Consider the following 72,089-nt stretch of genomic DNA (forward strand, 5'->3'; position numbering starts at 1 on the left):
CTTTGGCTGATGTCTAAGATAGAAGCTTGTGGCAGAATTTGGCCTCGTGGTTTTGCTTCTGTGAACAAGTTGCAACACAAATTCTACTTTCTTCCGTAAGGATTAAAAAAAAACTGTGTTTTGATATTGCTTCTGCTTTAACCAAGGAATTTCTAACACCATACTCCTTCAAAAAATATTGATTAACAATCTTTTCATCCAAAGATATAGGCTATTAAATAATGAAATTACTGCTTCATTTCATGATGCTCTGAAATTTCAAACCATTTGCTGCAGAGAGCTAGAGTGTTGTCTTTACTTCTTGGCTGTCACATAAAATGAAAGTCTTTGGAATTAAAGGATGATCTACTGCTCAGGAATTCAGCTCTGTGGTTGATGTCTGTAGTAGTTCTTACCTGTTGTATAAAACACAGGAAAGGTGAGGGGAAACTGGTAGGGCATTAACTCCTCATATAGTTACTAGTAAAATCTCAGGAGGGAGACGTATATTAAATACTACTAGCGTGGTATTATTTCTCATGCAAGCAATTATGCTATTTGCCTGTAGGATATTGGTTATAGGAGGTAGAAGAGCATATCATTATTTATGATGGAAGGTAGTGCATACAGCAGCCTTTCTTTGTGCATATGAAGAAAGTTCTCTTACAGAACAGTTTACTTCAAATTGTTATATAGAAGATTGCTTACTCTTTTTCTAGACTATATGTTATTGATTCCTGTCAGAGATGAACTGATGGGCTAAAACACTGGTACAGGTTTTGTCATGCTCAAATGTGAGCAAGAACAAAATAAATCTTTGCATTTACCAATAGTAAGAAAAATGTTCCATGAGAAACATATTTGCTAATTTATAACTGACATGAAGACAAAATTCAAGATCTCTTCTCTACCAATATGCAACTTAAGCAGTGATTTAATGAGGAACTTGTTTAGTCCTTGCATTATCTCTTAGTATTACTTCTTGTCACGGATTTTTTTAATTTGTATCATTAAAATGGCCATGTTTTTGTTTTAAAAGTTTGAACTAAAAGCTGAGTGTAGAAACAAACAAATAAAACCTCCAAAGTGGTGGTGGTGGGGGGAAAGAACTTAAAATCCTCTGAAAATTAACATCCTTTAAAAAATGGCAAATAAATACAATGGCTATTTTAGCAATGGCAGGGTGTTGCACCTGACTTCCAGACCCTCTACAGGGGCTGGCAGTGTCTTCCAGTTGTTCATGCAAGTGATACCACTGCAGGCTGTGCCTGCACTAAGTTTCTGTAGTACCTGTACCCTGCACTTCTTGGCTGCTTCCTTTCTGTTACTGTACGATGTTACTGAATACTAACAATCAACAGAGCCTAATTAGCTGTTTTTACTTTGAAGTAAGGTCTTTGTTAGATTTAACTGACACTCTTAATTGTAACTCTCTTGAGCTCTGTTTTAGAAATGTTTGCACACATCAATCATTTGATTTAAGTGACTATTCTTATCATGCTTAAATACTAATCTGTGTATTTGGATTATGGGATTTGCTTTCTTCCTTAGGCCTTGTGCCATGGTTGCTCCTGACATTGAACTGATCTGTGAAATTATGCTGGTTGATGAAGGGTTTATTGTTGCACACTTGTTTATTACCTTCTATACTCTCTGCAGGGAACTGCTTTCTAGACAGGTGAGGATCTTTGGGGGCTTCTGGGTTTGATACATATTAATTTATACATATTCACTTGGAAGTAGTACAGCTGGACATTGTATAATGATCATTTTTTATGCATACAGTCTTATCTTTTGTTTTTGAGACACCTTAAATCACATGTCCATCCTTATTGTATCAGCAGGTATGAGTTCAGAAGAAAGTGCCCTTTTCTGTGATCTTGGGACACTGGTAATGCATTAATTTTGCAATAAACAATTATACATCACTTCTTAGTACCCAAAATAGCTAAACTAAATTGTATTGTTGCATACTATCTGTATTAGAAATAATCCTATTTGTTAGAAGAAAAACCTTAAAGCACAGTAGGAATTACTACAAATCATAAATAATGTATTCCATTTGTGTAGCTGTATAAATACCAGGTTAGTTTGAAAAATGGAAATATATCATTGCTGAATTCAATTAGTATAGTAGGAAGAATTCATATTCAAAATAGTTACCTTAAAAACTATAATTTTTAAGACAGAGGAGATTCATCATTTCTTCCCTGTAGACAGACTGCTGTAAAGATACACAGCTTACTCTTAAACAACTTACTAGGTAGCAAACCAAGCAGGAATTTGCAAAAATCTTAGATAAATCTAAACAAAGCTTATCAAACGTTGGATATTCCCAAATTTTCCACTTTCATAACCAGCTCCATGTTCACCTTTGCCTAGGTGTAGTATTTTGTAAAACACACAGAATCATTGTCATTGCTGATACTCAGCATCTTTGATATTTCGGAAAGAAAAGTTGTTTTCCTTGCTACTGGTGAAGTGCCTTGAAGTTGCAAATTGCTTTTTATTTTGTTTTCTTATCTATGCATTTTGTACACTTGATTCATAGTTACCTTACACAACAGTGACATGCTTTGATAGTGACATCTAGCTTCTAAGAACTGTGTATCATTAAGTTGTGATTTTTGCTGGCATTTGTTTTTTTTTTTTTTCTTTTTTCGTAGTAATACCAGTTGGGTTGTATTTGTGTTGAAGTCAAAGACTGCAGTTTATGTTCACATACAGTACCTGACTGCAACCCTAGTTAGATTTTTTGGAATTGAAGGAGAGGTGGTGTGCACATTAAGGAAACTGTAGACCACCGTGGCTGGTGTGATGCATGCTAACATGAAGAGATAGTGGCTGTGTAACCTTTGGCTGCCACAACACAGCTTGGAGAGGGTGATCATCCAGCTATCTGTTGCTTTTTCAGTGGCTTTTGCAACCTGCATGGAGCTCCCTGTAGCCACAATTCCACTGCTAGTTTTACCAGAATTAACCATCTGTGATCTCTATGTGAGCTGCAAGAACACCTTCTGGTGAAGTGTAGGCATAACCTTAAATTTAGAGAGCCATAAGTTCAGGGTAAACACTCTCAGCCATTGTAAAACTAGCTGTTACTTTAGCGAGCGTAATACTAAGGTCAGTATAGGGTATTCCCTTAAGTCATGTAAGGTGCTGTTATTCAAACTGACTGTGTGTAAAGCTCCAAAATGCTTCAAACTGTTTCTCTTTCTACTTCTGTGTTACCTAGGAGAGTGAAAGAGGTCAATGTCACAAAACCCTGGAAAAAGGAGGAAGAGGGATTTAAAAGCACACGTGTGATGCAGAAGAAATAGTTGTATCGTCTACATCAAATATCTGCCTTTCCATTGACGGGTCTTAAGGGAGGATATAGACATCGTCGTGTTCTTCCATTCTCAAATGTTTCTAGGCTTTTACTATAGGCTGAGTAGCTTAGCTATCACTCTTCAGTTTTGGCAATAGAGCTGCTTTCAAAAGATGCTGCCAGTCTGCACAAACTTTTCATTTGGGAACAGAATGGTATTGCTAATGTCAGGCCAAATTAGCAGATTGACAGCAATTCTTTTTGCTTGCCTTGGTTCATCATGGAGGCATAGCTGTGCTTAAAACAGTAAGACCTGAAAGCGTAGTAGAAGAGGTAAGAGGGTTTAGTTAAGTACAAGCTGTGGGTGTTAGTGCTGAGAGTAAGTAAAAAGGCCAGCTCCCCAGGAAAACTTGACTTCTTTGCTGATTGAAGTCTCCTCTTGATAATTCCTTTCCTACAGCATACTCCTGTGATGAAAAGGTAAAAGATTTAGAAGAGAGCAGAATCTAAGGAGTAAGGAGCTATTGAACGTTTTGGAGTGCACTCTGACTTCTCAAACTTCAGCCTGTTAAATTTTCTACCTGTGAGAAGAAGGAAACAGGCATGTTGCATCCTTCTGTAGTGCTGGAGGAACAAAAAGGCTGCTGCTAAAACTCATTCCTTCAGAAGAGTCAGCATGTTAGGTTTGTAAATAGTATCTACTACCATTCGAGATTGTTAACAGGAAAAAAGGACAAAATGGGTTCAAAAGCTTCATAAAATCAATTGCATTGCCCAGTATCCTTCTGGACTTTTTATCTTCTGGTACAAATTTTGGCATATAGAAATAGCAAAAGGATGGAATATTAAAAATTAACTAGATGTACACATTTCATCTTTGTGTGCTTTTGTTTTACTGCACTTTAAACACTGGCCTAAAAACAATGCAAAACCACAACAAATAGTGAAGAAAAAGATGTAATTTTACTCTGTGTAAACCAAAGTTTTTCTTAAATATTACCATTTAGTTTAACTAGTCATGTTAGCATAGGAAATTAAGGTATTTTCACAGGACTACTATGACTGGGGACTTCATGCTATAAAATTAGGTTTGGTAGCTGCTGAAATGAAGAGGTAACAACAGACCTGAGGATCAGGTAAAATGTTCATTTAAAAGCATACAAAGAAAATGAGCGCATTCTGATATTTTGTCTTTGACTAAAAACAGAATCCTAAAAATAGGAAGATTTAACACTCTTGCAATGTGTGGTTTACCATTCTTTTCCAAGTACATTTGCAAGCCTTAAGAGACTTCAGTTTGCCTAAAATAGTGACAGATGATATCCTGATTTTCATGGGCCTGATCAGTGACCTGTTTCCAGCTCTGGATGTTTAGAGGAAGAGGGGTCTGCAATTTGAACAGATGGTTAAACAATCTACCCTAGCACTTCACTTGCAGCCTGAAGAGAGCTTTATTCTCAAAGTAAAAGAATTCATTGCTTTTAATTGTTCCCTTTAAGAGTTTCAATCAAAATAATTGCAAATGAGTTGTATTTGACATGAAGGTTATCTTTCAGTACATTACAGTACTGATAAGGCATCCTCAAAGTCTCTGTATTTCAAAGGCATTTTATCATGGCAATAATGTGGCTCAGTAGGATAAATGTACCCATAAGGAAATGTATCCTGTTCAAAAAAAAAGCTGTCTTCATTGATAAAAATGTTTCTTAGCGTACACTACTAGGCATTGGTATTCTGTAGCGTAAGAATTACTAGTGATTATAGGGAGTGAAAAGGAGTAAGGGAGCAAACACATTATAAAAATAAGATGTAGATTCTTGATGTGACTGATTATATATACTTTTTTGCTTTTTGGTTTTTCTGTATAATCCATATTGAACACACTAAACAAAAAAATGCATGTACATGTATGTATTCATGTATATGAAAATTAGTTTTCTATAAGCTAAAATTAAAATACAAGCTAATATTAATTTGAATTATAGAGAGGGTGAAAAGGTGAAACGTAGGGATGTTGAAACACTGTTGGTATGTAGACCAAATACAGAGTGTGTTTATCTGGGCTACTATGAAAGTGTATCCCCACCCTCCTATAGAGGACATCTATATCTGCTCTACTGAGGTAGTATACTGCTTTCCTTTGTTAAGCTTTATTGGAAACTGAAATAATTGTGAAATAACAGTTGCATTGAATGTGACTGTTCCCAGGATTTATAAAGGACTTTTTGCTCTGTCCTGTTCCATTATTACAAAAGAGTAAAAGACAATGAGCTATACCTTGGAGTAATATCAACTTTCCAATCAGCCTTCTGTAGAGCATTTTGATTCCTGTTAAATGGGAATCAGAAGGCGATCACTGAGGAACATAAACTCGTTCCTATTAGACTTCAGAAAATCAATGTGTATGCTCTTCATTAAGACACAAATCCATAAGGAACTCAACTCCTTTCATTCGGCTACTTGCAGAACTATTTTTTGAAAGAAATTTATTTCTTTAGTTTTCCTTGCATTGTATGTGTTACTTTAGTGAGCTGATTTTGTATTTTATCTCTATTTTGCCAGTTATTCTGCTGAAGTGATCCTGACGTTGCAAAAGAATGTGATAACCCATCTATACCCTTGGGTTGGCACAATCCAACTGTTCAGGCCATCCAGCCAAGCATATGATAGGCACTTGCAGACCTCAAATGTTACAAGCTAATTCTAATCTTACATGTTGTTTACATGTTCCAAGGCGAGATTAATGCACTAAATCAACATTCTACTTGACAGGTGGACTTAATAATACTACTTTGTTCTGAAAGGCAAAGCAGGGTGGTTTAATTAGGCTTTTAAACAGAAACAGTGGAATATACTACCAAAACAATATTCATCTATTTATGAATATCTAATAGATAATGCTTGTCCATTTTGGCTACTAAATGTTGACAGCCATGTGGCTTTTTCCACATACATCCTTTTCTGTCAGACAAGATGGACTTGAGAGTGCAGCTGTGTCAGAATGGGATTCTCTCTTGCTGTTCTGATAAACTAAATGGAAAGTAACAGGGAGGCACAAGTAGATAAAGATGAACAGTTGGCTGAGAGTGAGGGTTTGCAGTCTGAGACCTCATCAGTAAGAAAGCCAAAAGACTCTGTCAAAGTCACGTCCCTAACATGCAGCCTGTCACTCCTCTTCAGGTTCTGAAAATTCTGCATCACACACACTTGAACATGAAATATAAGTCTGTTTGGAATGACCTTAATCCAGCAGCTCTGACAGCTAATGAACTGTTTGGTTTTATGTATCATTCAAGCTGAGAATAGAAAGCAGGTAGTACAGTGTTCTTCTGACTATAAGTAGACACTAACTAGAAATAGTGCCAGAATTGGGAGGAGGTGTTGGAGATCAACTTTTTTTGGTTTTTCCATGTTTTGATGCAATAAGATGTGAGTACAGATCACTAACAGTTCTGGAAAGACTAGAGGCTGAACAGGGTACTAGAAAATAGAACAGCACTAGCCTGAATGATGCTGATTCAGCTGCCTTGAGATAAAGCGTTTTCTCCATAGACCCATGAAACATCCCGTATCTCGCTCATGTCACTAAGACTATCGACAAACTCTCACAAAAGTGAGAGTTCCAAAGCAGAAATAGGTCACTATAAAATAAAATGCAGTTGTTTTGCTCTATCAGATGTTCACTGAAAAAATTTATGATTTTAATTTGAATAACCATCTAATAAGGAAGCAAAGGAAAAACTATAGTTTTAAATATGCAACAAAAGCTGTTTGTTGTTTCAGTGATGCGGTAAGACTTCTGAAATTTTCATTGCTATAGAATGTATTACTGGAGCACTAAAGTGGTGCAATTCTACTGAAATGTAATTTGCAGGTCTCCTGTCATCTCTCCTGAGAGAGCAAGCTAAATATTACCCAAGATGGGCCAAAATGGTTAGTTTCAGATGGTGATACAGATTCTGTGTGGACTGAGTCACTCAACACTGTTATGGATGATAATAACATAAACAAATAAGATGCCTACAAGCTTCTCCTCTACCAGTTTTCACATTTCCACCCTCTTTTTTTTTTTTTTTTTTTTTTTGGAGGGGGGAGGAGTGGTTTTTGGTGTGAGTTCCTTTTTTCTCTCATTCCTTTAATTTAATTTTCAGTATTGCAAAGTAATAGTTTGACTTCTAAGTAATACATATTCTCTCTTGTCTATTTGGTACAACAAAAAAGCTTGAAGTCATTTTACATATACTATAAGGGTGATTGTGCCTCCTAGTGTGCAAGTTGATGTAATTCAAGAGGTCAATCATAAGATTATTGAAATGCCAGCATTGGGAATTCCTTTCAGTCAATCAGACTTAAGATTCCGTGAGTTAAGTCCATACATTACTGCAGCAAGGAAGACTAGTATTAGGCAGTCTAAATATAAATCACTTCGAAAACTAGCAGTAATACCCAAACTTCTTAATCTTTACCTTTTAATTGTACAGTTACTTCAGTTATATATACAAATGAATTTTGTTGGCTGTCCAAAATGTTGTAATGTAATGAAATCCAAATCTAAATTCTGGATGTAACTTCAGAAAGATTATTGTAGTTTACCCCTTACTGTTAAGGTTTCCTCCTTTAAGCACTTCCGCCTATCAAATGTAGCGTTCTCAGGCTACTCGGAAAGGTGCCTGTGGAGGGGCTCTTCCCATAGTCTAACCTGAGCTAATGAAGAGCAGGCAGTTTTTCTAAGGGATGTTCAGAGCACCTAAATTTAGACTCCTGCTCTGAATCATTTTGTTTTTTTCCCTTTTCCCTGAGAAAAACGTAGCTTCCCCTGACTAAAAGCAGCCTTCAGGAGTACTCCCACTGATGATGCAGGCTAGTCTTATGAATGAATTAAACTGAAAAAATCTCACAAGATAAAGTAAAATCTTATAATTTTTGTTCTTCCTTGTGTTTTTGAAGTAAAAACTGTAACTGAGGTTGGATAAACTTTGTTTAGCTACATTCAAGAAAGTATGTTTGTGTACAGTTAGAGATAACCTTCAGTCCTTTATGAGGCTATTAGAAATGCAGACTTTCTCTGAATTGTGTTCTTATTAGAGCATGTGTCTTAACTTGCCTTTGCCTAATGCTTTTCTGATGGTTTTGAGATTGTGACTCTCACAAGGAATGAATATGTGTCTACAACTCCATCAATGCAGCTGCTATCTCAAGTATACAATTTAAGAACTGCTGCTATAGCTACAGTGTCCAGAGTTGGTATTCTCTATTTGAACACCCAGGACCTGCCACAAGTATTTAACAATATTGATTAGCATTTTTAAGAAGCACTTTGAATTATTTTAATGGGAATAGATTCCATTATTTATATTAATTCCTCCTCCTAGTTTTTAATAGTGGGATGATTTAGTTAATGGATGTGTGTATTGTCAAACACGCAATTTGGAGAATTATAGTATCAGTTAAGTGTTTTATGTCTCCCTCTTATCCAGACTGCTCAGACAGGGTGGATTCTTTATAATGCAGATTTGGCAGTATCAGGACCAGTGTCTTAAGCAGTGGAATGAATGACTTGACTTGTGTTGTCTGTTAGCATTTTAGACAGCATTTGACTAATACTGTGTGAACCTAAGCAGAGGATAAAATTGCCAAATCTTAGGCAAATCTAACCTTAAACGCATAATGATAAGGAATTGTAGATCTTGGTTGTGATAGGAACTAGCAGATGAAGATTATTTTTGTTGCGGTTGTCTTCAATTAAATATAGTCAGATTTTTAAGCTGCATGTTTTAGTAAAAGTCTCTACAGTTCAAGTTTTGTTGAACTTGGGTATTCCTGATTATCAATTTTGTGTATATCTTGCACATTGGTATTATAAATAGCCTATTCTGAAAGAACACAAAGTACATCTAGAATCCTAGCTACAACTGCTTTTTGGTGGTACAGCAAGCTGTAAGTGGGAGCAAACTGTCAACTAGGACCTTTCTCTCCACCCTGCCTAGAATAAAAGATGCAGTCAAACAAAGGGAGTATAGTCATATGCCAATGCACTTGGCTGTCATAATAGCTCTTAAAAATACGGCAGCATGATGACCTTTAAATAAACCAATAAAAATGTTGCCAGACTAGCAGTGCTTAAGTGAGGTTTACAAATACTACTGTGCTGGGTGTGTATTGCACTAAAGCAGTCACAAGCAATTCTCTAATGTCAACAAAACCAAACTGTTTTTCAGAGCCAGAGGGAGTGAATTTTTTCTTTTCTTAACTTCTGCCTCAAAAATTTGGATGCTTTCCAGTTTGTTTTGCAGGTGTGTTGCCAGCTGGATAGAAACAGAGACACCAATTAGAAAAGACTAACTTGACTATTCTCTTTCATAAATATGTGCCTCCTTAGTTAGAACAAGCTTTAAAACTGTCACATCTATTCCTAAGAATAGTATAGTGCATTAGGATTAAATCTGTTTATATTTTAGGAAACAGTATTTCTGAAACATCTACTGAGCATGTGGCCCTACAAACACAGGAGAAGAAACACTTAAAATTACTGTGAATCTGCAAGGTATGAATTTAAATTCAGTGAATATATCAAACGTGGACACTTACCTTGGAGATGTGCAAGGATTCAGGGGTGTCCTATTGCAGAGGTCCACTTTTAGTGAGAAGAAAGGTATTCGTGGCTCTAGGCGTAATCCCATGACTGAGTTCTTGTCTGGGTTCTAATGAAACTAATGTTTCATGTAACTTAGGACCAGCCATTTAATCTCTATAGAAACATTTTGTCTCTCTGTAATGAAATGTTAGCTAAAATTATTAGTATTGGTTAAATTTTATCAGAGAATGAAGCTGAGCTCCATTTGTTTCATACCTAAACAGTCTGATACTGTGCATCTTTATGTTGGCATTTTAATTTCACTTAATATGTCTAGTCATTCTAAATGGTTCAGAGTGTTTTGCCTTACTGCTAAGTAAGTCGTTATGAAAGGGGAAAAATGGCAGAGTTGTATGTTAAGAATTTGCCATGACATACGTGCCTGAAATGTGTTATCTTTTTCATACACCTCACTTTAAATACTGTGAGGTGGAGGCGTTTTGGTAGAATCACATTTTGTCATAATGTCTCTTAGTGCCTTTGACCTCCTGAAAGGAGCTTCTGGACAACATGGAACACAGCAAGGAGTTGCAGTCTCACTGTATATTTAAATAGCTGCTTGAGGTCGCTGTCACGTCCCCAGGGAGTAAGACTCACATGTTACTCTCTTTGCCTATTTATTGCAGACACTGTTCTCTGTTGATTGTTTGCTGACCCCTGAAAATGTGCCTCTGGATTGCCCCAGGGAGCTCTGTGAGAATTTTCCTTTGCTTGTATTTGGGCGTTTGGTGGGGCTCACCCTCAAGATCAAGTAAGTTAGAGGAAGTGGCCACACTATCTCACCGTACTTGAAAAACATATACTTAAAAACATATGTCTTTTTTTAATATATGAATGGATTTATGGCTAAATGTGGGTTCCACCCTCTAATACTGTTAGTGGCTGCCCATGCATCTGATTTGTTGGCCTGTAGTACTGTATACTTTAGCTATTGGAGTTCCTCTGGAAATGAGGTAACCTGACTGGAGGGAGCAGACTGCCTACAGTGCAAGGATCTGTGCAGACTGATTTACCATGCATGGAGAAGCCATGTTGACTTAGGAAAGTGTTACCAGTTATACTCTTTTATCTACACTAAGTCCGTGGTCCCTGGCTAAGCAACAAAAAGTATAAAGCATCTGGAAAGGGGGCTGGACAGATTTATGATTAATCTTCCTACTGGTTTTATACTGAGAAATGTAGATACCATCAAGGCATTATAATACATTCCTCTTAGTCACGTGTTCTGATGTGATGCACAAAAGGTTTGGGTAAGAAGGTCGTAAAACTGTACAATCACTTACCAGTGATTTGATTAGATAAATCTTAATGTCTTGGCAAATGCCTAGTTATACCTGTGTATTAAAGACTAACAAGAATACAGTTGGCTGTACTTCAGTGTAAATTAGATGAACCCCTGTGAGCAAGGCACAAATTTATGCATCCGTAATCTGTGGGTAAAGAAGCAACTTACCTAAGTTTAAGCAACCCATTATTGAATCAAGAGACTGAGAAGATATTTTGGAAGAAAAGAGACAGCAACGGCTGTTTTTCTGTCCTTCCAAAAGACTTCTTGTTATATGGAGATACTCAGGAAGGTCTTGTCTGAAGCAAGACATCCTTGCAGTTTCACGGTTTTATAAATTTAATCTGAATTTAGAAATTTTAGGAAATAAAAATATTTGGTCTAGATGTTTTCAGAAGAAGGCCTGATTCCAGACCCTTAAAAACATTAATACGAAAATACTGTTTTGATGTTCTTGATTATTTCATCAGAGTCTAGAGGTGTGTGTATTTCAAAATAAGATTTATTTCTGAGTCTGTTACTCATCGGCATCTGTATCTACATGTCATGTGAGTTCCTTGATAAAGAAATACAGTGTAATCTAATGCACCACTGGCAGAAAACATTATACTGGTTCTAGGTTTTGAAGCAAGAGGAGTCAGGCAGTCATTGTAAAATAGACTGATAAAAACTGGGAACCTCTTCCCCTGTTCTTGAACATCACCATCAAGAGAGTACAACTGTCAGTAGGTATGCCATCAGTGCTGCCTTCTTTCTTCTTTGTAGTAACATGAACTGGTATGATACAATTATACAGAACGTATATGACATGTCCTAATCACTATACAGCTTTTTACAGCTGTAAAAAGCACTAGAGAAAGAAGTTAATGCTATGTCTTATCCTTTCACATGATCTAGGAGAAGATATAAAAACATTCTCCCAATTTTAAAAGCTTTCCAGTATGAAAGGAGTCTTTAAGTAAAATCTTCAGAAGCATTTGTCTGATGCTTAATTTAACTGCTTGGGGAATCAATTTTTTGCTTTCTAGGCAATCTGCATTGCTGCTGATGGATCAAATATCACTATGCTATTTTAAAAATAAGTATAAATACACACTCTCGATTATTCATGGAGGCTTTTTCTTTCCTGGCTTCTGTTGATCTGTTCAGGCCAGATAAACAAATAATGCTTTCAGTTTACTTCAATTTGTTCTTTGAAACATTTCCAAATTCATGTTAATTTAGACTCCTACATTAGCTGAACTTGATAGCCTTTTTGCCCCTCAAAATGAATGGAGAGATTTGAAAGGAAAATCTGCTGTGCCTCAGGTCAGATCCTGAGCTGATAATAAACTGTCATACCTCCTTTAACAACAATCAGTCCTAAAAAGTTTGAGTTATTCCTCTGTTTGGAGAGAGATCATTTAGCTAATAATTGTCATTCCAGCAGCAACCATGACTGAGACACTAGAGCACAAAGGTATAACACTTTCCATTGCAAACACAGACTGATGAAAGGCGCTCCTAAGCAACTGATGCCAGGGGTTATGTATTCTTCAAGCAGGAAACTTCCTAAATAAATGCAGTAAGTGAAGTCAACATCACAAGAGCTTTCTCTGCAAGTTCATAACACCTGCCAGCAGCACTGCAGCAGTTGGTCTGGATTGATACATAATGTCATTAAATTAAAACTTGAGAGTGTACGAATCTTCAAGGCTAGCTCTGAAATATTAGTGTTATTATTGTCCCTTCATATTGCTAAGTCAGTATTTTAAAATACCCACTACTCCTCTTTTTCATCTCCTAATATTTCTTCAGTGGACTCCATTGATTGCCTGCAGTTCTTGGTTCTCTCAGGCACTCATTCTTCAGCTGAGTGCCTCTTATTAAATGCCCTTCCAGGAGTCCATAAAGAATAAAAACAAGTTCCACTAATCACAGTGGGTGAAGAACTCTGTGATGATTCAGAAACAAATATATTGTGTTCACTTTCCATTGTGTTTACAAAAGTTTTGCAGTCAACTGGGATGGAATGATTTTGTTCCATTACATATAGCTCGAAATGACTGTCTCTTGCATTATTTCTGTGTTTATAGCGTTGCTCCTTCCTATACAGTTAATTCACTGTAATGCCATCCTTACATGTTTGGGCTACAACTCTAAGCAATTGTTTGAAACAATCAAGTTGCAGTCATTTTAAAGGGAAGAGGCATCCATACCAAGCTACAAAAATGAGCAATTTGAATCAAATCGTGATTCAAAAAGAAGAGCTTAAGAGCTGAACCTGTTAAAATATATTGCACTACAGTGCTCTTTCCATAGTTTAGAAATTAAAAGATTTTATTACAGCTCATATCACTACTAATCTGCAGTATTTTCTGCTAGCTCCCATCTTACCTCTATCCAGACGATTTTTTTTGAGGCACCTGCTAGAGTGGGTGAGATTAGTATGTAGCATTGGATTTTATATAGCATTCCCTAAGGCATATGACTCAACAGCTCTGCCTAGAAAATCAGAAAGCTTGAAAATCTTACCTGATGGATGCAGGTTATGATGTAAACTAAATATTAGTACTTTGGGGTTTTTGATAGTACAATTTGAAGAAATGTAACAGGAACAGACAGCATTTGTGACACTATTTAGAATTTGAGTAAGTTTAAGGATCAGGAAAGGAGCTACCTAATTTGGGGGTTAAAAATATGCCCATGTGTGTACCACAACTAAAAGACGAAGAAGAAAATCTTTTTTTTTTTTTTTTCTTTTTTTACTTGAGGTATTAAGTTATTTTAAACTTCTGACATGCACACACTTTCTGCAAAAGGTTTTCTCCTATTGTAATACTAGAGTAGAAAAGTAGGATCACCGTAGTCACAGTCAGCTTTTTTTCACAGAATTTACAATCCATTCAGGTATGTTGTGGTTCTGTTTCTGTCATGTCCTCCCGTGCGCCTTCATCTTTTAGCTCCTTGCTTTTCTTCTCCACTGTCAGTAACTGTCCTTTTAGTTGACTGTGACTAAACAGAAATGTCTTTCAAAGCATTTGTGATCTCTCTTGAGTTGGACAGACAAGATCACCCTTGGGGTCTGCAAATGATTTTTTCACTGTTTGAGGAATCTAAGATGACAACACAATACTCCTTTCTGCTAATGAAAACCATTTCAAGTGATGTATTTGTTTTATACTGCTTTGTTTAGGAAACAAAAATATCTGCTGCAAGTCAGAACTGTGGTAATACTATGGCATACAGCATTCAGATGTTACTATACAAGTGTAGTTTCTATTTTTTACAGGCTGTCTTGAATACATACTGCTGTTTTTAAAAAGTCAAGACAAATTCAAAACTGTCTACTTATATTTTGCTCTTTCTTATCTAACCCAAAGGTTTTTAACATACAGACTAATAAAATGGAAAAAAGAAAAAAGTCTGTAGCCTGTAATATTTGGATATACTGTATGCTTCTTTTCCCTGTTATTATTACACATGGAACAGATCATCTTTTTATCTTCTTTCCCCTCCTTTCCTATTGACAAATATTAAATTCATAAAAAATGTGGGCTTAGTTGTCTCAAAATTAATATTAAGCGTATTCCACCTTAACAGTAAGGTTCACTGGAAAAAAAAAAAAAAAAAAAAAAAAAAAACTGGGCTAGATGCACAACATCTTTGAGAAATATATTTCCTCTTGGCCGGTAGTGTTTAGTGAGAAATCTCACGCATATAAGACCTGAATGAAATTCTGTCCTCTGCTGCAAAGGCTATGGATCAACATGTTTCATAAAATTTTTGAAACCACCTGGTTTGAAATTAGACTCTCCACTGAAGATAAGAACCCCTGTCACTGGGATGTGCTGAAAAGTTTTCCCTGGCATTCACTTATTACTGTGGTTTCATTTTGTGCAAAGCGTTTATGTGATCACTGAGAGTGAAAAAAATAGGTGAGTTAGGAGGGAAGAGAGATGAGATGGCTAGATTCCAGTCCTGTTCTACTAAATTCCTAATGATTTCTATGAAATACAAAATTTCAGCAGAAGTAACTGAAAATAGACCACCACTTAACATGTGAGAGCCTGGTGGTAAAAATTATGTGGGTGATATGGTTAAAATCTTCTTGACAAAAATCTCTTATAGTTAGAACACTGTGTTGACCATGACCACAGACCATGAGTTCTTGTATAAAAGCAGCTTTTCCTTGAAGCCAGGAGTTTTCATCTGCTTTTTAAAATATGTCTGACATATTTTATGTCAGACAACACAAGATTTTTCAGCTGAGCATCTGTAAAATCAGTTTCTTGGAAACTTAAATTTCAAACAAGTAGGTGTCAAGTCTATGATCATTAAAACAGTTTTTTAAGCAAATGAGCTGCAGATACTATTGTTATACATGTAAATCAAGTGACTGCTCACAAAAGTGGCCGGGTCATCTTGTTGTTTGTGGGTGCCTATTTCCACTCACAAAATAAGACAAGGTTGCCAGTGCAATTGCAAGTCAAATGTCTGTGAAAGTTGAATCCTTTACTGTGAAATTGTGGAATGTGACAGTGACACAGTTTATGACAAAATGTTCTGATACAGGAGGATCTATATCTTGTGCAAATACTTAATGTTCCTGTTATGAATGCCTATTAGACTGTGGTTCCTATACCTGCTGGTCACTTTTATAAAATTCTGTTACAAGTCTCTCTTTAATAATGCTATATGGATTGGTGTTCTGAAGAGTAATAAAAATAATCAACTGCCTAAATTAATTATCCCGAATTTGCAAGCTCTTTGGGATAAAAGCTGATAAAAATTCTTTTTCTTCAATTTTTTTCAATTTTCAATTCCTATTATCTCTCAGTATTCATTTGAAGCCGCTCTGAGTATCTGCTGCCAGAAATCTGTGTGTGCTTCTAAAAACATTTTCTGTTTCTTTAAATAGTAGTAGAACGCTTTCGGTATTTGGGCCAAATGTAAATGCTCAGTAACTGAATCAGAACTACAGAATACTTGTCACTGCAGGAGCAAAGTGGTGACAAAGTGATCACTGCCGGCCCAAAGAATTCCAGGTTTGCCTAGTTAGTGAAACTTTTCCAAAAATAAAGATCCAGTAGTCCTATGTAAATGGAAAACAAAAGCATGTTGCAAAAGTTAGTTTATAGCCTCTTCAGAAATGTATGCAGATTCTTCCTAGTCATGGTTTAGATTTCTTGCCTCTCCTTCGTCACGGAAGACATACAATTTTTTGTTGATTATTTATTTAGCAGAGGTGTGAAGAAAACTTTTTTTTTTTAATTGAGAATGATCTGGTAGGTAAAGAAGTGAACAACAATGGAAAAAATATTAAAAATTCATAGATAAATGTTTGTGTGTCTATGTGTGTATCAAAAGGAGACAGAGAGACAGGGAGGTACATCACTCAGAAAAACAACAGTATGTTGGTGGTAATAGTAAGCTGAGTGTTTATACTCAGCTCTCTACTTCGTCATCAAATGTTCAAGGTTTTTTCCCATACCATTAAAATTTAGGTTTCACAGAGGGCTCTGCTTTTCCCTGGCATTTATATAATTATTTCACTGTAGTTGCAACCAAGGTGGGGAAGTAGAATCTGTGCTGTTCTGGCATCTTTTGATGCCAATTCAGTTGAATCTGATAAGTTTTCCACTGGGTCACAAGAAAGAATGACACTAGATGTTAGCAGAAAATCTTGTTAAGGAGCAAGACATAAAGAGAAAAAAGAAAGTGACTGCTGAAATCTGAAGCACTTCTAGCTCAGTGAAATTAATCAAATCTAATTTAGAGATATGCAAAATAAACATGTCTGAATGCTATTCTGTTTTTTTCCTAAAGTTATAAACTATTCAAACCTTGATTTTTTTTTTCTCTCTCACAAAAATTCCAAACTTCTGATCTTAAAAGCTCGTACTGCATAAGGCTATTGTTTTATCTTTCTTTTGAATTTGCCTTTATTGGAAAAAAAAATTAAATCTCTATTTTACAAGATAAATTAAATTTGACAAAAGCTGACCTTGCCATTTAGGAATTTTAAACATATGCATCTGAAAATCCTTAAACATTATAAAATTTAATTGAGTTTTGTTGCAAACATACAAACAAAATGTTGTTCTTTGAGAAAGAAGGAGAATGCATGATGGGGTGATGTCCTGGGATAGATTTATTGATTAAGCAGGGAGTGCCTGCATTATTTATGAGTTTGCCTTTTTCTTTTTTTTTCTTTTAAAGACTATAGTTGCTCGATGCTTAACTTAGTTAATAATACGTTATTATTGCTTCTGACGAAGTAAGATGATATTTTCAGATTTGGGCAGTCAAAAGTCAAATCGCCTAATACTGAAAGCCACTTAAAAAAAAAAAAGAAAGAAAGAAAGAAAGAAAAGAAAAAGAAAAAGGCCTTCTTAATTCACCTGAAGCTGTACAGTATGTGATTTGAAGAGCCAGAAATAGTGTCTGTATTTTCATACCTGCCAGGATGATCTTTTTTCTTGCTAAAATCTGTTAATTTTATCTCTCTCTCATAGTAATCTTACAGCTGTGTGCACTGTCAAACTAACTTGAACTCTCTTTAAGCAGGTTGTACACATCCCAGTTTGTCTGGAGCCAGTTTCACTCAGAAATATCTATTTATCATGATCAGAATGCTTGGTGAGAATATAATGTGTTCATTTTAACAAAATGGTTGAGCAAAATATTTTGCAATGAAAATTATGTTGTAAAAGTTGTCAGTGTCCATCCTAATTTGATACTTCTGTGGCCATTTTTATTCCAAAATTTCCCATAAATCAGAACTGTTGATTTTTTTTCCACTGAGAGTAAGACTGGAAAATATACAGGAGAAAACATTTTGTCTGAGACTTGCACAGCTTTAAAATCCTACTGTTCCTGTAGCTTAAAAAGAGAGAGAGAGAGAGAGAGAGAAGCCATATTTGTTATGGTATTGAATATCCCCTGATTTCATAGCAATTGCAGTCTTATGTGGTCCTTCACATGGCAGATGTGCCCTTGGGGCTCTTACCTAGACATGCAACTACGGTGAAACTTCAGCGAGAATGAGGCTAGAAATAAAGTGCTTTTTGTGACATGACACGGACGCCTGTATTTCCTCCATGTTGTATTATCATTTTAGCACTTTATTGACTCTTCTCTATTGTCTTGTAATGGAGAACGTTTATTTCTTTTTCCCTTTTCATTTTCAGAGGCATTTTGCAGTATTTGCTTTGAACTTTCCTTCTTCAGATTCCCCGATTACCTCACTCTGATCTTCGATTTGGTTTTCACCTGCTTTAATGTTCCTTGGAGTACAGCCTTGTTGTCCTCCAGAACATTTTATTTTGCCTGTCACCCCAATCCATGGATTGTCTTTACCTGTTAGCAAGGAGGCATGGATATGTTAGGTCTCCTGTTGACGCTGCTCTATCTGACAGACACACACTGAGTTTGCATGATGGACCAGTGCACCCCATCACATCTGAAGCCATGCTGGCGTTAGGTTTTTAAGGAAGGGAATTTGGGGTGATGGCGTAGTGCTAATTTTGTTGTGATACAAACTGTGTTCTGTTTTCTTGAGTGGTAGGGAGCATGTAGGATCCTGGTAATATTGATTCTCCCCTGCATCCTATACAGCCTGAAACTGTAATGAATCACCTAGGTGTGCCATTCAATGGAGAATAGACATTTGTTTTAATTATACTTTTCCAGAGTCAGCTGAAAAGCATGCTAATTTTCAGAGGAATTCTGATTCATATTAAAAAAAAATATGTAGCACAATTTGTTTTGGTTAGCTAGTCAGTCCAATTAATGTCTTTAAGGAGATAATCTAATTTGTATGCTGTAGAGTAGTCTATTTTGATGCCAAATGGCACCATTGAAAAAATACATATTGTATTTTCTTTAGGGCATTCTGTTTGTTACACCTGAATGTTTACAGCAGTTGGAAAAATCATCTATTATTCTGTGGATACTCTGCCTTATCTGTTAATTACTTAATGAAGTAGTGGGTCTTTCTAACAAAAGTAATATTAGTCTTTTGTTTTGGAGAAAGGGAAAATGCTTTGAAAATTAGATTAATTTACTACAGGAGCAAATATTAAAATATGTTACATATTTACTGAATGATACCACTGCATGAGAGGATTAAAGTTGTTTGGTTGCCTAGCCTTGTACATTTTAAAATCTTAATCAACCTAGATTTCTCCTAAGTGTGATCTTAGATTTTTTTTTTTTTCATCTGTAGGTTTTTCATATGTATTTTTACCTTATCTCGGTTTAGAGTAATTTTGTTCTTTTCCATGTTGGGCAATTTCTTAGTACTGCTCGTGGACTATGATCTCAGTTCCGGTTTCTGAAAACTGATTAAGTACATTTGCTTTGTTCTCCTGCATGGAAGAAAAAATAGGCAGTTTTCAGGAGACGAAGTGAAGATTTTGCTGAATTGGTGAGGGTCAGACTTCATTGTTGCTCCTTGTCATTATTTATAATCTTTCTTTAATATATCCAGTCCTTCTATTCACGTGCAATATCAATGATTTTCCGAAAAGTACAGAGACCCATGCTGGCAGAGCTTAGTTTTGTTAAGGCAGTTTTCATTATTTGCCATGTCAAATCATTTAACATGGAACCTTTTCTTCTTGTTGAGTTGGACTAGAATTTCAGCTTCATTGTTGTTTTCCACTTTGCACATACTCAGGCAGGAGCTATATAAGAGGAGGTCTTGACAAAGCAGCATGTTATAGAAGTTTCTCTCCAAGAGGATTAAAAAAGAGCTTAAATTACAAAGATAACTATACGGATCTTTCATAGGGACTGTAGATTCTATTCTGCTGATTGAGAGGTTTGTGTGATAGTCATCAAAATACAGAGAGAAGCTTTCTCAGGTATCACTAGTTTTTCTTGAAAATGTTGGTAAGCCATTATCTTCCCTGAAGTTTTGTGACTGAGAATAGTCTCCCTGTCTGACAAACAGAAGTGGCAGGGTGTCTTAGCATTACAATTTGGCAGTCCTTGAAAAGCACATGTGAAATTGAATCCTGTAAGTTTTTTTCCCACCTTTTATAATTTTTTATGGGTTTATTATGAAATCACAAATAAGGCTGATACAGCTCTACAGTGAGGTCAAAGAGGATCAGCTTCCAGCAGTATTTTGGTTGGACACATTTCTGCCTCTTTACTAGGTGCGTCCAGATTACACATATAATTGCCTTTGTTTAAGAAAGTTCTCATGAATGTTTTCTTCAGGAATGATTTTTTTTCAGTAATATAATATATGAAGAGAATGAGAGGGTTGCTTTTTGGTCCTGTATTGAGACATTGAAGAAAAAAGAAGGAAAAAGTCTGCTGTGCTGTCATTATCTTCTGGTCTGCTGATCCGAGGCAGTCATTAGAATCTGAATCTGATTAGAAAATGAGATGTTGAAAATAATTTGTAGATGTTTGTATGAATGATTAAAATATCAGTTGCAAGAGATTTTGTTAAATTTCTCTCAAACATAAGTTTTGTAGGAGGATGTAAAATCTAAATACTTACATCTGGAAATTCTAGTAACTAAACCTTATCTAATATTCGGGCAAATTCTTACTTGGCCTCATTCATACTATAGTTATTCCATGATCACTGAAAAAACATGCCTTAAGTAGTCTCAGATGGAAATTCCAAGAGTAAATTAGTTTGATATGTATTTTTCATGATGTGATTCTTTAACATAAAAAATCCTTCAGCCTTTGTGATACAAACTACCAGATGTGATCTAAAGGCCTGATCAGTCTCCCTTCAAGTTAGCTAGCTTTCCTCTTAGTCAAGTCAACATCCTTTAGGATCCTGGAATGATGCTTTGGGGGCAGCTCAGCATAAAGAATAATCTGTGATAGTTGTAAAGCACTATGGGTACCTTCAATATTTGACCAAGGAAAGCAGCTTTTATATCTGCTTCCTCAAATTTGGAAAAGGAATAGAAAGCTGACAAGAAGATAATGTGCCTTCAAGTGTCAGAAGCACATTAGCACAAAAATAGATACTTTAAGTTTAGTATGATAAAAAGAAATTGAGAAAGCTGACTAATAAGGTCCTTAAAGTCTGTATTATGTTCTTGTTTTTTCTCTTCAGGTGCCAGATCAGTTGCATCTTGGAAGCCTGTAGGGGTTATGATCTCTGATCGGAGTAGATGGTAGTGGTAGACAAAGCTTGTTGAGGCTTGCAGCATGCATCTGGTCCCTGGGGGTTTGCTAAATCACGCTGAAGAAGGGCTATGGGTTCCAGGACCTAAAGGTAACCTAATAGATATTATTTGCATCTGTTGAGAGTTAACTGCTTCAACAATTTGATGTTTTGTTGTTGCACAGGCTTGATAAAATCACAGGTGAGGCAATATAATTTATAGCAACAGCCTTCATGGTTCCTGTGGTTTTCAACTGTATTTATTTTGTTTATCTCTAAAAATTGGGTGGTCAAAAGATATTTTAGTGTCTGTTTTTGTGCTCCACAGGATTTGGTTGTTCTTCCACTCTTCTCAAAGTAGCTATTTCACACACCACAAAGATCTAGTTGAAATTCTGGTATTTAAATTTAGCCATTTGTTAAGAGTTAGTTTTTGCATGTTGTTGCAAATTTATTGATCAAGTGGAATAAAATGTTATGGATGAATGCAGGGCAAAATTCTGTCGCTGCTGCATGTGAACCATTTAGTCACTGAAACTGCTCATAGATAAAGGCAAGGAATATAGTTAGGTGAGATGATGTATAAGGCTTATAGGTTTTGGCGCCTTGCAAGACTGAACCCTACATGAACAAACAGGAAAGGAGGGAACATTTTCTTGTTCTTCACTCCATGCAGACAGCAAGCAATGTTTCTGAATCACATAGTCAAGAGGCTAAGTGAAGATCTGCTTATACTCAAATCTGATGCATGGTGGCACCTAAAACACCTGTCTGTTGGCCTGGGCCGTGGTTAAGCTCCCACAGCATGTCAGCTTGAGATACCAGCTTTAAGAAGGAGGTACACACTGTTGTTTTGGAAAAGCAGTGAGTGTTCTGGGGCGTTTTTCACTTGTTACGCCTTCCTTCCCAGAACAAATGAGATGCTTTCTAAGGTATAGGCACAAATGGTTGTTTCCTCCATGCTGCTTCCAAGTGGGGAGCTTCTTTCTGTTAACAAGCTTGAGGACTTGCCTTCTACTAGGTTATGTGGTAACTTGTTCTTGTCAAACAACATTGACCTTATTCTGTACTGCAAATGCAACCACACTCAAGTGCAAGTGATGCATTTTTTTGGAATGCAATGCCAAAAAGCATTCCAGGTTTGTACAACTGCTAGCACAGTTGTCCCATGTCCCTCTCTGGGGCTCCCATGTAATATGACAGTAAAAGAACAGTATACTGTTCGGTCTTTTTTTTTTTTTTTTTTTTTAAGTGAAATTATTTAGGAGAATTTTCCCTTTAAAAAGAAAAAAAAAGGGGAGGGGAGAAGGCGTAGAAGTAAGCATCTAAAATGGGTCTGATTTTCATTGCAATTTTCAGGCATTATTGATGTGATTGTAAGTGCTCTTTATGGAGACTTTCTTGGCAGTAAAGCTGCAATATCCATTTTTTAGTTCAGTTGTGATGGGGAGATTCCTTGATTAGTGGCCTGCTTTCATCTTTACCATTTGGTCATGTCAAAACCATGGTGCTTGTTAGTATATTTAGAAAATGGGCATACAGCTTCTTTTCCCTTTGGACGTGATGCAATAAATTAGCAATATGTAAATAAATTGAAAAAAGTAAGGAGAAGTCAGCAGTGCATTGCCATTCAGTAACATGCATTTCACACTTTTTCTGTATCAACATTTTAACAGAGCATGAATGATTGCCTCTTTTCTTTACAAGTAGATCTTGCCAACTTGTACATCAGGGCTGGCGCCAAGAACATGCCCACAGTGTTTTTGCTGACAGATGCCCAGGTTCCAGATGAACACTTTCTTGTGCTGATTAATGACTTCTTGGCATCAGGTGATTAGACCAACACAATTCTTGAAAGATCTCCGATGACAAATGATTTGTGGTTTCAGTGAACTTTAAAGAGGTTATTTGTCTTTTAAATATTTATATGGGGAACCTTTAGAGAAGCTGCATCAACCCAGCCAACTTGAGCATTGAGTCTGACTTGCTTAAGAAGGCATTGCCCAGTGAGGAGATAAATTGCTAAGGCTTATCATTCATAACTCCATGGGCTTGGGGGAGGATAGGAATCTCTTGTTCACTTAATCCATGTTTACTTTGATATGATTTCACTGACTTCAAGCAATTTCCTCTTGACTGCCAAGTGTAATGGACAGTAATACAGTTTCACCCATGTTTTGAAAATTAGAGAATCTGGATTCTAAATACGAGAATCTAGAGAGAGAGGGAAGAAAGAAAGAAGAATAAAAGCATCTTGTACAGCTAACTCTAGAGACTCTTGAAACTTTTTTTTTTTTTAATTGTGATTTCATTTTTGCAGCCAGTCTGGTTGCTAGAAAAGTTTTCCAGCAACTTGTGAGAAAGGGATGCGTTGTTTATGAGTGAACGTCCTATCAGGACAAATATTTCTGCTTTGGGAAAACAATGTTTTTCTCCCCTCTCTTAAAATAAAAATTGTTTTCTTTAAAAGGTGAAATGGAAGGAAACTTACTTGCTCTCTCTATTATCATAGCATGACTCTCCTCCTTTACCTAAACCCCGCTCTGTTACATGCTGTGTAGAAGATTACTCTTAATGTACTCTCCCAACTACCCCTTTGTTTTTCTGCAGAAGAGATTCAAGATCTGTTCAGCGATGAAGATATGGAGGGCATAGCTGCAGGAATCAGGAAAGAAGTCCAAGGCCTGGGCCTGAAGGACACTGGTGAAAACTGCTGGAGACTCCTGTTGGATAGAGTGTGGCTACAGTTGAAGTAAGGCCCTCTGAAATATCTGAGGGGAGAGAAGCAGTAGTGACTGGGCAAAATTACAGTGTGTGTATGTATAAACATGCATACAACTGCATATTTAAACATACTTATCTTAAAAGACCTACTTTTCAACATGTGACACCAAGTTTAAGTTTACATGGCATTTCTTCATACACAGAAATCCCACAGTAATGTTGCAAACTCCAGACCTAGTTTTCTCTAACCCCGTAACCTTTGAAATTCATAGGACTTCTTAGCTCTACAAGGATTTCTGAACTGTCAGTGTAATACTATATTAAGATATGTAGATAGCTACAGGAGAAGTCTTGACTGATATACTGCCCTGGCAGCAATAAATCTTTGCTAATTTGAGGGATTTTTTACAAGACAAATCTACTGAATTAACCGAGTGAAGGTATACATTTGCCTCTTTCACTTTACCCCATAGCAGCTTTCTCTATATGGAGGTTTGAGGTATGATAAATTTTACTCTTACTGTTGGCTATTGACTTCCTGTCCGATCATAGGAAAGTCAGCTGCTCTGTGTCTTTATTTCATGATCTTATTTTTGGAATATAATGATGTGTTTAGAAGAGGTGTGAGATGCTAATAAAGAGTTTAAGTGGTGTGGCTAGTATGACTGTAAATACATTCACTGATTACGCATACAGATTTTTTTTGTGTAGTCAGCTATTAAATATTTGCACTAATGACTGAAATGTCTCAGTAAATGTTAATTCTTTCTACTTCCCATGCTTTTTGAAACATGGGAACATAAATATAGCCAAATAGCTGTTTTTAGGTTGAAAGCTGTTTAACTATACACATAAATACAATACCACAATTGTAAGAAGTGAAGATAATTCTGTCTCCTTTCGAACTCCTTTGGAGAAGCAATGTTATTTAGGTAGACTAGAGTTCTCTCTACTGAAAAATGGAAAGCAGAAGCCAGGCTAGAATCTTAGAACGGAATTGTTAGAAACTTTTGGTTTCTGCTGGCTTCAGTTTTACACATCACCAGGAAAGTATGTTTAGCTGATGCCTCAAAAGTCTGAAAACCATTATTCCTTTAGAAAGAAAATTTTCAAAAGGAATATGTACCCCATACTTTGGATATTAAACTGATCTGTATGAATGGGGATGAAAAAAGCCTTCCTGCACCAGACTATTCCACAGTTGTCTGCCGTGTGGGTTTTTACTCCTTTTGAAATGCTTTATCAGTGCTGATCTAAAGATTATTCCTATTTGGTTATAAGATTTTCAAGTTCTTACGCTTTATAACATACACCTTTGTCTTTCAGATTATCTTCTTTGCTTATCTTCTTCTCTTTTCTTCTTTCCTGCTTTAGTTTTGTTTTGCTTATGTTCTCTTCAGTCTCCTGTTTCATTACCATCACTTCTGTCTCTCCACAAATTTGTTCTGTAACTTAAAGGCTGGTGGAGGTTTGAAAGGATTTAGTGAGACATACTCTGTACTGTTTTTATTTGTCCTGACTTCAGTGACATGGTGAAATACAGTTGTACTTACCTTCTCTATATCTATCTCTTGTCAGTGGTGTTTGTCTCTATTTCATGACCATTGCATTTGTGTACATTTTTTAAGAACAGACAGGAAAAAAAAGTGATGTCTAATACCTCTTTTTATTCTTCCTCATTTCTTTCCCTTTTTGCATTCCTTATCCTTATTCCTACAATTTTGTTTTTTTTTTAAAGGGCTTTTTAAAAGCCAGCTTTCAAATGCCTTTTACCTTGAGACCATTTCACCAGTCCCCCACTGTGGAAATTAGCACTTCTGGAGGCAAAAACAGGAGATAGCTATTCATGTTTCAGAGAAGCAAAGTAGAGACATTATAGTACTGAAGGAGACATAAATTTCATGAGTTAACACACTGGTGGATATCTGTATGGACTTCTGGTTAGTGCACGGTGACCTACCATTTCTTCCTTTGCCTGGATTTGTAGAATAAAAGACTAATAATATGTAAAAGAGAACTAAAGGGACAATTTAGACAATTTAAGAATGTTAAAAGCTAGTGATATAGCTCTATTTTGCCATTTCATTAAAAAAAATCAATATTCTGTGTTAAGCCACATCTCCCTTGTGCTCACCATCAATCTTATATATATATCCTATAGTCGGGTTTGTGAGGAGAAGTCTGTAGCCCAGGAATGCAAACTATACAGTGGAATTCTTTAAACCACTATAGTTCCTGTGTGTCTTTGTGGTTCTCGTTTTGACTGTTTTCAGTCTGGAACTTGCAAACAATTCTGTTACTAAGGTTCTGAGAACATGCTATTTATGTAGGTGTAAATGCATATGGGTATAAATTGGAATTATGCCAATTGAAGATAGTGGAGTTGCACCATTATAAAATATGGGTCCATAATTGAAGTACATGTGGGGATACATATGCACCTGAGGATTTCAAAAACATTGGTGATGAATGATGAAATAGATTTTAAAAGGAAGAATGTAGCTTAAGCAAACAAAGCTGATGGACAAACATTGTAAATGGTAATGTACTTACAGAGCTAGGCATGTCATTTCAGAGATGCTCGCAGTGATTTACTGGAGTTCCAGAAGTTTTTCAATAATCTACACCTCTGGCAACTGCTCTTAAGTACTCTGTAATTTACCAGAATTTCTTAGAAAAACAAAGGCCAGAGGAAGCAACTATTCCTCTAAAGCATGGATTTGAGGCATTGTGAGCCAGTGCTTGTATAGAACATGAATTGCTTTCTCTTCATCTCTGTCTGATTTTAGTTTTGTCTTGGTCTGAGCAAGCTGCTTTAAACTTTTTCCCAGAAGTGAGACCACAGGGCCTAAGTGCCTTCGGGCCCCCATGTCCTACACAAACATAGTCTTAAATGTAATTTTCAGTAAATATACTCTTTCTAGCATTTCATCCTTGCAGATTTTCTGAGTTCTACATTTCTCACCGGCTTATCTCAATTTCTTCAGTGCTCTTAAACATTATTATATATGTCTTCATAATATATACTATATGGATTTTCTTCTGAACTTGGGAGATCTGTTACTCAGTTCCTGTACAGCCAATTTTCTTCTTCTGGAGTTGCTGATCTATACTACAAATCCTCTTTCTTGAACAAATTTCTCTATTGTTTGTTTTTCTCCCGTTTCTAAGTTTACAGTCCCTCAGTATCAGTTGTTTGAAGTCCCAGCATTAACATCTAAATCTTCTGCTGGTGTTAGGGGAATGTAATTTCTCCAGTTCCTTTCCAATAACCAAATTGGGTTAAATTGGCCAAGCTATCACATTCTCATAAAGTTCTACCTGAGTGGAGACTGACAATATATAAAAACTTACCATTGCCCCTATGTGAGAGATACCTTGCATAGTTTTGTCAATATTCAGCTGACTCCTCATCTTCCAAGGAACTCAGCAGTACAGCTGTTTAATACTTTAACCAGAGTTAATGTCAAACATGGGCAGGCGCCTTGTATCACCATAGGCAATCTTGTCCATGATTTTTTTTTTTTTTTTTTTTTTAGTCATTGCCTTTCATTTCCAAACCTTCTTTCAAGACATGTTAGCCTTTTCCTTGTTCCATTTCACAACTGACAGCACATCTCTTTTGTCTGTGAAACAGAGCAGAGAAGCTTGTTCAGCTCGGCTTTCGGCCAGCTGTCATGTTTGTTCCTTCAAGGGAATAAATACACACGGCTACAAACAGCTCAAATGCTTTAATCCCAGTAAAAGAGAATCAGGCTGTCAGGTTTTCTGGTTCTATGTTAAAGAAATGTTCGCTCAAAAGAGATTATTTTTGTTTGGTTCGTAGGGAAATAAGGGTTCAAGAGGTTGTACTGTCTACCACTTGATCAGTCCAAACCTCCCAAACAGTTTTTGAACTCAACAATTTCACACAAATTTGAAGGTGGTTACCACGGAGAGACACAGTTACTGCTTCCCCATGCAATGAGACTCAGTTATGTTATTAGATAGAGAGGAAGCTATCCAGGATTTTTAAATTCTAGAGCTTACAAAACAGCTTCTTCTGTAGTTGGCAGGTACCTACAGAGTTTCTCTTTCTCCATGAAAAGCTTCAGGCCTTTATGATTTGGATGTAAGCCATCTCTTCTTCTCAAATACTGCAAAAAGCTGATTAATAAGGATGAGTCTATATTAGTAAATTTGTGACGTCAGGACCTGTTTTGTGGTCTGGAGGACTAATGGCATGATCTAGCTGGCATAAGCATGACTTAACTTTTCTTTCGCTCTCCTCACACAAAAAGCTTGTACTACTGTAGAGCCTATTAGGATTATTTCCTGGTCCACGCAATCTCCGTGTTCCTGCTGCAGCACTGATGAGGCCAGAACCATGCTGGTGAGTGTGCTGACCCTGGAAAAGGATGGGCAATGTTAAGCCAGTGGTTGAGCCTGTGCATTGCCCTGCTTTAGTTCATTAGTATTAAGATAAACTGTTTACCTCTCCTGTTCTGTTGGAATTAGTCTGTGAATCTAGAGAGCTTGCATGTCATAGATGAGCAGGAAGAGGTTGAGCTGAGCAATAATATAAGAGATCCACGTATGTAGGAAAGGTGATATGGGAGTGTAAGACTCGTGACATTTGAGAGAAGAGATTTTGTGGTTTTTTAGGAGTGATGAATGCTATTAATACATGAAAATTAACTTTGGTTTCATATGATACCAGTTCTTTCATCCACACTTAATCATCTTTATTATGCAATCATGCAAGTTTAAATCTTAAAAATGTCAAATGAAAGACTTGCATACTACATTTCAATCCACGTTACTTTCAAAGAAAAGGATTGATGTATCTTGGAGAACTTCTTAAATCTTTCTGTTACTAAGTGGACACCCTTTCTGTAGCATTTTTATCCTAGTTGCCTGCAAGAAATGAAGCATATATTACATGGTACATTTCCTATTCCTTTCTTTTTTTATCTGTCAAATTAGACCGTCATTTGTGCCCTGGACAGAAGATAAATATTTAAAAAATATGACCTCCTTGCTTAAGAAAAACTTTTTGAAATGTAGTGAAGAATAATTACCCATTTTTTTCTCACAGCTCACTCAGTATATTGGATCACATGGCATTATCGTTAGTCTGCTTGCAAAGAAAGTAAATGTATAAGGTTCTTCATAATACTGAAAATTCAGTGCGAGGAAGACAAATGAACCCTGAAAACATACCACATCAAATCCCTGCCTGATGTGAATTGACCAAACTTCACTAAAACCAAAGGAGCCAAAAGGGCTTATGCCATAGTAAAGATTTGGTTACCTGCCATTCTGACTACCTTTTTAAGCGTATACTGTGCCAGTATCATGCACAAAGCATAATTAATAGACATAAGTATTTAATTAGAGTGGTACAGTGTAGTCAAGGCTGTGCTAGAATCTCCTGTCATAATAATAGAATGAGTAAAAGTCATTCGGTTGTAACTTTGTTTTAGAGAAAAGTAGTGGAAATTATAAATCTTGATGTATTTGAATTTGAGCCCTAAAATAGCTATTCCAAGAAGTAATTTAATTTAAAGGATTGAGAAACTGCTCTTCTAAACTTTGTCCTGACATAATGTTCCAAGTTTATGTGTGGGTAGCTAGTTTTACCCATTGTTACTTCTTTATTGGATTTAATTGTCTCTTTTGATTCTTCTCAAGGTTTCTAGGACTCAGATCTGCTGCTATTCTCTTTATTATTGGCTTTTGCAGATTCCTTCATCTATTCCCTATCTTTTTAGCCTTCATAGCTGTTCTTTTCAACTGCCATCATCTTCTGCTTTGTAATTGACACTTGTGAAATAACAACAGGGTATGTGAATATGATTGGTGCATCTGCATTTCATGTATACTTAGTTAACCTGCCTTTAAACTAGCCATTTTGGGGGATGTTCACAGTGTGGTTATGACAGCTAAGCCCAGGATACTTAAGTACATTACCCTTTTTCTTGGTTAAGTTTTCCAGCTGAATAATCCTACTGGGACTAATATGTGCCCTGTATTTCTTGCAAAGACTATCATCAGTAGGATTCACCATTTTTCACAACTTTTGCTCGATGTGCCGTTCCTTCAACCATTTTTCTTGTGTCTGTCTTCACTCATTACATTGTTCATCCTCTATTACTCATTTACCATAGAATTTTTGAGAGGCTTGTGTCCTGTGGTAACCCATATGAGCTCTGGTAGTGCTGTGCTGTATAAGCACAGAGATCAGATCAAAGATTAGAACATACAACTAGAATGTAATCTTTAAAATCATAAGAATTTGAGGGGGAGGGGTGCGTGGCCAAAGGAAAGGGGAGAACAGATGGCTTCTGGGTGATAGTAAATCTAGGGTTTAGAAGCTAGGAGAAAGTTAAAAGTAAACAGTCCTGAAAGGCCAATATTACCTTGTCATGGATCTGCACTGTACGTAAATTAATGCAGCTCTTTGTAGATACAAGTAGTTCTTTTGAATCACTCCGACCAAATGACCTTGGATAGAGAAAGTACTTTCTTCCCTTAAAGTTTAACTTAAGATTGATGTAAATAGGGCATGAATAGTAATAATTATTCCATCCAAATAATTATATTCCATCCAATTAATATTTAGGAAGGATAAAATGTTACTTAGAGTAAAAGATAGGAAAACACTAAATTCCAATTTAAGTTTGGCAACAAGTCCAAGACTGATTTTGACTGTTCTTGCAGTCCAGTAGCTAGACAGTTAAGTCCAAATGTATGTGAGCAGTGTAGGAGGGTGGAGGAACTTCAGCTTCTAACAAGACTATGTTTACAGCTTGGAAGTGTGATAGACACAGCTTGGCAGCATTGCCATAGCAAGGGTATGTGCACATCAAGGTGGAGACAGATACCTGTAGACTCTGTTACTGCTGCTTCCGTAACAGGGATGACCTGCAGATCTATGAACATGGCAGCTATAGGAAGAAGGGAGGAGAGAAATGAGATGCCCTGAGCATCCAAATCTCTTGCTAAGGCTCAGTCAATATTGTAATTGACTATAGATTTTTCTAAGAAAATGAGAGGACATAAATGAGAGAGAGAGGGAGTATTTAATTGAAAGACACATGGAATAATAGAGAAGAAATTTCAGTAAGCTTTAAGAAGCATCCAGGACTTTGAAAATTCTGAAATAGACCTAGCAGATTCCTAGCCTACTTTCCCTCTCTGATTCAGTTTGCAGGGGTCGAAGAGGGTAGCTGCTTTAGTAGTGTCAAGTAGGAGATGATTTGTCCTTTTGTATTTTATTTGTTTCGCACTTATTTGCCCTCCTTTCTGACTAGCCTGGTGAGATTTTGCTGATAATTCCAAGAGATTTTTGCAAAATGTGTGCAGTTTTAGTGTACCATTCGCTACCTTGCTGAGACAGATTCCTACATGAACTTCTCTACCATGGGCCTTCTCATGCTGATCCTATTCAGTGTAGCTGTCATATCTTGTTCCGTACCCTTGGACCACCTTACCAATCAGCTAGTCTTTATGATATAGCCAAACACTCTGGACTTCATTGTCCTTTTGCATGGGTATAGAAGAAAGACTCTATTTCTGCTACAACTCTTGGAGAGGGCAGGACATTGTCTTCTTGCAAATGTGAGAAAACACCCTGCTGCTTGCAGTTCTTGCAGCAGTTGAAGATCACAAATGATTTGAAACCATAGAATCATAGAATCAGTACGGATGGAAGGGACCTCTGGAGATCATCTAGTCCAACCTCCCTGCTCAAGCAGGGTCACCTAGAGCATGTTAGACAGGGTTGCATCCAGGCAGGCCTTGAAGATCTCCAGAGAAGGAGACTCCACAACCTCTCTGGGCAACCTGGTCCAGGGCTCCGTCACTCTCACGGGGAAGAAATTCCCGCTCACGTTCAGGCGGAACTTCCTGTGCTTCAATTTCTGTCCATTGCCTCTTGTCCTGTCACATGGGACAACTGAAAAGAGTTTGTCCCCGTTCCCTTGACACCCTCCCTTCAGGTACTTATACACATTGATAAGATCCCCCTCAGTCTTCTCTTCCCCAGGCTGAAGAGGCCCAGCTCTTGCAGCCATTCCTCAGAGGGCAGATGCTCCAGCCCTCTCATCATCTTTGTAGCCCTACGCTGGACTCTCTCCAGTAGCACCATGTCTCTCTTGTACTGGGGAGCCCAGAACTGGACACAGTACTCGAGATGAGGCCTCTCCAGGGCTAAGTAGAGGGGCAGAATCACCTCCCTCCATCTGCTGGCAGCAGTCTTCCTAATGCAGCCCAGGATACCATTGGCCTTCTTGGCCACAAGGGCTCATTGCTGGCTCATGGTCAGTCTGTCCTCCACCAGCACTCCCACGTCCTTCTCTGCAGAGCTGCTCTCCAGCAGGTCATCTCCCAGCTTGTACTGGTGCCTAGGGTTATTTTTCCCTAGGTGCAGGACTCTGCACTTGCCTGTGTGGAACCTCAGGAGGCTCCTCTCCGCACAGCTCTCCAGCCTGTCCAGGTCTCTCTGAATGGCAGCACAGCCCTCAGGTGTGTCAGCCACTCCTCCCAGCTTGGTATCATCAGCAAACTTGCTGAGAAGGCACTCTGTCTCCTCATCCAGGTCACTGATGTTACTGATGTTGAGCAGCATGCAACCCAGTACTGAGCCCTGGGGGACACTGGTAGCCACAGGCCTCCAACTAGACTCCGCGACCCTCTGACGACCCTCTGAGCTCTGCCTTTCAGCCAGTTCTCAATCCACCTCACTGTCCACTCGTCTAACCCACACTTCCTGAGCTTATCTAGGAGAATGTTATGGGAGACAGTGTCAAAAGCCTTGCTGAAGTCAAGGTACACAACGTCCACTGCTCTTCCCTCATCTACCCAGCCAGTCCTTCCATCACAAAAGGCTATCAGATTGGTTAAGCAGGATTTCCCCTTGGTGAACTCATGCTGGCTACTCCTGATCACCTTCTTTTCCTCCATATGTCTGGAGATGACATCCAGGATGAGCTGTTCCATCACCTTTCCAGGGATGGAGGTGAGGCTGACCAGCCTATAGTTGCCTGGATCCTCCTTCTTGCCCTTTGTGAAGACTGGAATGACATTGGCTTTCCTCCAGTCCTCAGGCACCTCTCCAGTTCTCCATGACTGGAGATGACCAATGATGATGGAGAGTGGCTTGGCAACAACATTCGCCAGCTCCCTCAGTATCTGTGGGTGCATCCCATCTAGGTCCATGGATTTGTGGATGTCTGGCCTGCCCAGAAGGTCTCTAATCCCTGTCCTCCTCAACCAAAGGAAAGTCTTCTTTCTCCAGACTTTCTCTTGGAATTCCTGAGGGCTGCCCTTAGCAGTGAAGACTGAAGCAAAGAAGGCATTCAGTAATTCTGCCTTCTCTGTATCCCTTGTCACCAGGGCCCCTGCCCCATTCAGTAGCGGGCCCACATTTTCCTCAGTCCTCCTCTTGCTACTGACATATTTGAAGAATACTCCATTCCAGCTGGGCCTTAGCCTTCCTTGCTGCATCTCTACATACTCTGGCTGCATTCGTATAATTCTCCCAAGTAGCCTGTCCTCTCTTCCACGTTCTGTGTACTTTCTTCTTCTGTCTGAATTTGGCCAGGAGCTCCTTGCTCACCCATGCAGATCTCTCTTTGCTGCACTTCTTACTCATAGGGATGCACCGCTCTTGAGCTTGGAGGAAGTGATGTTTGAATACTAGCCAGAAGAGAAACCCTTGCTTTCTCTTGCTGACACAGTCTCAAGTACTTCTCTAGACAAATCTGTAAATGACCTCTAGTTAGAAGAATTTTAGGTTCATGTGAGAGAGGTATTTTTCTCTGTCTGACAATAAACTAGATCAACAGGCAGACCGGAATAACTACAGTAATTCAAAACTATAATTTAATATGAAATATTCCTCCACATTCCCTTCCATGGGACAGAAGAAACATACTATGAGATCTCAGAGTTTTAGGAAGCTGGCAGGCATGTTGGAAACAGAATAGGTTACTAGTGAATACCCCGCATTTAGAAATATCTAAGAAGTAAATGGACTAAAAAAATGGTGGAATGTACAATAAACTGACAGTGTGGTCTACATTATGGATTTGGGGACTCTCACTTATTTTATGTTTATAGTTCACCCCTAGTAAAAGTTTCAGTGAGTTTTGCCTCATTCAGTATTTTAATCTGTATCATTTCTCTTTTTTTTTTCTGTCAGCCTGTGGAAGGCTATCTGTTGCCTCTGCTTACCCTTCTTGCTTCTTTCCTCTTACTTTTTTCAGCTTTCTCTCTTTCTTTTACAATTGTTTTCCACTTCTTCTGACTTTCACCTCTGCCGTTTCCAGAGGGACTCCCCATAAAAGGGATCATTTGTTGTGCTTTTTTCTTGCTCTGTTACGCTTGATTGTATCACACCCTTCTGAAAATGGTTTCACTCATCTGTAGCTGCCTGTAATCTCAAGCTCTCAGTTTGTGCAGCCATAAAGAAAAGGTTTTTCTGAGTTACAAACTGACCAGTGCTAGTGACCAGTGGCCATTTATTAATGAATTTTACTGAAAAAGATGGGAATAAAAAAGGATATGTCCTGTAGTCCTGCCTAAAATCTAAGCTCTACAATGTTGTGAGTGTCCTAGGAAAAGTTTCTGTCCCACAGTGCTTTCTGAGTGATAAAAATGTGCTTTCTTTGACTATGTGCTACTGAGACACAATCTCTGCTCATAGCTAAGGATTAATTACAGCAAATTGTTTCTTGTGCTTTCCAACTTTTTTTTTGTATGTGTTTTCCATAATTTAAAAAAAATATGTGATAGTAGCAAGTCTTTTCCATTTTTCAGATGATCTCCTCCTTTTGAAATACCGTAGAAGCTTGGCATTTCCCAGAGTTACTATGTACTCATCACTTTTTCTCTCCTTTCTGACTGCTCCGAAACTCAGTGAAGTATTTTCTCAGGTTAAACTCCTCCTTTCTTCGTTTCTTTTTTCTTCTTTCCCCCTCTACTCTGGTTCAATTTTTCCAGACAATTTTCTGTTAATATATAATACTGTCCATGACAGATGATGCCAGAGACAGAGTATGTAGCTGTTACTTCCCTCATGTATCCCACTAGGCTTTGTCCTGGTTTCTGAGGGTTGTTGGGGAAGGAATAATCTGTTCTGATTACATTTGGATATTTTTGACTGAAAATAACAATATTGATGCCATACAGTTTGAGGTACTCCTGTATAGAAAATACAATTCATTTCAATAGAAAACCATAGGAGAGAGTCCATTCCTGCCTTAAGCATTCCAAAGCTTATCATTTTGCTAATTAACCAAACACAATACCCAAAACATGATAATTGCAGTAAATGGACCACAGATAACAACTGAGAGGTTAAATAATCCTTCCTTCTCAAATGTCAGTTACCCTAGGTAGGCCTGGTGATATTAACAAACACAGAATTATTTTTCTTTGAATATTTTAATCTTGTTTGGGACATCCCCTTCCACTTTCCATCAAGAGTAGTACTAACAACTTACATACAAACTAGGAAGGATCCTGTGCTCATTTCCTTGACATTCTTTTAATAGAGTTGCAGTGAATATTAAAATGGCAGGAAATGGCTTTAAAAGATACAGGAATTCAAGAACGAGTATTGCATCACAGTGATCAACTGCATGAATGCCTTGAAGCTGTCTCTGTGCCAGCAAGTCTTCGTGGCTACATTCCTATTTATAGTTATCCAACTAAGTAACTGATAGCAACCTGGAGAGAGGGGAAGAAAGCTATAGGTATGCTATGTTTGTACAGTAGAAGGTGAGTAAGACCTATTTGCCCAAAGTAAATTCTAGTCAACTAAGTCTATTAACTACTGATTTGGTCTGGAGTGTCAGCCATGAATTGGCTTGCTCCAACTCTGGGCCATGGTTCATTGCATTGCTTTCTTTGATCATCTCAACTTGCCCTGTAATTCTTTTTTCTCTCTTTTCCTTCATCTCCACAGATCATTCTTGGTTTCTCTCCAATTGCTTCCATGCTGAGAGTTTGAGCTCGGAAGTTCCCAGCCATAGCTAACCGCGCTGCTATTGACTGGTTTCATGAGTGGCCGCAGGAGGTCCTGTGCTCCATCAGCAGGAGGCTCATTGAGGAAACAGAGGGGATTGAGGTACTGGGTTTCAAGCTCATCAGTCATATAAAAAAGCAGCAGAGATCATTGAAGGATCAATAACTAAATAAGCTGAATAAACAATTTCCTTTCTATTCCTTCTTGCATATTTGTTGTCCTCAAGCTCACCCCTTCCAAAAGCTACATTCTTGCAGCATGTCATACCCATTTCCCTCAGCAGAATTTAGAGACCTTTCTAGCACAGGCAGAAAAGGAACCAGGAGAAGAAAAATATGTGTAACTCATAGTGCTGTCTTCTCTGCAGAATACCTTAATGCTAGATTTTTTAGAATCTCTGAGATTTAGAATTTATTTAACCTCTTTCAGTACAGTTAGATACATTTACTAGTGCTGCAGGAAGTGAGACTGAAATACTGCAATGTACAGCCCAGCCTAACTGTAGAAGAGCTATCAGTTTTCCCTCTGTTCAGCAACTAGACAGGTGAAAATTTCCCCAGTAACCACATGATGAATTCATTTAGCATTTTAATTTCTGAGTAATTATTCCCTCTTCCTTCCTGATCAGTCTGGAGTTTGGCTTTTGGTTTATTTTCAGAATATTCATATACTAGTGAGTGTCTTTTCAAGCTTTTAGGCAAATGCTTCCCTGATATTCTGGAGTTTCCCCCCCTATTTGCTCTCACTGTTGTGCTAGTGGTGAGATTGCTCAAGTATTTGCTGATGGAATAGTTCATGTAGCTCTAGAAAAAAAAATTACTTTCTTTCAGCAACTGCAGTTGCAGTAGTTTCATTCCAGAATGCTATTATGTTTGGGATTGTTTAGTTTGTATGATTGGGGTTTGTAATCATGACAGGCTGAGGATTTCATGAATGCATAAGGAAAGAGCCTTATATTTTGAGTCAATGATAGTGCAAGTTCCCAGGCAAATGTTGTTGGGATGACAGGGGTTAGTAGTGAAGGTCTAGCATGGGCAGCAAGTAAGAGATTGTTTTAAGAGTTTGCAGAACTCAACAACAGAATGTGTAGGCAAATCAGGTAGTGCTTCAAGAACAAAGTACAAAATTGTTAGACTAGATTCTGCAATAAACTTTAATTTTAGCACAAAAGCCTGGGAAGAGAAAGATCTACTTCCTATGTAGGAGACCAGTGCATTTACCGCATTTGTCTTCCATTCAAACCCATATGAAATATAAGAGTCGTTAGGAAATAAGGGTTCAAGGAGCAGGGAACTCTGCAGGGACCCCAGTGGCTCCTTCCAGGATGCGCTGCAGGTCCTTCCCCTCCCCAGGGCTTGTGCGATGGAGAAAAAACAAGGACATCCGCTGGCTGCCGGGCGATTCACCGGGCTGGCAGGCAGCAGAGGCTCTGTCAGTGCTTGCTCACAGCTGCTCTCCAACGGCATACTGATGCCTCCTATAGGACTTCAGGAGAAAGTGATGCTTACAAATCCTTACAATTCGTATTTTGCATCTCTCCTTTATTTTAACGATTTGTAAGGTGTTGAAAGTGCTATTAGAATGGCTGTTGTCTAGTGGGCTCTCTCAGATGTTTGTTTTTTTCAGTGTGATACCAAATTACACATTCCCATTTATTTTACAGAAACTGATGCAATTATGTGAAGAAAAGAGCAATTGTTGCCAAAGAATAGACATTTTGTTTTGACTTAAATACATATACCCTTTTTTCAGTTCCTTAACTATTTATATTTTGCTCCTATGAATATGCAACCTGGTCATCAGAATTTAAGCAAATAAAACTGCGTATCAGCACACCAGCCCTATAAATGAGAAAAAGGAGAGGACAATGCCACCTATAAATCTTCATCTGACAGGGGATTCAATATTTTTAATATTGAAACTGGTTTTTTAACTTAAGGATTGAGTTCCTATATATTTCCTTTTTAGAACTATATGGAAGGATTTGATGTTCTGTGCAACTGTACACCTTTTGTATGAGTGTATTCTGCACCTCAATATTAAGTACTTCCAGTAAATATCTTTTCTATGTAGTTCAACATAGACAACTTTAAAAAAAATGGTGACTAACAAAATGACATAATGTGGTATTGTCATTTAGTCATCTGGTCATTTTAGCAAGAAGGTAAGATAGAAAACTAGAAAGTACTAGCCGGAAACAGGAGAAAGGTTTGAAAGTGATGGAAGAAAAATGAATCCAAAACAGAAGTAACATGAGGAGGTATGGGAATAACAGAAACTGTGACAGTGTTGGGGGCAGGGAGAGGGAAAGAGAGGGGCTTGTCTTGAAGAGGCAGAAGAAAAGCAAACTCAAACCAGAAAGGTAGGTGAGATATGTTTAGCAAAGAGACTGGGGAGGAGTAGAAGGGAAGTGAACGGGTAATGATCACAGAAAAAATAATTAGTAAAGGGAGAGGAGGACAGGAGAGTTGCAGAGGTGTATTAAGATTGAGATGATTAAGAATAAGAGAAGCAGGATGGAAAAGGACCACCCTGAAGAACAGAGAGAATCTTAGCTGCAGTCTGCAATCCCCTGTCAGATGAAGATTTATAGGTGGTGTTGTCCTTTTCTCATTTATAGGGCTGGTGTGCTGATAAGTAGTTTTATTTGCACCATGCTAGATATTTCAGGAGAGCTTTTTGTTTGTTCTTAGCAGAGAAATCTTGCTAGCTGTAGCTCATATATACCTGAACTTCTGAAACATATTGTAAACATACTGTCCATTATGAAGAGCAGTGTGAGGTCACCTGTATCTTGATATAATTTACAGATAACTCATAACTGTCATATTTCAGTGTTTCAAAACAAGTAGTAATTGCTAGATTTTTTGATCGTTGCTGCATAGTGATATTACAGATTGCTTTTAATGAGGGTTACTTGCAATTAAGCTAATGATCTTTCATTTTTCTTACAAGTTTGGTATAACTATGACATCATATCTACATGACTTTAACACAACAGGAGGCTTTCTGGGTTTAAATGCTAAGGGAAAACCAGAAAAAATTAAAGGTGATTGTGAGAATTGCGAAGGAAGTATTGGATTCTCCATCTTTTAATCTTCAAACTAAATCTACGGTCTGTTCTGGAAGATACAGTTTATCTGGGAGTGGAAGGGGGCAGATTGAGCTCAGCAGGGAGATGGTGAGCTGCAGTGTCAGTATGTGTTGTAAAGGGTGATCTGAATGTCCCTTCTCCCCTACACGAAAGTGTCTGGACAGAAAGAACAGGTGGTCCTCCCTAATTACAGTTTCTGTTGAAGCTTCCCATCAGCTAGGTCCTATGCACCCCTTTTCATATGGGAGGACACTGGCTCGCCAACATATTGGTTAAGGATAAGAAGTTGTGAGTTCAGTGATACTTGGAGGTACAGGGAAAGCATCAGAAGTTTAATGGATTTGGATGTGTTTATTTTTGGGGAGAACAGAAAAGAAAGGAAAAGAGCCCTCCTCTCTATCAGTACTCAAACTGCTAAACCTACATTTAAACAGAGCACAAGAAAAGAACCCTGTTCTGAAATTGGGCAGTTTTGTAATAACTAATTTAGATCCTGAGGAAAGTAACAGGGAGGACTTAGGCAAAACTCCCCTTTAAACTCTACCAGTAAGTTACATTGATATTTGGCATGCTTAAAAGTCAGTCAGCTAAGGCTTCCATTGAGAGATTGCACAAAAATGAACAGACTTCAAACTTAAATTTTCTTTCAAATTACTTATAGGCTTACTGCATTGTCTTCTTTAGGACTACTGAACAGTTTTGAGTCGTAACAGCCTAATCTTGATTATTGGCTTCAAGCTACTTTATGCTTTCTATTGAAGTGCAGTTAAATCAGATTTTGTTACTGTATCAACTCTTTTTTTTTTCTTTTTTAAATAAAAAAGGCTAAATTAGCAATAATAATTTCTTTTGCCTACAACCCTGAATGAGCATATATTGAAAAATACAATGTAGTATTAAAAAAAAAAAGGAGATAAATGAATGGCAGAATAAATAATTTATGCTAATGAAATTACTGCAATTAGTAGTTCCACAATGACCCTTTCAAAAGCCACAGCTGTTAATGTCAGGAAGTGCTGTCACTGCTGACCTTATCATAAGAGAAAGTGACAAATTGAAAATGCAGGAAAGACCAATCATCAAAGAGGTCTGTTCAGCAACGATTAGTGTTTTCTGAAAAACAGTGTGAATTACAACCAGCTGCTCTCTGGCTCAGCCTGTCTCCCATGCTGTGCCATTTTGTTAAGCTTGATAACAATAGTTATTTTGCCCCATTGAGACAAGTTGTCTCGGGCCACTTCCAGCTCTACCAGAACCCACTTCTTCCCTCACTGATTTGGAAATGAAACTGTTGTTGTAGGGCTTTTCAGAGTTGCTGAGTAGAGACCTCTCGTAAGGATCGTGTGTAAGGAGGTTATCTTTGCCTAGGAAGATCGGTACTGCAGGGTACGTGTATATCATGGACAGCTGAAAAACGCAGGGGAAAGGAAGGAAAGGCTGAAACAAATTTCTCTTTGAGGCTGCTCAAATTGCTTAAATGCCCCTTCCTGCTGACTAGCTTTGCTTTTAGAAATTTTTTTTGGGGGGGATATGTGATATAAGGTGAGTTTATGTGAGCTTTGCTTCAACAAATGATGTTCTGATTCTTTTTGCTTGTTTGTAACACAATTTATTTTTGTCTTCCCCATATGCAAATCATTCTTTATTTAGTCTTTGTTTTAATTCCTGTTGTTGTAATCACGGGTGAAACGAGTATTCTTTTAAACTAGCTTTTAAAAGTCACAAGAAAATAATGAGGTTTCTTACTGAGAAAAATGGCAAGTCTTTCTGCATCAACCTGATTGTAATATTAATGATGTAGGCTTAAAGCATTTAACTGCATCAACAGCCACTCATGAGCAATTTTCACAAAGATCTCTAAGCATTATTGACAATACTTTGGTAAATTATGTGTGACTTTCCTAAGAGTTGGTGTAGCTCATTTAATTCATATTAATTGATTTTTAGGCTTCCCTTGATTAATTGAACTGGGTTCATCTCGCACAGAATGCAATAAATAATCATTAAAATGAGGGAGATGTGACTCCACAAATTATAAAGTTAAGTATGCTAGAAGTCATAGAGGACAAAATGGAAGCTACTTCAGTAATGGAGTTAAGTAGGTTTTCGTAGTATTTCCCTGTTAATTTGGCATGCAGAAGTCTTGCTTAGACATTTATGTGAATATATTCCAGTAACATTAATAGATTTAGAAAACAATTAATTTGGGGATCTCTTATTCCAACATTATGCCAATGAAGTGTATTCTAAATCAAAGCAAGGTAGTAGTACCTTATATTTGCTAGTTCAGTTTTGAAAAAATTCAGAAAAAGTACCTTGGAGCTTTAGTCCTGGAACTACCTCTCTCCTGTGCCCTCCCTGCTTTCTTGCTTATGTGAAGCAAATGAAAACAGCATTTTACCTCTGCATTTTGCTCAGGAGCGTGTGACTAAATGACCGTATCAAACTGTTTTCAATATGCGTAGCCCATTTTGTTTATCATATAGTATGTAAAAAGTTTTCTACTTTCCTTCCTCATACATGGTCCCTGCCACAGCCCACCCTGGCTGGCAGGAGGCTCCTGACCTGCATTTCTCTTTGCCCCCTCCCCACTTGCACAGGACTGCAGGGAAGGGAACCTTTCATACCCTGGAGCGACTCTGAAGTACGTTAAATCATAGTTACCTTTCTAGTCAAAACTCATTCAAAACTGGTAATTTTTCCTTGATATCCATGAGGCTGAGCTCTCAAAACCTTCACCAGAAATGGATTTTCTTGTATGGTTGGGGCAGCATGCGTGTAGCTCAAGCCAGGCACTAAGTCCCTCCAGCACAGAAATCTTGCTAAATCTCTGAAACTTTATGATATTTTCTCTGCAGAGACTTAAAGTGATACTTTCAAAAGCACTCCACATTGTCTTAATCCTACTCCCACAGCAGTTTATGTTAGTTTGTCTCTGACTTTGACGAGCACAGATAAACAGGAACTGTACATCTCTTACACAGTCTCGTTTGTGGAGTCCAGTTCTGTTCCATCTGAAACAAATGGCATAAATCCATTTGATTATGAACAGGAATTTGATGATACATCTGAGGAATGTGGGAATCAGTGTAATTAGAGCAGCTACTCCCTATTATATTTTTTTTAACCTGTATGGTATTTTTAGACAAGATTTTCAAAGGCAAAGTAGCAAATTCCTGGAGCATTAGCTCTGTATGTAACAGTATAGTGACTGATTTCATCACTATTTTTAGCTTCTAGGAGTACTTATTCAAAAAAAAAAGAAATTATATTGAATCACTCAGCTCCTATAGTGATGAAGACCTTACAAATATCAGCATAGAATTAATTAATTAGTATGCTAAAAAGTTGGCAGAGGTGTATTCTGATTTAATGTTTTTTATCTGTTGGCAAAATTACATTCTGGATAGACTGAAGAATATTGTTATGAATGACATGTCCTTAGAAGTGTAAACCTTTCTGGCATATAGAGATATATTTAATTTTTGAAACCTTTCTTTGCTCCTGTGTTTTGAATTTGTTCTTGTTTCTTGTTTGATGTGTTCAGCCACTTATCCAGGACTCTGTTAGCAGTTTCATGGCTTATGCCCACACCAGCATGAGTGCACTGAGTGCTAAATACAGTTGTAATGAGAAGCAATTCAATTACATCACTCCAATGAGTTTTCTGGAGCAATCCATGCTTTATAAGATTGTGCTAGAGAAAAAAGGCAAGGAGATGCCAGAACACATGGAACGCTTGGTGAATGGCATACAGAAGATAAAGACAATGTCTTTTCAGGTAAATTATGAAAGTTGCAGTCTTTTATAAATAATGTGGGGGGGGGGTTATTACTAATTAAAAAAATTGTCACAGCACCTTTTCAGTGTATTGATTAGTTCTGAATGGACATTTTGTGCTTGACTGAAATTGCTTGGCTTTGGAAACTTTTAAAAATTTCTTATAGCCTTTCTTTGTGCTCTTTAGCTGCCTTTGGAAAGAGGAGTCCCTTCATTAGAGCAAGTCTAAAGCCTTGACAGAAGGGGAATGTAGCAGGGCGACAGGTCTTTACCCGTGGAGGTAAGAAGGTGGAGGGAAGAAGCAGTAAGTGTCACAATCAAAGCTAGGCCATGGTGAGAGGTTATGCAGTTACATATGTAGGGTTTTGGTGCACCGGCATTGACCCAACTGAGGGGTAATAAGGGCAGGAGAAACCAGTGGAGAGCCTTTACATCATCAGTTATCATCATCTCCATGTGGATGTATTCCCAGATAGCCTTTAAGCAACACTGCTACCTACAGTTCAGTTTTGACTAGTCCATCCACAAAGACAGAAGGGAAATTTTTATTTTGCAGTTGCTGAAGACAAGCCATAATCCAACAATTTCTTCATTAAAAATCCAGTGTGTTTTATGTAAAAAATCTGCAAATGAAATGCTCAGTTACAGTCTTTGCATAGTGTTGCAGCTTGGTGCTACTGTATGGAAATCATAATGGGACCTTGACGGGCTTATTCTCATTTCTCAAGCTGAAGATCTGCAAAAGCAAATGATCAACAGAAAGCATGATTGTTTTTAAACTTATTTTTAATAAGATATCCTCTACTACTAAAGCTTTAAACCACTCTCTGTGAATTGTTATTTGACAGTGGCCAAAGGTAATTTGAGGATTTTAGGTGTTGCATGCTATCCTAACAGATAGCAGCTCCCAAACTCTCCTTGGCTTTAGCTCCTGTTTAGCTGGATATTTGAACATTAAGGCATTTTTATCTCTGCAGCCTGGAGCTTTACACAACAATATCGAATGCAGCACTCTTTATTTTCAGAAAGAAAAAAAAATCAGGTCAAATCAGTTAAAAATCAAGTGCAGGGAGAGATTTAGGGGTTTTTGTAGACTCTATTGCAAAGAGATCAGTATCCCAACTTTTTCCTGCTCATTTCAAAATGGACGAACTTTAAAAAGGTAAATTTTGTAGGTTTTGTAATAGATTTCAGAAGTTTTCCAATAAAGAACCCTCAACACCTTACACTTGCGGAAAGTTGAAGCCCACCAATGTTTTTCTTCCTCGTTGATCTCTGTCCAGATCAGGTTAACAACAGTCCCTTATGATTAAAACTTAGCTTCATATCATGGATAGCTGCCTGATAAGATTATTGGAGGGATAGGGAAGAAAATAAATAAGAGATATTTAAAATTTGTCCATTACATGCGGAAAAGTATTGTCAGTGGATATCTTCAAATGAGTTTCTGGGCTGACAGGCAATAAATTGCTCTTTCAGCAAACTTAACAGGTCGTCTTTGTTAATCAGTGTCATAGTTTGTCTTAATCTTTCAGCAAACCTCTGTTGGAATTCTCTCTTCAGAGTGACCACAGAGCCTTTCCAACAGGCCCTGCGGAAGCAGTGTTATGCTGCTTAAAAGATGTTGATTACACAAACAACCTCAAGCAACTGGACAGACATAGCATGTGGCATCCCAAAAGAGCTGTGGAGTTTCTGGTGGGTGCAGTTAGACCATCCTTGTTTAAACTTTTCAGTCAGCAAGATTCTGCGAGCTACAAACACGGAGTTGTTGTATAAAAACAAAATCAAAGGGAGAAAAGGAAAAGGTGACATTTTTAGTAGAGATCTGTGAAATGTGCATGAATTTTATTTTCAGTTTCAGCAGCACACACAATGTAATCGTTTCAAGATTCATAGCTAGTAACCCTTGCTCCCAAATAATGCATTGCCTTTTGCCCTGTAGTTACAAGATCTAAAATCCAAACTTGCTTCTCAAGAGGCAGAGCTGCAACAGAGAAATCAAGATGCTGAAGCTTTGATTGCTAAGATAGAGTTTCAGCCTGAGAAAGTGAGCCAAAAAAGGCCATTGCATATGCAGAGGAGCAAAAGGTCAGTCTAATTCCCCCATTTAGTGCTGTTGAGCTATATTTAGCACAAAATAAACCTTTTTAGGTGAACAGTTTTGAACAACTTCCTCTCCAGGGAGCATAAAGTCTAAAGAATTATTATACTTACACATGTAACAGCATTTCACACCATGATTACCACTTGACCTTTCTTTATATTATGCCTTTTCCCAACCTTTTAGCTATTTTAATGAGATGAAAGAACAATAAATACTGAGCTCATTCAAGCATTTAATGGATGTGGATCTTCAGAATCAGACCTATTTGTAATACAGTAAAGGTCAGGGAGTCATCTCTGAGCACTTCACATTTCTAAAGGCTTTAAGATTTTAGGTAAATTGAACAACTCAATTGATACAGAAGTCCATTCCAATATCTTGTAATATTACAAGGTGTAAACCTAAAATTTTAAGATTATAATAGCATTCCTAATTAGATTTTTCATCAGTGTTGATCTTCCTCCTTTTTCTTGTTTCAGCATATTAACATTAATTATCAGCTTTCATACTGGAGATAGAGGTTTACATGCATTAGTCCTCACCACAGCTGGATAAAAATGCGTAATTTCATCTAGACTCTAAACTTCTAACCTACCATAGAAAGCATATTTTGAAATATAAATAAGTATAGAATGCTATAAACTGAAGATCCCCTGCCTTAAAGCCCAAAGGCTTTATTCAACTCTGACATTTTGCTACAAAATCTAAAGTATGCTGTATCTTTTGTCAATACTACAGAAGGAAAATTTAAAGTGATTCACAACAGCTTTGACTTCTGATTTCCAAATGTGAAAGCTTCAGGTTGCTTCAAGTTAGTGTGGTAAACAGGTATCAGATGCTGATGAATGGGGAAAACTATGCTGTCTGTGAGCAATCAAAACTTTGTCTTCTTCTTGTCTTACATTCTCTTTTGTTTTACTGCTTAAAGACTTAATATAATTAGATGATATTTAGTACTCTTAATAATGACCTTATATCTTACCTTAATTTTATTGAAGAAAAAGATTTTTGCCAATGGTATAATTGAAGACTGGATCAGAACCTTTATATTTCCTCTAGATGACACTGATTATGAATTCAGCCTTTCATTGGTGCGTGTCTTACATAAGACCTAGAAAAATTTCCACAAAGTTTAACGTCAGAAGACTACAATTAATTAAATTTACACAAACTGAATCAAAAAGCTCAGAGTCTTACTGAAGACTTCAGTGGTGTTTTTCCTCTATTAGTTCTGTATGCTTCTGATAAGTTTAAGATGATCAAGAAATGTCCTTAATACAATTCAAATTACTTTATTAAGCAGCTAGGTGAAACACACAGAGTGATTACTCTGGGATAATTGCACCTTTGGGCCGCTTTGTTTCAGGGCTGAAGCTCAGCTTCATGACACTAACAATTACCATACTTCCCTGTTTGTTGCTTTATTGCACTTCTGAAATGTTTTCATTGGAATGAAAGTGTCATTTTGTTCTACATTAATCTAAAGCTATTTCATAAGGCTGGATATGGTTTCTAACTATTAATCTTCCATAATTTTTGTTATAAAAAATTCAGTAGATGAGGATTCATCTCCCAGCTAAATAGTTTGTGAATACCCTTCATAATTGATTAAAATTGACCACCCCTTAAAAAATTATTTAACTTTCCAGTTCTGTAGGTTCCAAACTGAAGTTTATAAGGATGTTTTGAGTTTTATAGTATTTAAGCCAGTAAATGCCTTGAAGTCCTCGCCTTAGAGTGATATATTACCTAAGAAGAGATGAAGAGTGGAAGTCACTTTAGATCAGATTCATGAAGAAAATGAAATGGGGTCAGTTTGGATGTCCCATAAATGTGGCAGAGTTACATATCTGTACAGTAATCAATAAGAGTGTGACTGAGCATCACTGCAAAGATTTTAAAATAGTGGGCCATAACATTGCTGTCATTTTGCTGGCAGTTTGTATGCTCTGAATGATGCCATCTCAGAGTGGTTTACGGATAAAGATGCATATGCCATTGCCTTCTAAAACAGGGGCCTATCCCTTCAAAGAAAGAGAACAAGCAGAGCATGGTGTAGATATGCAGGTGACACTAGCTGAGGATAGGAACAAAGATGTATCCACACTGACGGGCTTTTTTGATTCATCTTTTTTAGATGAAGTACATATACATGGTATATTTGAGTCACTGGTCTCATGGTCTGATTGCTAAGGGCACATGAAAAGACACACTGCTTCCAGCTTTTCTAGCAATTTAGCCATCATTTAAGAGCTCTATACCATAGGAATTATTGATATGAAGGAGACTAAATTTCTGGAGAGAAGGATGAGAAGCTCCTTGGTCCACTTTTGTAGAGGGGGGACTGGATTTGAGGTATACCTTTCTAAACCTTATCTGTACCCTTTCTGTTTAATTTTTCCTTCTTTGAGTAAAATGAGCTTGTCCTATATTTTCTTTGTGCATCAACAAGAGAAGAACAACTAAACCTAGAAAAAAACAGATATAGAGCTATAACATTTGTGTGATTTTAATGGAAAATACTGTGTCATGTTAGAAGCACTATATGATGTATGTACAGTAACTGTTCACACACTTACATCCTTAATAACCTTAAAAGAGTATGTTGGTTATAGATTTAAACATTTTTCCTTTTAAGTCAATTTCAGTAACTTGGTTCTCAACCATGTGTAGAGAAAATACAAGCCAAACCAATATGTAATATTTAATTTTAAAAACATGCTGTGGCTAAGATGCCAACCAACAACCACTGGGAATTTCATTTTCATATTTTGGACTTGTCCATCACAAGAGATGGGGAAAAGATTCAACTTTGTTAGTAATTTGTCATTTATAATGTACTGCCTGTTAATTTTTAATCTTTGTTCTTTCCTTGGGTAATGTCTGTGAGTGTATCTTGTAAGAAGTATATAGGTGTATATGCAGAAAGTGCCCCACACAATTGTACAAACAAGTTTAGTAAGAATATTAAATTATTATACTGCCAGCAACTTTGCTTGATACAAATATGAACATTTTGATCCTTGTATTACCCTCTTTCTTCTGTAATTAGAGTTTGTTTAAGCAAGAGCTAACATGAAATGTTTGCATGAGAAGCTATTCAGTGTGAGGTACAAAGATAAAGACCAACAAAACATAACTGACTGTAGTCCCATGCAATGTATCCTTAAAAGTGAGTATGAAAATGTTCCAAATATGAAATTGAAGATGATACAGAAATCCCTCTAGGGTTAATCTACCAGATAAATATGCATCAATAGAAACACAATCAGCTTTAAAACAAATAATTAAACCATATCAGAAAGTTGTACAGGCACTCAGATTTCACTTGAACCTTTTGGTAACTAATGTAAAGTCATTGAACTAAGGCACTATTAAGCCCAAAAAAGTTTTGACAATTCTGCTTAGATTGGGATCTAATTAGTTTCCATACCCAAAATTAAATAACTGCAGTATTTCCACATAGGCTATCTCCTTTTTCTTCTGTTCTCTCCCTTGCTGACATGCATGGTTTCATGGAGCTTACCAAAAGATGTAGGCTATTTTGACAAATCTGATTTTGACAATTCTAATTCCACTGGTATATCACTGGAAGTGGCCATTGGCTCCATGGTGTTTTCTCTGCGTGTTGTAAAGGGGAGAAATGGTGGGGAGGGAATACTTCTCCCCCCCCTTTTTTTAATGAAAAATCTCCGCTTTACCTCCCCATCCATGTCTTCGCTTAGCACCAGCGAGATTATTAAATGCTCGTAGCTTGCTTCTTGAAGTTCTCCACTGTATTTGATAGCTCTCCAGAAGTAACAGACTGTCCTAGTATTCCTCAGCTTTTTCTTCCAAATACTTTTGCTGGTTACCTACACTTGATTACTAAATCCCTCATGTTTGCATCCTGTGTTACAATATTATATAAAATCCCTAGCAGGATTCTTTCTGAATTTCTTGTATTTCACACAGTGATCACCAGGTTCCTGTTGGGAACAAGGAGCATTTACTCTATGATGTATCTTCACAAGTTTACAGGCTCCTCCTTTTTTCAAAAGCATCTGTACAAACAGGTCATTTCCACATCCATACAGATCTCATACTTGATCTCAAACTTGTAGGCAGGTGTATCTACCAGGGCAGTCTTCATATCCTTAATTTTTCAGCAGAGGAAGTTGAAGGCTTAGCTGAAGGAAAAAAAAATAAAGAGACTATGTCTATTGCTCTAGTAAATACATATTCCTCTTCTAACAGGTACACCTCTCTTTTATGCCCCTAGATACCAAGATTGCAAAGAATGCATTACTTGCAATGTTTCGCATTGTAGTGTCCTAGGCAAGAAGGAAATTGGACATCACACAGAATCTGTTAATCTTCTCTGTTATGTAGCTTATCATACTGGTAGTCTCACTAAAATGAACAGGAATTACATAACTGTCACATAGCTGTCACAAAATTGTTGTGCAGTGTGTTGTCCTTCATTAATCTGAAGGAGAGAAGGCTATACTAATTAATAGTCTGTTAATTAACATGTACAAATGCTGATCTGGTCTCTGAAAGAGCCACCTTCCTTTATTCTGGTGAGTACTTCCAAAATTGTGCTGAAGTGCCATGCATATTTTCATTAGTAAATCAAAAACATGAGGTTAACTATAAATTCATCTAAAATGATAATAAGAATAAGGTGAAGTTGTTGGGGCCGAAATCAGAACTGCGTACAAAGAAGAGAATTTGAAATACGAATATTTCAAATTAAACCATTTTCAGCAGATAAAGCATAGGTAGCTGTTTCTTGTTTTTTCAGTCTGTGAAAGTGAGCAATGGAGTACAATGGAGAATATCATGTTATCATAGTAACTAAGATAAAGATTTTTTGTCATTATACAGATACTTGTGCATAAGTATAAACAAAAACAGTTTCTAGTATACCAATCCAAAACTATTCAGTTTCCTACCTCCTCCGTTTACCACTTTTATTCGCAGTGTGTGTTCTCTCCCCCAAGGTGGGATTCAGCAGGTTTCCTCCTCCTGTCTCATGCTATTGTCCTTAGAAGGGCAGAGCAGCATGCAGAGATGCTACCTGATTCAGAGGAGCAGGGGAGAAAGGAACATCATGTACCGAACTTACTCTCTGGCACAATAAGAATGAATGTGATCTAGCTACCCACAGGTTAAACCTCTGCTTCTGTAGAGTTGCAATATGAAGTCATAAATTATTCAAAAGCCTGTTAACGTCTAATGATTGTAAATCGCTGATCTGCCAGCACATCTCTCTGTCCCTGGCTCTTTGTCACAAGGTGTAGCTCCTCATCGTGTGCAAGGCTTAATTCCTGAGCAACTACATGTGTTAGCTAACTTAGAGCTTTACTGAAGTTTTACTGAAGCAAGCAGTAGCTGCTTGATGGAGCTCCTGGCACTGCAATATTCAGCTGTCATTGAGGATTCAGCCCACCAGCTCTTCTCTGGTAGAATGGTATAAACAGGAGATGTTAATTTTCATAGTGCAGAGCAGATGGTGTCTCGAACCAGACACAAACCTGCCTAAGTGTCAGAGTTGTACATGTCTTTTTTGCAGAAAATGAAATCTGATTTTAAAAAGCTGTTTGCATGTGCAAACATCAGAATGCAAACATAAGTGCTTAGTCAGCTCAGTTTGGATTTACCGTCTTAGCTTTCAATGTAAATCTTAAGCTTCATTGTTCAAATAGGTAGAAGCAGTCAAAGCAGAAGTATATCTGAAGTGGAAACAGTGTGAGGATAACCTGGTGAAAGCTGAACCTGCTCTTTTCACTGCTACAGCAGCCTTGGATGCACTTAATAAGGTAAAGATTTGTATGGTTTTATGTCTGCAAAAAAAATTTCATCTTTGTTCAAATAGTTCTAACCTTTAAAATGGTAATTCCAATGCCAGGAGCAATCAAACTTCCAACACCTCCAAGCAGCATGCTGTAAAGCCACAGGTTGGCAACTCTTGTACTTGACCTGGTATTACACTTCCCGTGAGCCTGCTTTGCCAAGCTGCAAAGAGGATTTAGAGTAAAGGAAGGGCTGTGACTTATTTTTATACATGAGTATTTTTGACACACAAAGTAATTGGTAATAGGATAACAAACAAGCAATGGTCTTCAAAGAGCTAAGAGCTGTACTCTGGTAATTAGAAAGCTTCTGTGGTAACCATCTGCTGTTGTGTGCGCATGCATGGCAAAATTCTGTACCTGTTTCTCTGACCTTCTTCTTTAGGTTAATCTTACAGACCTAAAAGCTTTTACCAACCTACCAATAGCTGTAATCCATGTTACTGCTGCAGTAATGGTTTTACTAGCATATAAAGAGCAGGTGCCCAGGTAGTGATCAATGGGACATCATACAGTATCAAGAGAGAGGAAAAGGATAGTAAAAAATGAGAGCCAGAGAAAGTAAATTACAACTTCATTTTCTCTCAGTTTTTGAACTTAGAGAGATGGGATTTGATCCTACAGTCTTTTCTTCCATGAAGCTTCGGTGACAAATGGAGGCCATCATGAGAACTGTTGGGGCTTATTAATATTTGCAAAAATAGAAGTCAAAGGGAGCGAATGTTGAGACATTTATTTGACCTCTGGTAAATTCCTGAAGTGAATCTTAAAACCACAAAATGTATTTGTGAGGATGAATGCTTCAAGCCTTTTTGAGAAATAATGTTTTTACTGGGAATTGCCTAACATTTCCAAAACAATGAGCTAGTACAGGACTCGAGTTTTGCATTTGTGATAAAATCAGTTTGTTTCCGTTTCTCTGAAATGGAAAAGGATTGATATGTTGGATTTTTTTTCACATGGCAAGTTTCTGAAGCCACAAAAATGAGATATACGAAATTAATTTCAGTTGGAGAGGAGACCCACCTGAAAATATATTCAGTTTTGCTTAAGACATTCTTATATAAGCTATAATCAAATCTGTATTTAAATGGCTTATAAAACAAATACATTTAGTGAGAGACCAACACAATTATCCACAAGTCTTTCATTAGCAGTCATTTGCAAATTTATTAATGGATGTGAGACCAACATTTTCTCTAATAAACCAGTGTTGTATGCCTTTTCAAGGTATATTGTGAGGTACAGCCAAAACATTGTGCATTAGCCCAGGCAAATGCTGAATTAGCAGCAACTACCAAAAAGCTAGAAACAATCAGGAAAAAGCTTGTAACTACTGCCTGATTAATGAGCATTCTCTAATATCTTGAGCACATCTAATTGGTTTGCAACTAGCTCTCTTGCAAAGTATAAGATCTGTCTAGAGGGACAACTGATTTTATTACTCCCTAGGTCAAGTATTACAGATATGGTTACATTAAGCGTTATTACGATTTTTCCTATAAACCTATCAATCAACATTCGGCATTATTGGTAGCGCGTGAGGCTATTTACAAGAAATGACTGAATTTCCTCAAAACCATCCAAATACATTATAACGAATAGATTAGTCAATCAAAATGACTGTTGATATAAGTAACTAGCTATGATTTGTGCTAGCTGTATATGCTAATTGATTATATGGGTATTGATCTTTTGGAATATAGGAAAAACTTCCAGAAAAGATTTTGGAACCTCATACTTATGTTAATAACAAACATAAACACATAAAAATGACACCAAATGCCCCTTGATTTTTTTGAAAGACTTCCAAGCACATTGACACACACAGAAGTTGAAAGTGGAAACTACAGTTACGGTCTTTTTACTTGCAGCTGTCTTTTGAGTTAATGATTGAACCAAAACTATGTTTACCTTCAAGTATCTTTTGAAGGTTTCAGAGGCATTATTTGTTGCTGTTTTCTCTGAAGATATTGATTAAGAGACTTGGCAAGTTGTACTCTTACTGAAAGTCTTCAGAATTTTGAGTTCAGGTATCAGTGAATTTCATTCTTTACCTCACCAGTTTCCTGTTATTCCTCCTATTAACCACATACCCAGCTTTCCTTGTTCTGAAGCAGATGAAGATTAATAGGTAATGAAAACAGCTTTTGCCATCTCTCTTCCTCTTCTGTACCCCTCTACCTGCTGTGCACCCCCCCCCCCCCAAAAAAAATACTCCCACCAACTAGTCAAGTATATATTTTGCCCCATAAGATACAGCCATAGCCTTGGAATTCTCCATTCAGATCAAAGATGCATCTGCCCTAGTAAAGCTTTTATATATACCAAAAGATAGCTTTGCTGAAGATCATTTTCTTGTTTGACTCATCTTGACAGATGTATATTTATTAAGATTTTCAATTACTTTTTGTACAAAAATAGCCTTCTAGTGATTTTTTTAATACATAGCACTCACCCCTTAATCTCATGGTGCTTTCTGTTATTTTTTAATGTATTCTTCAGAACAGCACTAATGCTTCTCTGTTCCTTAACCGACAGCAGTTCAAAGAACCTTTTCGTATTTTAAGGTTCTTTCAGTTCAGTGAAGTTTCAGCTTTGAATCTAGCCCTGTCTTTTTATATTTATTTACTTCCTCTTTCACTTCTTTGTGGATTTTTCATCGTTTGACTTTTTGCTTTGCTGAGTTCCCAGTAGGAAGAATTCTGCACCACAGACTAAGTTACAGTTCCCTCTGCAGTTATCTGTTTCCTGTGTTAGGGCAACAGTGGTCACATTGTCATTTAATATGAATATTTTTCTTAACCACTTTATAAAATCCATACTGCATATTCAGCCAGGTTTCCTTTTACAAAGCCAGAGGATCTGGTTAAAACTGTTATTTTTATAACTGATTCTTACAATAGATGATAAATGTGACGAGTGTTTTTAAGGAGCCGTAGGTATAATTTTTGATTCTATGGGAGGAATTGTAACAGTAATAAAGTCCAGAGCTCATGGGCTGTTGAATGGAGAACACTATAGCTGGTAAAATTCACTCCTGATAAATGCAAAATAGTAAATATTGGAAGGGAAAATTTGAACAGTTCATGAATACTTCTTGATCATTGCTTATTACTTATTAGCTCGGGGAAGAATGTCTGTCTGGTTATAGGTTATAGGTGGTTTGAAGAAGACTTCTCTTCAGATTCTGGCTGTCAAAACCAAAATATGCAACTGTATTAGGAATGGGATGAAATCTAATGCAAAGCACATCAGAGAGCTTCAATGCACAGCCTCAGGAGAAAGCTTCTGTGCAGGAATAGCTGTTTTAGCTCAGAAAGACCATAAAGAATTAGGTAGAATTCAAAGCTAGGTAACAAGACTAACGTGGGCAGAAAATATGTCAGAGACTGAAATTGTTTACTGACTAGAAAACCAAAATGGATATTATGAAATGAAAGGATAATGAAAAGGCAAGAAGCAACAGTCACAAGTTGTAACAAGGGAAAATCTGACTGGACATAATGAAAAAGCTCTTCACTATAAGAGCTCAGTTAAGCACTGGAGCCTACTTAGGTAGGCTGCATTCTTTGAGATATTCAACCTGATCAGCCAATCAAGTTGAAATTATCTCAACCTGATCTAACTTTGAAATTAGCCCTGTTTTGAGTTTGCAGTTGGACTGAGTGACTTCCAAAGGTCTTTGTAGCCTACATCATGTTACGATTCTAAAAATAAAGGAGCAATTCAGCTTCATTCATTAATATTTCACAAGAGGGTGAACTTCTGAAGAACAATAGAAAAGAAACACTTGTCTATCTAGTGTGCAAATTAACTGTGCTAACATTTGTAACATCTGAGACAAGAAGAGTGTGGTAGGATGACAGATTAAATCTGCTGCACTTTGTGGAGCATGCATCTTATTCAGGGGATCTTGCTTTTAGTTTGTTTCTTGTAACAGAGCTGTAACTGAGTCCATAAACTTGAAAAAAATTGAGAAAGGATTTGATTTTTATATATGATGTATCCAGAGGTATGAAAACAATTTTGAAGTTGGTCAAGAAGCTTGAAAAACTTCTGTAACTGAGGTCTTAATCCATCCTTTAACTATTGAGGATTGCCAGTAAAATTTGGGGGGGGGGGCATATTGTTTCTTTTGGAAGGTTCTATGTTTGCTTCTCCCAGTCCAGATGTTGTATCTCATAGCTGAAGAAGAATGCATAGTCTCTGTTTTCAGTGATTCTACTGTGTAGCCTCCAAACATTTCACTTCAAAAACTTCAGTTACTGTGCAGTTCTTTGCAAAGGCAATGCAAAACCTTAGTGTTCATCCAGATGTGCTTCAAATCACAGTTAGCAATAGGATTCTTTTCTAGTTTTTGGCCTTCAGTAAGTGAGGTGAGTTAGGTTACTCCTCTGCTCAAACTGCTTACCTACAAATGTGCTGTATCCAAATGGGATATATGGTACCTAAGCTTACCTACACCTGGATTCACAGTAATTCATGCAGCTGTTGTACTCATAGAAGGGAAAGGACCTCATTTGTTGTTCATTGCATGGTTTTAAACTATTGGTTAAAAAAAAAAAAAAAAGATTTGGAAGTGTTTGTATCAACCTAGTATTGATTGCATGTTTAACTTGTCTTATCTGATAGCAGTGTGCCAGACTGGAAATAATTAAAGTAGCATGGAAGTAATTAAAGAGTACAGAATATACCACCAGGACACATGCATGTAAATGTCAATGGTTGTTTCCCTAAGACTGGCAAATAGAGAAAAAAAGTTTTTTTCCAAATTAGAATATAACAGAGCTTTAAACAACCCCAGAATCATAGAAGGAAGTTTAAGCTTCTTGAATTACAAGAAGTTGGGGTGGGGTGGGGACATGCACTTTATAAAATCTGAACCCAAGAAGTTTGAACTACAAAAAATTGTATGGCTCAGAGATATATCTCCACTGAGATCCATTCTTTATGACCCAGTTTCTCTACTTGTGAAATGTTAGAGGATGGTGAGAAGCCAGGTTCATTAATAAGTTTCAGTAGGTGGAACTCTGCAGATTGGTAGGTACAGGATTCTTTCCTCTGCTTTTTGACACATCTGATGCTCATTAGTTCCGTGAAATCCAACACTTGTGTATGTTTTGTTTTTACCTTCACATTGGTTTTGTTTTTACCGTGGTTATGGCTAGCATTTCACAGATTGTTTCTACTAAACTTTGTGGACTCAGCATAATTCACCATCATTAGATGGTGATTTAGTTCGGACATCATAGAAATGGACATGGACATACTGCCTTGTGTTAATTCACATGTTAAAGGATATGATGTTCAGCCTGACTTCCCATTCAGTGGAGGCAAAGACTGTTATGTTACAAGGGTCACATTAACTATGATCAACTGACCGAAAGATTCAAAACAAAACGTTGTCTTTTTGCTGGCATACATTAGAGTTAGCATAAAGTGCTGTGTAAATATTTACCAGTTGTCTTCCACTTTTCCAGAGAGTCTTACATCTAGCAGGCTTTCATCTAGTCCATTTTTCCAACTATTATATTCCAATATATTTCCAATATATTCTTCATCTACTTCTTCATTTAATGCCTGCATTCAGTATTTTCCAACATGAACCTCTGCCCTATGCAACTACTTTTGGTTGGCATGATTCACTGTATGAGGGTATCTGGGTATAAAGGGAAGGCAAATTTGTGTTTCTTCTTGAAAAACTGTACAATGTGCTTTGAATTTGTTTATATTAGCTGTTGAAAACTCTCTGTACCCCATTAGCCTGTGAAAAGCTTCCATTCCTTACTGCAGTTGTATCCTTCCATAGTCCATAAAAACAAACAATCCAGTTCTCTAATACTGGAGCAACTCTTGATGTACATACATTTTTGTATTTCTCTATCTGGGCTGCACAGCAGCTCAATCCAATCTGCAAGAAATTTCCATTTCCCTACCAACTTTTCCTCAGATGAGATAAGATATATTGTGCCCTATCAGCCATCCTGTGGGAAGCCAAAACTCTTCTAAGCTTACACAAGGCCAATATATACAGCCAACATGAAAAAGGTACTCCACTAGTGTAAATTGATTTTCATCTGCATCAAATTAAGCAGTACAGAAAAAGAGAGAGTTTGTATGTCGTTTATGAACACTAGCCTCTAAGTAATCCTCTGTATTCTGGAGCAGAACAAATTGAATTAGAGCAATCAGTCAGTTACTCTTCTATCCAATCTCTTTTTATTCATTACATTAAAGTGGTATGAAAGTTTTTCTTATTGTTACTCGAACATCAATCCATATCTTCAGTGGTCTCCTATCTTTCGGTTCGTTTCTTGGCCTTTTCTCCTCTGGTCATTTATTTGCCTGTCTCTTTCCCATTTTCTTCTGTCCAGTTTTCTAAAGAATAGATTTGAAGACAAGGTATCAGCTGTTAGTGATCTCTCCTCCTGCATTCATAGATGTTCTGTGCTCCTTGACCCATAATTCAGCTTTTTTTTTTGTTTTGTTTTGTTGGCAGAGAGAGAGAGAGAGGGAGATTTTGTACCTATTTTTCATATGGAAGTTTTCATGGCCAGCAATTTTCAGTAATGATAATTGGTACAGCTGTTAGTAATCAATAATACATCTTCAGCCTAGACAACACAGTGAACTAACCTCCTTTCACTTTTCATGGGTTCCAAGTTATATCTTTAAAGGACAAGACCTTGTCAAACATAAGCAATGTAGTAATGAATGTTACTGAAATACTTCTTTAAAATATCAAAAATACAGAGACTGGTACAAATACACTATTTTGTTTTACATACTTGCAGTGTTTTAAAGACAATTGAAATATACTGTCTAGGTGGTTATGCCTACAGATTTGCATGTTAAAATTTTTAGTATACAAGCACATACGTTTGTCCATCCAGACCAATGGTTGGTACCCAGTTACAGTGAACAAATAGAGAAGCAGCGTAGGAAATAGAAAAATATTTTTTTCTTCCAGAGCAAAATTAATTTTCATGCATTTTTTTTGAAATAGAATCAGAATTCCATCTTAAGGCACTAGAGGTTATTCCTAGTAGCTGGAGTTGCACTGTACAATGAAGACTAATTATCTGCCAAAAAATTTGTGAAACTTATCACTGTGTGTTCCCATATTTGTATTACAACAAATATGACTATTACATGCAAAAACAGAGAGAAAGGTAAAATATTTACTAGTGCTAAGGCTAAAAGGCTGGGATAAGTTAAATTTGTAGGGTAGATGGTACAATTTTTATTTATCATTACAGTTATTTAAATACCACTGTTACCATACGAAGGCACTTAAATACAGTGAAAAAGATTTCTGAAAAAGATTATGCAAGGACACAATCCAGCAGACTTGCTATAGAAATTACTGGCTTTCTGCTATGATTTATGGAGCAAAATTCCCTGGCACTAAATTTATCAGTAATAAGTGTTTTCAAAATGTGTGCGTTATGCTCTAGAATTTAGAATACTTGGGTATGGTGAGCCTCCTATTTCTACTATTATACTTTATGTTATGTTATGTTATATGAAAACATTAGAAATAGAAATGGTGTCTTTGCAGTTACACCTTTCCTATTCAAAAGTCATGAGTCAGGAAGGGCTCTGAGATAGAAGACTTATGTACCAAAAACCCAAAATAGTGAGGCATTCCTTAGTGTTTTTTTCCACTGCAGAACAATATTCTTGCCATCATTACTTTCTTTGAGTTTTGGTTGATGAGTGCCTTTTGTTTTATAGATCAGTCTTAGAAAAATTAATCTTAGAAAAATTAACCTGCCAGCTGCATCAGGTCACGCAGACATTAGCATTTTTCAGTATTTTTTCCCATTTTTTAAGTGGTACTTGGACATTCTTTTGCGTTCCCTAGCAGCATCGTATAGTTTTAACTCTGTAAACCGACCTCCATAACATATACCTCCATCAGGCATATATTTTTTCACATAGACAAAGTGTGTAGAAATAATAGTTCCTTCAGTTTCTGCATTCAGAAAAGGAAAATAATAAGAACTATTTCTATGTTCATTCATTTTATACCTTGCATGTTAGATTCACTCATACTTTACCTATAGCAGATCTCTCTCAGACCGCTTCATGGGAAGAAGGCCTCTTTACCTTCTCAGTTTAAGATCACCACCATTAAAAAGTGGATTAGCAGTCTCCTTCCCAAGGAATCAGCCAACCTTCTTTATTACACTCTAATTTGTAATTTCATCTTTTCCTCTTTCCCAGTGCATTACACTGCTCTTATTTTTAGTTATATGTTATTTTGAAATTTTCAGAATGAACATCACCAATTCAAGCTCTGAACTTGGCAGATGAGGACTAATTTTTTTTTCTGGAAAACTTTTGAGCTTTTGTGGATCAATTCACTCCTTGCTCTTGTTGTGATTCTTCCATTAAACTTGAGATAGGATATATTAGTTCTAAAGTGGAACTTAAAATTGTTAGCTTTGAAGTTCCTCTAGGAGAATGAAACAGTTTCAGGAAACTTGCCTGCCGTAACCTGCACTGTCTTGTTTCAGTGTTTTGGATGGTTTTTAATGGTCTTTCAGATCCTATTCTTGCATTTGATTTCTGTCTTACCTGATTATTTGTAAAAATAATACTTTCTAAGTTGTTAAAGTCATACTTCCACCGCTCAGATACCTGACTTTAACACCTTTCTTTTCAATAGGACCTTTTGGTTTGCTAAGATGGATGGAAAGCACTCTTTTCTTCTGACACGTAGGAAAGAATGTAAAAGCCTATCTTGCTGATAAGAGGGAAAACTACATAAGTGTTTTGAGTGTTTTTCTTTTTTTTATTCTTTGACGAACAAAGCAATAGTTTGGAGTTTCTATTTGCATAAGGATTTTTTTTCCTCTCTGGTTTAGTAGTTATCTTTGTTGACTGATATTTTTCATCTTTCTTAGACTTTTTCAGAAGGAGAGGGAGTTGAACTTTCAACAGTGATAACAATATAGCTCATATTCCAAGTGTTTCTCAGCTGTTTTAGTCAAATAGGCATTAACAGAAACGATTTTAAATGATTTTATCTAAAATTTGCATGTTTTCTTAACTGCTCAATTAAGATAATCTAGAGAAAAAAATGCAGATCAGGAAAATATTGGTTGCATGGCAAGACTGAGAGAGACTGAAAACTAAAGGGTGATAGGCTGCTTTCCTTATCGCTCCAGAAGTCCTCAGCTGCTTCAGGTTAATAAACATAGGTGAAGAATTCTTTGCTTCCTTGGCTGATAATGTTTTGCTCTGAGCTCAGGAGCTAAGGTGCCTTAGCAGCCCCTTGAAGTTAAGAAAGCAGGAACTTGTCCCCCCAGCTTGCTGTGCTGAGACATAATCAGTCTCACCAGCTATACCTGGGTCACAGCAGCAGGAGGAGGTACTCCGTGCACCTCTGTCCATCGCCAAAACACGTTTCTGCTGATGGGCAGCTCTCTGCTGTGTTGTTTATATTACTCCTTACAACTCATAGAGTCGTCTAAGCTGGAGAATTTGCAGGGGCAATGGCTGCTGCTGAGTTGAGGTGTATTCAGTGTGAAATCCCCCAAAGCAGAGGTAGGACATTTTGCTCCCCTCTGTGCAGGATCCATTGGGATTGTTGCTCTTTTGTAAAAGTATGGACTGGCTTGCAGGAGATCTGCCTCGTTTCTGGCTGCTAGTAAAACCAAAGGCAGATTGCCAGACCTTCTTATGCCATCAGGTCCCATCTACCAAATGGAAATAATTCACTTAATGCATTTTTTTCCTCTCTGGCATGATTTTAAATGCTTTAAAATGCACAGATTTAGCAACAATATGCTCAAATGTTTGTACTGAATCTAGCACAATAAATTTCCGGTTTTGTGTGGGACCTCTAGATCCTACTGGATACAGGTCATTGTCATCAAGCAGAAATGTTCTTCTCTCAAAATTAGCTTTGCACACCGGATCTCCACCATCAAAATGGATATTTATTAAGGGATTCAAATGATGGTTTTGTTCTAAATTGTGGTAGGAGCTGTAGACAGAATACAGAGTACAACAAAACCTTTCCTCAAAAGTTTGTATCCTTCAATCTGAAAGATGCTATACAAATATTGCCATTAAAATACATAAAAAACAAATAGCTTAAAGCTATAATACTTACCCATCCCTTTTTTGAACATGATCTGGATAGCAATCTGTGTCAGCTCACAGCTTCATTCAAGAAAGCAATTGCAGAGAAAGTCCGATGTCAATATGATGTTAACCAAACAAAACCATTGAGCTGATGAACAGGCTGGTCAAATGACTTGAGGTAAGAATATTTTGCCTGAATGTTCTTGCCAGCGTGAATTTTGAAATATTTGGAATAAGGTGGTTAAACTTTAGGTTAAGCCTAAAAAATCACTGAGAATAGAGTGGAAGGAAAAAGGAAGGGAGTGGGATATGACAAGATGACCTTGCTGAAAAATCATTTAAATCAATGCAGGGAGGAAGAAAAATAACAACCCGTCATAAAATCCTAGGAAGTGAAATGTACTGCACTAGAAATGACGGCTACTACTCTGCACTTGCCAGAAAACTGTGTACTGCTGAGTGGCCAGTATTAGTATGGTCCCTAAAGAAAAGTCTCCATAACTAAATTACCACGTTCGTACACAACTGTGAACACATTTGACAGCCTGGGCTGCCTCTTTCTAATGAGCAGAAAGACTGAGTAATCCTTTAGGTCAGGGTGGAGTCGCCCTGCGTCCGCCCCCGTTGCACTTAGGTTGTAAACAAGCAGAAGGCAGCAACCATGTATTAACTGTCTGGTTTTGCTTTATCCTTCTGCAGAAACCTTCCATTTTTAATTACAACTAAAATACGTTTATGCTAACATTACATACATTTCAGTGTAGTTATTACCTTTAGTTGTAGGAAAACACGATTAAAGCTAACACATACCTATTTAGTGGCCAGTTTCAAGAAAACCATTGAAATAAGCCGTAGCATTGCTGTGCAGTCTCCCTTAAGTCTTCACAGAAATCATACTGTTTTGGTGCATCACCTAGAATTTTTCCCATTCCTTTTTTATAAATACCACAAATTATTAGAAAGTGCAGAGGATATTTATACTACTTATTTCCATGAATTTTCAAGATAGTCTGAATAGATATTTCTTAAATATTTTTAGCTGGATTTCGTAAAATCCTTGTGGTCTTGTTTTCTAAGGTCACAAAAGGAATTCTTCTGTTTTCGCACATCTGTCAGTAGAAGCTGGCGAACAAAATCAGGTTGGAAAACAGTGTTTTATCTGAAAAGCCCTAGTGCAATTAAAACAGATAAGTTTATGATACCTTACTCTAAAAATCAATATGCCAAGAGATATGAAGTATATAGATAATTACTTTACTAGAAAAACAGCAGAATTACTGGTGTATTATTTTATCTGTGTATGAAACGTTCTATTCCCCTAAAACACAATTGAGACAGTTGCCATTTGCCTGATCCTGCAGACTGCTAACGTCATTGGAAACTAAATGTTTGCACTACTTCTTTGCACAGAGATAGTCTCTGAGCCTTGGATTTGAAGGTTTATACACAGTTAAAGGAAGTTTTTTCTTCAAGATCTGAGGGTTTTTATTAGTGATCTTATTGTGTAAGTTAAGGGGGAAGATATTTAAAAGGATTAATTGAGAATGTCAAGTCTTTTCCTCTGCGAATAAATTCTTTTTGACTACAACAGGAGACAGTTAACTTCTGAAAAGCATCAAGACTGATGATTTTGTCTATATAGCATTGACCTGGAAGCTCAACCATTCAGACTAATAAATCAGGCAATTTATATTTAATCATTAACTAACTCCCAAGCTGAACAGCTGTTCAAAATTAGAAATGGGTCACCCTGGCCAGGATGACATTACAGGCAATCTATAATGCATTAGAATAAAATTATAGTGATTTTTAACTGTCTGGAAATTTATTACACTGCATGTTCCAACTCTTAAACCCTTGTTAGCCAATGTCGGTAGTGATTTATGGTGCTTGGGTGGTATGGTAAAATTACTGAAGATTTAAATAGACGATCATTCTATGTTTAGTAAATCTTCAAATTTCAAAGCTATTTTGGAGAATGAGATGGGTGCTCTTTATTGTTTATGACTTACCGGTCAGTGACAACAAGAAAAGAGAACGGATAAATCAAAATACCCTCTTGTAAATTAATGGATTTATTGTCCTGTTGCCTTCAGTTAATGATTTAAAGAAAACTCTTTAGAGTTCTGTAGAAAAACTGGATATCTAAAATACTTCAAAACAAAACTGCTACATTACAAAGGTTGCTCTTAGAGTTTTTAACAGGAACAGTCCTTTACTGGTCATTTGTTGGGCATCTCTTATGAATGTATTGGTTTTAGAAGGAAGCCTTCATTCATATTGATGAGTTTACAGTGTGAAAAGTTTGAATGGTCCCTCTTCTAAGCACTGTATTTTAATTGAGGATACTTTTGTTTTCTTTGTGAATATTTTATATTCCTATTTTATTAAAAAAAAGAGTTTGAGTACATTATTGTAGAATTCTGCTTCTGCCTCTACAGGAGAAAATGGTTAATCATTTCAATAAATATTTCTGATTTTTCTGAAAAATATAGTTGGAAAATACTTCATAAATATCAAATGTTAACAACTGTTCTATTACTTTAGTTTTGTGCATATAGAAATTTATTTATTAAAAAATGAAAGAGGGTTGTTTTATGAAATTGATTTTATCCATTTTAAGGCTTTCAAGAATGAACACATTTCAGTATTTTTTTTCAAGATCTCAAGCAAAATTCAAGCAGTTTACAGGAATTTATTTAAAGTGTAGATGATGCCTTATGATGAGTGGTTCTCATTGATTATTACTATATCATGAAAAGGACTGAAAAGATATATTTTGAATATTTTAGCCACTATGAAATGCAAATTTCTATACAGACAGTGGGTAGAGTCCTTGTAAGTTGTTCAGCAGTGTGCTTGCTTTCTGTTGTGCTGGCCTTTCCCGTACTTGCATCCCCCTGCTCACCATGGAATGTCTCCTGAGGTTCCTGTCATATGCAAGTGAACAAACTGTGAAACAGCATTTTTTTATGCTGAATCATATTTCTAAGAATATATTTTGCAGGTGTCTCAAACAGTACAAATAAGGAAGAAGGATTATGGAAGTGTATTTCAATTTTACATCTAGAATTTAATCAGTTTGATGAATTTGGATGATCACTTTTTACCTCCTTTTCCATGCTGGAACTATCTGAGCGTATATTTATTTCTTTTGGTGGGAATTGTATACACACAACAATGAAGATAAAATGTGCCATGTATTTTGTTTTTGATACTGCGACAAGCACACCAGGGATTTCAGAAACCAAGGCCCTCTTGGGGCAGGGGAGAAATGGAGAAAAAAATTTCCAAAGTTAAATTTCCCCCTTTTTGAGAAGGTTGTGCCATCCTATCCCTTGCAGCCACTAGTGGACAGTGGATGTTAACGTACCTGTTTCTGTTGATTGCGGTTGTGCTTGCCAGGCCAGAAGGGCAGGATCAGTCCCTCCATGACTCACGCCTGAAGCTGTTGCTATTTTCCTCCTAAGTATCTGTTCTATTTGTTTGATCTTCATTCAGTTTTCTTCTCACAAATATTACTTCTATGTCTATAAGTACCAAAACAAAGGAGAAGTTTGTGAATTCTAAATCATGACTAATCCTTATTAATAATGATTTTTAAAAATTCGTTACTTAATTCAGTAAAATCTCTGTAAGCAAAGGTAAAACAAGCCAGACAAATAAAGGGATGGAGGGGGGGAACACTGAAACTCTCCCACCTGGCCTCTTCCTTTGACAAAAAGTTTTTTAAAAAATCAGGTTATTTCTCTGTTAAGGTTGAAACAGCTTTGTCAACTTCTGTTCTCCTTTCATTTTTACTGTTCTTGATTCTTTGCACTGCCTTTCTTGAATCTGACTGAAAAAGAATACTGTGTGCACAAGGCCCTACTGCCATATCACATCTGGTTTAAATAAAAGCAAGAATTACTGAAAATGTCAGAAAAGGGAAGGAAGTACAATGTTTAATGAAGAGCCCATTCTTAATCTTTCAGCCTCAAAAGATTTAAAATCACCATGAAAAAGTGTGGATTATTCTCAGCCTTGTAGTCTTAGTAAGTTTATCCCTCACTGTGTAAGAGAATACATTTTCTGTTGTGCTTTTCTGTGGTTTTGTTTTTTAATTTGGAGATTAACTGTTCTGTCACTTCTAAGTTTTTCAGGAGTTGATCTGTTGATCACACATTGATATGCTTGTCCGCGACATTTTCTAATTTTCCTTTGCAGTCTGAAAACATGCATTGGAGCCAATCTGTTGATAAGCTCAAGGCACAAAAGAAAACTTTGTGTGATGATGTCCTATTAACAGCCACGTTTATGTCTTATGTTGGACCTTCACAAAACAGTATTTCCAGGTACTGATGGGTTCCTTTTCTAAAGTCAAAAAAGGTAAAACTTCCTGTACAGAATTGGAGTCTCCAGTGAAGAGTCTGATTTGTTAAAGTCACTGTCTTTCAAAACTTTGATTTACAAGTCTGTATTTAAACGTAGCTATAAAATACCCTTTGCAGTTCAGTATTTGTTTTCCAGTATATATGCTTCCTTCAGATTATAGGTACATTTTGAGGGGAATGAGGGAGAGAGGATAATTTCCTTTTGGCAGCTGAAAATTCTTTCCTGTTCCAATTCTGTATACCAAATTCTGCCCTTTGTGACACCAGCATAATAGCAAATGTAATAAATGGTGGTGCAGTGGTGTAAAGAGCTCTGTTCTGCTTAACTTTCCAGCTCCAGGAAGCGTGTAGTTACAAAAAGCCCCTTTTCTTCATACATGGAGGAAACCATGATAGGATTCAAAACATGCAGAGCGTAGAGCGTTGTCTCTACAATATTTCCTTTCTTGGCTGTTGCAGCGTGTTTCTCTCGCCTCCTGGAAACATGCCTCATACCCCAGCATTTCGCTAAACGCTGCCACTTCATTCGTCTCTCTTGAATGCTGCGTATATAGTATGGCTGTAATATAATGTGGTCCGAGTAGCATGAAATTTCCTCAAATCCCTCTGTTGCTATACCTTCCACACCTGATTATTCTCTTGTCACCGTCTTCACCACTCTGTCACTGAGCCCTTCCTTCCTTATCCTTCTTTGTGAAGCTTTGGACTGTCCTGTCTTCCTTACTGCTCTGAATGCTCCTGACCTCTTCCTACTTGTTTAATACTTCCAATATGTCACAAATCACAATATTGTCTCACAATTAATATAGGTTATTCTCCAGTATATGTGAAGTATGGAATTGTTATCCCTATTTTAGATTGGAAGCTGAGGCACAGCAGGCTAGCGGAGTTGCTTGAGGACACGCTAGAAATACATGGTTAAAGCAAAACTCAAGCTTTTCAAGGTCAGCACTGAGGCTACTGGAGCATCTTTTTGTGGTCATCTGCTTTTTGCAAGAGTTTAGCAATCACTAATTTGCATGGAGCTTAGTTTTGCCTGGAACATCTACCTGGCCTTTTCTGCCAAAAATTTGTCTGCAGATAAAGTTCTTTTTCAAAACCTCCTTCTACATTGAAGCCTAATGCTGGATAGGTAGAAAAAATTCTATACATATTTCTCATATTTAATTTTTTCTTTTGTGCTGTGTTTATTTGTCTTGGATAGTGGGACCTTTGACACAAACATCGTTCTTAACTCTTTTAGCAGTTCCCTAAAATGGATTGAGTGTTTTTTCTAAATAAAAATAATTCATATTATAACTTTGTATTATTAGGAGTGTTAGATATAGCTATATATTAAAATAATTCTTGCATTGTATGAAAATTATATTCACCGCAATGCAAGTTTTCCATGAGGAAATATTTCAACTCACAAAAATGAGTGTATTGCTTGCCTCACAGTCCACAGATAAAAGAAATCACATTCTCAGTCTTCTGGGTATGCGATGATGTGTTCAGTAAGGGCTGATTTCAGAAGTTTTATTTCTTCTTGATTTCATCTTTCTGTAAATGCCTGGGACATGTTAGTACGCAGCGAGTGTGGTTGTCTAGTGGCCACCTTAGCATATGTGGACCCCACGGCTTCCTCCTTAGTGAACAGGCACTCATATAACCAGCGTGTTGCCACAACTGGATCTGCAGGAGCTCCAAGGTGGTCCTCGCCCCTAGAGATTGTCCTATTCTCGAACTTTTGAAGGTGACCCTGTTAACACATAACTATATTAATAAGAGACCCTGGGAAGCCTGTTAGGTAGCTGCTTGTTTTCTAATTTTTGTGTAGGTAATACTGATTTATGTTCCAGATGTACGTATGCAAGAGCATTGAATGCTCTTGAATGTGAGCACTGAATTTGCAATATCGGAATCCACATACACTGAAATTTATACTGTATGTTTTTTTTAATTTAAAAAAACTATAAATAGATTTCATGAAATGAATGTCTTAAATGAGAATACATCCTTTTGAAAACTCGTGATAAATATGATAAATATCTCCTCGTCACATTTGCTAGTATATTCTTTTGCATCTGATAGTTCACAGGGTCCTTCTTACTTTTCTATCTAGCAAATTTTAATTTATGTCAGCCCAGTTATCTTGTGCGCTGCACTGGGTCATGTCTTGCTACTTTGCAGCCTTGCCAGATTATTATATTCTGCTCTGATTCAAAGGTTCGTGTTCCCATAGCCGAAGGCCTGGACCTGATTGCCAGGTTGACAGATGACGCTACAATCACAGCATGGAATAACGAGGGACGCCTGGTGACAGAGTGTGACAGCAAATGCCCCCCTCCTCATGCACTGCGAGCACTGGCCTCCAGTGAGAGATCCCCAGCAGCAGAGAATTAAATGGATAAATATGGAGCTGACCTTAAAGTCATGCTTTTAGGACAGCAAAGGTATGTGCTTTCACATTTACTGCCCTGAAGTTCCTCTTATTTTTATAAGGGATTGGTGTTTGTTGAAATGCCCTTACTTGAAGTTTTGAGATATTACAATGCTGCTTATTTATCCATAGTATCATTTTCCATTTAAATGGTTCTTGAAGGAGGACCCTTTGCTACTGTCTTTGTGAGTGTTGAGGAAGAAATAAATTGGAAGCTGAGGTGTGCTTCTTATGAAGGGCAAATCACATTTTCAATAGCTAGGGTGCAAATTATGGTGATATGACATTACCAGTACTGTATAGTTTAGTCTGCAGGACACAGCATGTGCATCTGTAACAGACAGAAAGCTTCAATGCAGTGTGCAGCGTTCAAAGCAAAAGCCATTATCGGGTCCTTTGCTGGTAAACAAACAATAAAATACATCTTTTAAAAACTGCTGCATAAGTATTTAAACAATTTTAAGGCTTTTAAAGACTGGAAAGGGCTATCTGGGTTTATTTTACTGAAATACAGATACAACATGCAATTATACAGCATAATAAATGGTCGCAATAATGCCTTATTTTTTAAAAAGCGTTTATCATTTATCCTGTCTGCTCTGAATGAGCCCTTTTTCCCACCTGCCCTGATTTTTTTACTTTCCCAACCCTCATAAATAATGGTGATTTTTCATTCATATCCTGCTGTATCCTTCTGTACAGAGCTATATTGTTTGCTTACTTATCCTTGCAGGATTGCCTGCTCTCTTCTTATTGCCTTTTGAAACAGGGTTCTTCCAAATTTTTTGGATTCTAAACCTTTAAGGAAGTGTTTGTTGTATAGATGAGGATATATCAAAAGCTAGAACACAAAAATAAAAAACTAAAAAAAATAAGAAAAGCTGGAAGATAAATATATCCTCCCAAGCTTCTATATGTCAATTCCTATGTCTTTGGGGTGGGGCTAGATCCTCATATTTGCTTATAAGAAAGGCCCCAACAATATACGTTTTGTGATATAGTATTAACAAAAGCATAGATGTAAAGATATTGAACTCAAAACCATGGAACTCAACCACTGAGAAACTCTTTGTGAACACAGTTTTGCGTGGTTTAACCAAGCTCTTTAAGAAAAAATTCACCAATTGTCTTATATTAAAAAAAAAGGTATCTTTCTATAACCAGAACTCACCTAATATTTGAGGGTTTGTGGGTTTTTTTTTTTTTTTTCATGATAAGGTTTCTGAGCCTGAAGACTATTGAAAGAGCTCTGGCTTGTGAAGACACTGTATTAATGGAAAACACAGGTGAATCTGTTGATCCCCTACTTGGAAGAAATACAATTAAAAGAGGAAAGTAAGTATACTTGAGTAATTGGAATTTTTGCATGACAAGTGGATCTATATTGTTTTGTTTGCTGTTTTTTGCTTACTGTTACATAATCCTTCAGTCAGTTATTTCTACAAAAAAAGGTATGTTGTAAAATGCAATGACTAAAAACTAGTGATGAGTGGATATTAAGATGTTAGTATCTGCATCTTGATTAGATAACAAAATTCACTTCAAAATATAGATTGACTAGTTCATCTGAAATTCTCAGATTGAGCTAGAAACATAATACAGACATGTATTTGAGCCTTCTCAACCCAAAGTGAAACCTTTACTTTCTTTTTTACTTCAAAAAAGGAACAACAAAAAAGAGGAAGAAATATCGTTTGGCCCAAGAGAAAAGAAGACGTTGCATTTCCATTTCAGGCACCTGTAGCAAAAGAGAAACTGACAGACTATATTTGGATTTCAGAGAGTTTTTCAGCTGCAATACCAATTTATGGAAGCCATGTCTCAACTTTGCACTGTTTTTTGGGCCATTCCATGGAGCAAATCAAGGGGCGGGGGGCAGAGGCTAATGAGGAAAAAAATTGAAAAGCTACAACCTGGGGCAAAAATGAGCAGCCAGAGATGGGAATTCTGCCCGTCAGTATTGCTGCCAATGTCCTGTGCATCAGAGCAGCTTAGCTGACAGCATTCACAAAACCTGCCAGGCAGGGGCAGTGGTGTTGCTGCTGGCTCTTCAGTTTTTCTTAAAAAATAGTCTGCTCGCACCAAAGCTCACATGCTCCGTTTCTCATGCAACTGCAGTAAACATCCAACTGTAGAAACTATTCCAATCTCCCCCTCCCAGTGTCAGGTCTACAGCTCTGGCGGCCCTGTGTTTGGGCATTCAAGTGGGAGATTCACATTCAGATCCGGTAACAGAAGATTTGAGTTAATGTGTCTTAACCCTTCTAAGACTGCCATAGAATGAATGAAAAATGGTATAAAGAAAGCAGGGAAACATGTTCTGCTCTTCTGTGTGGGGTGTGTGTGAATCTCCCATTCCCACAAGCCTTTTAGCCTAGAATTTGAAAACTTGTCAAATTTGAAAAATATCCAAAATATTTCCTAAGATCTAATTAAGGTACCTCTAGATACAAATTGGCAGAGATGATAATAGGAAAAGTAAATAAACTAATACTCTAGGCCCTGGTGCAAGAGAATTTCATTCTGTCATGCTCTCCATCACTTTTCATGAAGAATTCCATTAGTGGTTGGTGAGTCTTCAGTGCAGCTCTAACAGATGGAGTGAACCTGAAGAATAATACTGATTTTTGGTTACAGAGAGTAAACCTGGTAAATGTTGCTAAATGTTTCATCTTATGAACTGAAATGTTGTATTATTGTCTCTAGTCAAAGTGAATTTATTTTGAAGCCTGAAAATATTCCTCTCCTCTTTCTATTCCTATTTTCAAATAACACATCGACAGCTAGACTTTTCTAGCATTAAAGAATGCAAAAAGATACTTCTGAAGCATTTCTGGATTGACCTCCAATTTTACTCAAAAAATGTTCAGGCTACTCGCACAGCTTTAGCCTATTAAGAGAGAAAATATAAAAGTAATAGTAAATAAAATTATCATGAAGTTTTCACCAGATTAGCCAAGTTTTCTCTCCCTCCTCCCCCACCTCTAGATTTCAGATGTTTGTTGCCTGCACACTAAATCTGAGCAATACACAACAGCTCAAATCTTGAATACATAAAGCTTCTGGAAGATGCAGCCTTGACCTGCACTTTGTCCTCTTGAAATTGTTGCTGTTTGTTGCACTTTTTCCATAATGGTATTTGAAGTTCTTAAGAGTAAGACCAAAGTAAGCCTGATTTACAGAATCTATAGTGGAGAAACTGAGTGGAGAAGTTTTATGGAAAGTTAGAATTATACTGGCCTAACGGAGAGCTAGGAGCCACATCCGATAGTCTAACAAGTCTTAAAGCACAAGACGAAGAGGAATATAAAACCGTAGAAGAAGGTTGGATTGAAGAGGACAGGGGTCACAGCAATATAATAGTGCATTTACTTAGCAAAAGTATCCCCGTAGTACAACTGAGCAGCACACACTGGCAATACGTACACGCGTATGAAAATACTTGAATCTGAATAGAAGTACCTTTGGTGAATATTTTAGCAACATTACACGACCTCGCATTCTCTGGCTCACAGAAGATGTAGCAAGTCTCCCTTGTGGGGCATATATATCCTCCCAAAATATCCCTTTAATACCAAATAAGCAAAGTTTTCGTTGTTCCAGGTTCATTTCTGATGTTTGTTTATTTTAGTAGTCGTGTCAGGCACATTTTTTTTTTCTTGCTAATAAAGAAAGACTAGAAAGATATTTGTGATAGATATGGTACAGTCCAGCAGTTGAAGTTCATTAATAATTGGAATGTTGCAGAGTATGAAGTAATGAATACTAATTACTCCTTTCATGTCTGACAGCACCCTGTGGACCAATACATCAGCCCAGACTTTAATTTGGTTCTAGTAATGGTTTCATCAATAGTACATTAATTCTGTGTTTGAAAAGATATACAGTTGAACCTGACCCACACAGTAGATACCACTGTCATAAAATGGCCACATACTGACAACAACTGGATAATTACAAATAATTAAATCCACTGAGCTTCAGACAATCCTAATTTTAAGTAAAATATATCTTATCATATCAATCGACAGAAAGCATATCTAGGGAGATTTATCAGCTTGTACTCCTTCCAAAGCAAATTTACTAGCCTGCATATTAGAGAACTTGCTGATCTGTGAAGCAGCTTCATAAAATTATATCTCCCTCATTGTTTACCAAGATTGTTCTTGTGCTGGAATCTTACATATTCTGTAGCACTGGCCTCTGTGACTGTTTCTGAATGAAGACTGCAAAAAAATTCTCAGCTTCAGAGAACTTCAAATATATGTGTATAATTATATTTTACTCACCATGTAGGTGATTAT

Source organism: Rhea pennata, chromosome 2 (genome assembly GCF_028389875.1).
Source record: "Rhea pennata isolate bPtePen1 chromosome 2, bPtePen1.pri, whole genome shotgun sequence".
NCBI lineage: Eukaryota > Metazoa > Chordata > Aves > Rheiformes > Rheidae > Rhea > Rhea pennata.